General features: G+C 45.9%; 5 pseudogenes; 1 reads left to right on the plus strand and 4 right to left on the minus strand.

Annotated features, from left to right (window-relative positions):
- The first annotated feature begins 8,106 nt into the window (after nt 1-8,106).
- Nucleotides 8,107-9,888, plus strand: LOC123136382 (indole-2-monooxygenase-like; annotated as a pseudogene).
- A 1,923-nt stretch (nt 9,889-11,811) lies between these two features.
- On the minus strand, nt 11,812-14,249 carry LOC123136384 (receptor-like protein 3; annotated as a pseudogene).
- Nucleotides 14,250-15,915: 1,666 nt separating this feature from the next.
- Nucleotides 15,916-17,341, minus strand: LOC123136385 (receptor-like protein 2; annotated as a pseudogene).
- Nucleotides 17,342-18,498: 1,157 nt separating this feature from the next.
- LOC123136383 (receptor-like protein 3) lies at nt 18,499-20,910 on the minus strand (annotated as a pseudogene).
- Nucleotides 20,911-23,403: 2,493 nt separating this feature from the next.
- On the minus strand, nt 23,404-25,599 carry LOC123139039 (receptor-like protein 2; annotated as a pseudogene).
- Between the last annotated feature and the right edge of the window lie 46,490 nt (nt 25,600-72,089).

Consider the following 72,089-nt stretch of genomic DNA (forward strand, 5'->3'; position numbering starts at 1 on the left):
TGGTATAAAACGCATGAAGAAGCTCCATGTTGATGGATCTTTGGACTCACTCGTTTTTGAAAAGTTTGAGACATGCGAACCATGTCTATTGGTGTATATGCATGAAGAAACTCCATGCAAATGGATCATTCGGACTCACTTGATTTTGAATCACTTGAGATATGCAAATCATACCACATGGACAAGATGACTGAAAAGCCTCATTTTCAGTAAAATGGAACAAGATAGCAACTTGTAGGAAGTAACACATTTTGATGTGTGCAGCCAATGAGTGCTGAGGCATGCAGTGAATATCGTTGTGTTCTTACTTCACAGATGATTCGAGTAGATGTTGAGAATATTTACTTGATGAAACACAAGTCTGAATTATTGAATGGTTCAAGTAATTTCAGAGTGAAGTAGAAGATCATTGTGACAAGAGGATAAAATGTCTATGATATGATCATAGAGATGAATATCTGAGTTACGAGTTTTGGCACACAATTAAGACATTGTGGAAATTGTTTCGCAATTAATACCGCCTGGAACACCATAGTGTGATGGTGTGTCCGAACATCATAGTTGCACCCTATTGGATATGGTGCGTACCATGATGTCTCTTATCGAATTACCACTATCGTTCATGGGTTAGGCATTAGAGACAACCACATTCACTTTAAATAGGGCACCACATAATTCCGTTGAGATGACACCGTATGAATTATGGTTTAGAGAAACCTAAGTTGTCGTTTCTTGAAAGTTTGGGGCTGCGACGCTTATGTGGAAAAGTTTCAGGATTGATAAGCTCGAACCCAAAGCGGATAAAATGCATCTTCATAGGACACCCAAAACAGTTGGGTATACCTCCTGTCTCAGATCCGAAAGCAATAAGGGATTGTTTCGTGAATCGGGTCCTTTCTCGAGGAAAAGTTTCTCTCGAAAGAATTGAGTGGGAGGATGGTGGAAACTTGATGAGGTTATTGAACCGTCTCTTCAACTAGTGTGTGGCAGGGCACAGGAAGTTGTTCCTGTGGCACCTACACCAATTGAAGTGGAAGCTTATGATAGTGATCATGAATCTTCGGATCAAGTCACTACCGAACCTCGTAGGACGACAAGGACACGTACTACTTCGGAGTGGTAAGGTGATCCTGTCTTGAAGGTCATGTTGCTAGACAACAATGAACCTACGAGCTATGGAGAAGCGATGGTGGGCCCGAATTCCGACAAATGGTTAGAAGCCATGAAATCCGAGATAGTATCCATATATCAGAACAAAGCATGGACTTTGATGGACTTGCCCGATGATCGGCAATCCATTGAGATAAATGGATCTTTTAAGAAGAAGACGGACGTGGATGGTAATGTCACCATCTATGAAGCTCGACTTGTGGCGAAGTGTTTTTCGACAAGTTCAAGGAGTTGACTACGATGAGATTTTCTCACTCGTAGTAATGCTTAAAGTCCGTCGGAATCATGTTAGCATTAGCTGCATTTATGAAATCTGGCAGATGGATGTCAAGACAAGTTTCCTTACCAGTTTTCGTGAGGAAAGGTTGTATGCAATACAATCAGAAAAGTTTTGTCGATCCTAAGGATGCTAAAAGGTATGCTAGCTCCAGCGATCCTTCTAAGGACTGGAGTAAGCATCTCGGAGTTGGAATGTACACTTTGATGAGATGATCAAAGATTTTGGGTTTGTATAAAGTTTATGAGAAACTTGTATTTCCAAAGAAGTGAGTGGGAGCACTATAGAATTTCTGATGAGTATATGTTCTTGACATATTGTTGATCAGAAATGATGTAGAATTTCTAGAAAGCATATAGGGTTATTTGAAAGGTGTTTTTCAATAGAAAACCTGGATTAAGATACTTGAACATTGAGCATCAAGATCTATAAGGATAGATCAAAATGCTTAATAATACTTTCAAATGAGCACATACCTTGACATGATCTTGAAGGTGTTCAAGATAGACCAGTCAAAGAAGGAGTTCTTGCCTGAGCTGTAAGGTACGAAGTTAAGACTTAAAGCTCGACCACGGCAGAAAAGAGAGAAAGGACGAAGGTCGTCCCCTATGCTTTAGACGTAGGCTCTACAGTATGCTATGTTGTGTACCGCACCGAAAGTGTGCCTTGCCATGAGTCAGTCAAGGGGTACAAGAGTGATCCATGAATGGATCACAGGACAGCGGTCAAAGTTATCCTTAGTAACTAGTGGACTAAGGAATTTTCTCGATTATGGAGGTGGTAAAAGAGTTCGTCGTAAAGGTTACGACGATGCAAGCTTGACACCTATCCGGATAGCTCTGAGTAGAGAGACCGGATACATATAATGGAGCAATAATTTAGAATAGCTCCAAGTAGAACAGTTGTTTGGAATAGCTCCAAATAGAGCGTGGTAGCTGCATCTAGGAGATGACATAGAGATTTGTAAAGCACACACAGAACTGAAAGGTTCAGACCCGTTGACTAAAACCTCTCTCACAAGCAACATGATCAAACATAAAACTCATTGAGTGTTAATCACATAGTGATGTGAACTAGACTACTGACTCTAGTAAACTCTTGGGTATTAGTCACATGGCGATGTGACCTGTGAGTGTTAATCACATGGCGATGTGAACTAGATTATTGACTCTAGTGCAAGTGGGAGACTGTTGGAAATATGCCCTAGAGGCAATAATAAAAGTATTATTATTATATTTCCTTGTTCATGATAATTGTCTTTTATTCATGCTATAACTGTATTATCCGGAAATCGTAATACACGTGTGAATACATAGACCACAATATGTCCCTAGTGAGCCTCTAGTTGACTAGCTTGTTGTGATCAACAGATAGTCATGGTTTCCTGGCTATGGACATTGGATGTCGTTGATAACGGGATCACATCATTAGGAGAATGATGTGATGGACAAGACCCAATCCTAAGCATAGCACAAAGATCGTGTAGTTCGTTTGCTAGAGCTTTGCCAATGTCAAGTATCTCTTCCTTTGACCATGAGATCGTGTAACTCCTGGATACCATAGGAGTGCTTTGGGTGTATCAAATGTCACAACGTAACTGGGTGACTATAAAGGTGCACTACAGGTATCTCCGAAAGTATCTATTGTTTTATGCGGATCGAGACTGGGATTTGTCACTCCGTGTAAACGGAGAGGTATCTCTGGGCCCACTCGGTAGGACATCATCATATGCGCAATGTGACCAAGGAGTTGATCACGGGATGATGTGTTACGGAACGAGTAAAGTGACTTGCCAGTAACGAGATTGAACAAGGTATCGGTATACCGACGATCGAATCTCGGGCAAGTAAAATACCGCTAGACAAAGGGAATTGTATACGGGATCGATTGAGTCCTTGACATCGTGGTTCATCCGATGAGATCATCGTGGAACATATGGGAGCCAACATGGGTATCCAGATCCCGCTGTTGGTTATTGACCGGAGAACGTCTCGGTCATGTCTACATGTCTCCCGAACCCGTAGGGTCTACACACTTAAGGTTCGATGACGCTAGGGTTATAAAGGAAGCTTGTATGTGGTTACCGAATGTTGTTCGGAGTCCCGGATGAGATCCCGGACGTCACGAGGAGTTCCGGAATGGTCCGGAGGTAAAGATTTATATATAGGAAGTCCTGTTTCGGCCATCGGGACAAGTTTCGGGGCCATCGGTATTGTACCGGGACCACCGGAAGGGTCCCGGGGGCCCACCGGGTGGGGCCACCTGCCCCGGGGGCCACATGGGCTGTAGGGGGTGCGCCTTGGCCTACATGGGCCAAGGGCACCAGCCCCTAGAGGCCCATGCGCCTAGGGAACCCTAGAGGGAGGAGTCCTAAAGGGGGAAGGCACCTCCGAGGTGCCTTGGGGAGGATGGACTCCTCCCCCCCTCCTTAGACGCACCCCTTTCTTGGAGTAGGGGGCAAGGCTGCGCCTCCCCCCTCTCCCCTGCCCCTATATATAGTGGAGGGGAGGGAGGGCATCCATACCTGAGCCCTTGGCGCCTCCCTCCCTCCCGTGACACCTCCTCCTCTCCCGTAGGTGCTTGGCGAAGCCCTGCAGGATTGCCATGCTCCTCCATCACCACCACGCCGTTGTGCTGCTGCTGGATGGAGTCTTCCTCAACCTCTCCCTCTCTCCTTGCTGGATCAAGGCGTGGGAGACGTCACCGGGCTGTACGTGTGTTGAACGCGGAGGTGCCGTCCGTTCGGCACTTGATCATCGGTGATCTGAATCACGACGAGTACGACTCCATCAACCCCGTTCACTTGAATGCTTCCGCTTAGCGATCTACAAGGGTATGTAGATGCACTCCCCTTTCTACTCGTTGCTGGTCTCTCCATAGATAGATCTTGGTGTTACGTAGGAAAATTTTTGAATTTCTGCTACGTTCCCCAACATGTTCATAATCATAGGGGTATTAATATGCATAAAGGATCTGAACATATGGTCTTCCACAGAATAAGCCAACTAGCATCAAGTACAAGGAGTAATCAACACTACTAGCAACCCACAGGTACCAATCTGAGGTTTTGAGACAAAGATCGGATACAAGAGATGAACTAGGGTTTGAGAGGAGGTGGTGATGATGAAGATGTTGATGGAGATTGACCCCCTCTCGATGAGAGAATCGATGGTGATGATGATGGCGACGATTTCCCCTTCCCGGAGGGATGTTTCCCCGGCAGAACAGTTCCACCGGAGCCCTAGATTGGTTCCGCCCAGGTGCCTCCTCGATACGGTGGCGCTTCGTCCCAAAAGCTTTCTTATGATTTTTTTCTAGGGCCAAAGACACCATATAGCAGAAGATGGGCATCAGGGGCCTGCCAGGTGGCCCACGAGGCAGGGGCGCGCCCTCCACCCTCGTGGCTGGTGGGTGGCCCCCCTCTGGTGCTTTCTTTGCCCAATATTTTTAATATATTACAAAACTAACTTTCGTGGAGTTTCAGGACTTTTGGAGTTGTGTAGAATAGGTCTCTAATATTTGCTCCTTTTCCAGCCAAGAATTCTAGCTGCCGGCATTCTCCCTCTTCATGTAAATCTTATAAAATAAGAGAGAAAAGGCATCAGTATTGTAACATAATGTGTAGTAACAGCCCATAATGCAATAAATATTGATATAGAAGCATGATGCAAAATGGACATATTAGTTACTTGCCCGAGATTCAATCGTCGGTATCATCATACCTAGTTCAATCTCGTTACCGGCAAGTCTCTTTACTCGTTCTGTAATGCTTCATCCCCCAACTAACTCATTAGTCACATTGCTTGCAAGGCTTATAGTGATGAGCATTATCGAGAGGGCCTAGAGATACCTCTCTGATACACGGAGTGACAAATCCTAATCTCGATCTGTGCCAACCCAACAAACACCTTCGAAGACACCTGTAGAGCATCTTTATAATCACCCAGTTACGTTTTGATGTTTGATAGCACACAAGGTGTTCCTCCGGTATTCGGGAGTTGCATAATCTCATAGTCTAAGGAACATGTATAAGTCATGAAGAAAGCAGTAGCAATAAAACTATAACGATCATAATGCTAAGATAATGGATGGGTCTTGTTCATCACATCATTCTCTAATGATGTGATCCCGTTTATCAAATGACAACACATGTCTATGGTTAGGAAACATAACCATCTTTGATTAACAAGCTAGTCAAGTAGAGGCATACTAAGGACACTATGTTTTGTCTATGTATTCACACATGTACTAAGTTTCCGGTTAATACAATTCTAGCATGAATAATAAACATCTATCATGATATAAGGAAATATAAATAACAACTTTGTTATTGCCTCTAGGGCATATTTCCTTCAATCCATCCATGTCACCCCAAAATATCTTGGGACAAAGCCCAAAATAATGGCTTTCCATAAAGTAATCCAAAAAGCACTTTCATTATTCACGACCACATTTTTCAGCGTCCGTTCAAACTGAAAATATTTACGTGGGCTCAGAACATTTCTAGTACCCACTAAAATAATTTTCAACGCGTTCCGAAACAATTCCAGTTTAGTGATTTTCATCTGCGAAAAGCATCTGAAGTGGTTCCGGCAGCTCCGGAACATTTCCGGTTTTTATCTCGGAAAATTCCCAGAAGTTTCCATAATGATTCTGGCACCCTCCAAGAATTATCAGGCATGTGCCGAAACCAATTTGACTTCATGGTATCCCCTGAAATAACTTTTCAGTTTTATGAAACTATTTCGCTGGTCTCTCTCCGGAACTCTTCCGTTGTCTCTGTAACTTTTTCGGCGAATTTCTCTCAGACTCCCTGTCTAGTATTCAGCAAAAAGATGACCCTTAAGCATGTGACCCTATAGGTTCGGTGAAGCATAGACATGACTGGAACACTTTCCGATCAATGATCAACATCGGAGCCATGGACACCCATATTGACCCCTATACCCACATGAATGAATATTCGAGTGAACCTCCAGTTGCCGTGTGCTATTCCTGTTGCTTCACGTATGTTACAAATACCCGAGGTGAGACATGTTAGCATCCCCGTGGATCAACTACTTGTCCACTATGCCAGTTACCTCATTACCGGTATTGTTCTCTTTTCTCGTTACCGTGTTCCGACATCCCTGTGATCAAATCACCCTGTGTCTAGCCAGACGATGATGGATACCGTAACACCGAGAGGGCCTAGAGATATCTCTCCATCGCTGGAGGAGCAAATCTCAGTCTTGAGCTATCAAGTTAATCGACATACTTTTCCATGAACCTGTAAGCCACCGTAATAGCCACCCATTTATGGATGACGTTTAACAAACCCCAAAGTTCATGAAGCAAGCATGAAGAAACTCGATACTCTCATGGTCTAAGGAATTATGCAAACGTAAACTTTCTCTGTGTTATAAACCATTAATTGTGACGAATGTATCTCATAGCATAACATCAATCGGGTCGATTCAACACAAGTGTTCTCCTAACATTGTGCCCTCAAAGTTGCCGGCATAGTCATGCCCATGATCAAGGAAACAGAACCATCATGCAACAATTGAGCTAGTATTAGAGGTCAGACTAGGAATACTTCTTACCGTTTATTATTTCACACATGCATATGAGTCTTCCTCCGAGCCTCGTGTTATTGCAGACTCGAGAACAATAGCAGTTATAGCATGGAACATAAACATAATTATGAACAAGGAGATAATCAATAACATTTATTATTGCCTCTAGTGCATATCTCCTACAAAAAGAGCAAGGGAACTGTTCCCGAGATCCGAGTGAGGGAAGAGGAAGAAAAGACGGTTAACAAAGCGATGGGGAAGGGATAAGGAAGAAAGTGAGCGTCGCATGATCCAGATCAAATGAAAACTGAGCGTCTGGCCGTTGACAAAACAAATCTAATGTTCGTTAAATAGTTTTTCCAAAAAAAAAATTATATTACCTCTAGTTTGATTATAGACAAACATCTAATGTTCATTTGATCCTCATAGTATATTAGTAAATAACACCTACAGCGGAGTGTTGTGTTATTTTGAAGATATAAGCTATATGCAAGTTGCATGAAAATTTATTTTGGTTAAGTCAACTTCTGGCAATTATGTTAACAGTTTTGCTAAGTCTAGGTTGACTAAGACTTTGCTATGTCCCAGTCGATATTATCTTCCCTTGATTTTGACTGAAGATCGTGCAAAAAAATTCTTTTCTGTTTTTTATTTTCTTCTTACGTACTAGAATACTATATCACTTGGCTTAGACTTGGTTAAGTCTCAGTTGACTGAGATCTAGCTACATCCTTATATTAAAGATCCAACGGCTGCTCTACTTTCTCCTTCCACGAAATTAACTTACCCAAATTGTAAATTTAGTCAACTTACATGTAACTATTGCAGAAGGAAGGAAAAACATATTTCCCATGCATTGGCAGGTGGATAAGATACGTACATATGTGATCATGGTTGCGCCGCGCATGTCCATCGATGGAGAAATTCAAGTCCACCACCACTAAACGATGAACAGAAGTGGAGAAGGACACGCACCAAACTCCAAAGTCCAAACCTCATTGTCACGTAGCAAATCGCGAGCATGGGCTACGCATCCAGTCGTGGTCAGAAGATCACAGTGATCACTCTTGTCGACCAGCTACAAATACGACACCAAGGGAGGGTGCTACAAGCAGGCCATGGCGGCTCAAACAGTGCTACCACTGCTCTTATCTCCCCAAGCACTATTGCTCTATCTCTTGCTCATCCCTCTGGTGATCCTCCTCCGGGCAACAAGCACGAGACCGGCCGGCGAGCGAGCCGCAGCGGACAACCATGGGGGCCGTCCCCTCCCTTCGCCTCCGAACAAGCTCCCTCTCATCGGCCACCTGCACCTGGTCGGCCCCGACCCGCACGTCTCCCTCGCCATCCTCGCCGCCAAGCACGGCGACGGCGGCCTCATGCTCCTCCGCCTCGGCCAGACGCGCGCCCTCGTCGTCTCCTCCCCGCGCGCCGCCGAGGCGGTCCTGCGCACGCAGGACCTACGTCTTCGCCTCGCGGCCTCCGAACGCGCTCGTCGACGCCCTCCTGGACGGCGGCGCCGACGTCGCCTTCGCCCCCTACGGCGAGTTCTGGCGGCAGGCCAGGAGGCTGGTCACCACGCACCTGCTCAGCGCCAGGAAGCTGCACTCGCTCCGCCGCGGCCGCGAGGGGGAGGCGCGCCTGGTGATGGCCAAGATCCAGGGCGCGGCGGCCGCCGGCGCCCCCGTGGACATGACGAGGCTGCTCGGCAGCTTCACCAACGACATAGCGTGCCGCGCCGTGTCCGGGAAGTTCTTCCGGGAGGAAGGCCGGAACGAGCTGTTCAGGGAGGCGATCGACGGGAACGTGGCCGCGTTTGGCGGGTTCAGCCTGCTGGACTACTTCCCGGGCCTGGCCAAGGTGGGCGTGCTCACGCGAGTGGTTTTCGCCAAGAACAGTCAGTTGAAGAGGAAATGGGACGAGCTGCTCGACAAGATCATCGACGACCATGTCAGCAAAGCATCGGCACAGGAGCAACACCACAAGCACGATCAGCAAGAAGATCAAGAGACAGACTTCGTCGATGTGCTCCTCAGTCTTCAGGAGGAGTACAGTCTCACCAGACAGCATATCAAGGCCATACTGATGGTAAATCTCGTCTCATACGTAGCTAGCTTATTATGGTAATTAAATGTGGTCATATTTTAAGTGTGCTGACGCTTCAGTTTGAACCCATACACAGGACATGTTTGTGGCAGGCACAGATACGTCATACATAGTTCTTGAGTGCGCCATGGCTGAGCTCATGCGAAAGCCGAACCTCATGGCCAAACTTCAAGCTGAGGTGAGGGAAAAGACACCCAAGGGCCAACAAATGGTGACCGAGGACGACTTGGCCAGCATGGCCTACCTAAAGGCCACCGTGAAGGAAACGCTCCGGCTACACCCACCGCTGCCGCTCCTCCTCCCGCACCTCTCCATGACCGAATGCGACATCGACGGCTATAAAGTCCCCGCCAGAACCCGTGTCATCGTAAACGCTTGGGCTCTTGGTAGAGACCCTGGATCGTGGGAGGCTGCCGACAAGTTCATGCCGGAGAGGTTTGTGGACGTCGTGTCCCCCGACTTCAAAGGGAGGGATTTTCAGTTTCTGCCGTTTGGAGCTGGCCGAAGGATATGTCCCGGGATAAATTTTGGGATGGCGTCTGTGGAGATCATGCTTGCCAACCTTGTCTATTGTTATGATTGGGAGCTCCCGGACGGCATGCGGCAAGAGGACCTGGATATGACTGATGTGTTTGGCATGACGATGCGTCGGAAGGATAAGTTATTTCTTGTCCCGAGAACACGAGATGTTAATCATGCATAATATCTTTCATGAATTATGTGCACTTGTAAAGCTAGATATTACACTAGTATATATGGTTTTCCCAGTTTTCAAGAGGGTATGTGGGAAACACTCCAGGTACTCACATTCTGCCACACAAAAACTACCAACCTTCATCCCATTTCTAGTCCACGACGATCAAATGGGTTTTATTGATGGTAGAAATATCGTGGAGCACGTTATGTTTGTTGCCTACCTCATCAAGTCTTGCCATGGTAGGAAGGAGCAACCCATGGTCATTAAGCTTGACTTTCAAAAAACATTCGACTCAGTTTCTTGGACCTCACTTATATCCACTCTAAGACTTTGTGGTTTCCAACCATTTTTTGGTAGAAACCATCCTTTCTACCGGCAGAACGATATGAGACAAGGCAAGCCCCTTTCACCTTATCTCTTCATTATTGTTGTTGATATTCTTCAACAACTAATAAATAAAAATTATAGTCACAATTCTCTCTCCTATCCATTTACAACTACCTACCACCAACGACAATAGAATACATGGGACGACGCCCTTATCATAGTTAAGTTCTCACCCTAAGACCTTGAAACCCTAAAACACATCTTAGACGACTTCGCTTGAACCCTGAATTGATCTGACGTGCTTGGCATCAGATCTCACCATCGCAAACAGATGATGAGAAACCCTAACCTCAGCGCCCAAGGAGACGACAGGAATTTACGTTGGCACTCTGTTGGTTCCGTCCAGACGGACACACTCGAGGAGGATCGGAGCTCAGAAGACCTACTCAAAGAAGAGGTGCTGTCATCCGCCTGCACACCGTCCTGCGAGGACTAAAAACCCTAACCTAAACTACTAGTCGGGGTCGACACACCGAAATTCTCCTCCAACCGCCTGCCGCCGGAGCGCAAGAAGAGGGGACGCGGATCCACGGGCTAGCCGGTGTGCAGGGACCTTCTTTGGTTCATAGTATATGAATATCAAGTGAATAGAAAAACCATAAGTGATGACATGTATCTCAAATCGTATGAAACAAGAAATGACATTTGGTTCATGTGGTAAGATTTTTTTCCCATTATGTCTAGGTTATTTTTTTTCTTTGAATGCAAAGAATTGACTCCTATCTTCTATAGGAATAAGGAATAAGATTATATTGCTACAAACCAAAGGCCTCAAAGAACATTTTCCTACGAAATTACTATCCTTTAGAATTCCTAAAAGTTCCTGTAACCTAAAGGGGCCCTAAATCAGTAACAGTTGAAGATCTCTTACTCCTAAATGAGACAATTACTGTAAGAAATGCTAAAAGATGGGGTGAAAATGAGAATTTGCTCTAATTTTTAACTTGAAAATGAAGCTCAACTGGGCTGGTTTCGAAGCCCAGTTATAAGCGACGTCTGAGCCCAGTTATAAGCCGGGCTGGTTCCGGACAGATTTGGGCAATCCAGAAAATCCAAGCCCTCGCTCAAAAAAAAAAAAAAACAAACTCTAAGCCCAACCTTCGCGACTGGCAAATATTCCCCCATTGCACTGCTGCGCCGCCGCTGGTGCCACCTTCTCCCTGGATTCCGGTGCGCGCCCCGCTGAAGCCATCGAACATACTCCCAGCCCCTCCCCTCCCCACTTGCTAGCGGATCTTCGCAGCCTGCCGGGGAACATCTTCGCAGCCCCTCCCAGTCACCCGGCGAGTTGGGCTGCCGAAATCAAACAGCAAGCCGCGGAAGCTGGCGAACCGGCGGCTGGCGGCCGGTGTAGCTCATACGATCCGTCGATCCGCGACTCGGAGGTAACTCGCCCAGTTCTCTATTTTATTAGTGTTCTCGCTTAGGAATCGAGGTGGAGTTAACCGCAATTACTAGTATTTGACTATTTGTTAAGCCAAAAGTTAGAGCTACTGATCCTGCAAACTTTGTCAGCCAAGTAGACCTGTGGCTTATACCGGCAGCCATCTTCGTACAGCTCTTAACAAGTCTGCTAGTTAGAAACACAAACATCTGAATAATATTATTCAGCAAGCTAGCAATATGCAAACTACCTTATCCATTGCATACATAATACAAGATCATATTACAGTTGATGTGGGCTTATCCAAAGTATCTGAATAATACTAACTGATCATATAGCACTCCAACCCCAAAGAACACACCAAATGCAATCGCGAAGATGACCTTATCGCTGCATTATTTTGCAGGGATGATGGAGACGGGAGCCGCTTCAACTGAACTGCAATGGTTAATAAGCACAGAGCCGCACAGCTTTGGGTTCCCGTCAAAGCTGGACGTCTGAAAGGTGCTCAGCTGGCCTTTTGCTGGAATAGATCCTTCTAGGTCGTTGTTAGAAACGTTGAACTGCGAAAGGAAGTGAAGATTCTCCAATGCCACAGGGATTGCACCGGTGAGATGGTTATTAGACAAATCTAGCACCTGGAGGTTCCTGATGTTGCAGATTGATTGTGGGATCTCTCCATAAAATTTGTTGAAACTCAAGTTTAGGTAAAGGAGTGCTTTCAGATGACCAATCTCTTGTGGGATCACACCTGTGAATTTATTTTTACTGAGATTCAGCACTTTAGGCCAAGAACTGCCCATGCGGTACTGAAGTGATGGATTCATATATATTGGTAGATCAGGGAGGTCTGGGTCCAAATAGATGGCAGGCTTGTCTGATTTTAGCATTGCCATCTCCATCAAGGCGATTGGGATTTCCCCAGAAAGACTGTTGTTTGATACGTCCAGATGGAAGAGGTGGTTTATGGAGTTGTTCCAGCTTGGCATTGGTCCAGTGAGTTGATTATTAGATAACACTAGTATCTTCAGACTTGTGAGCTTTGATAACCAAGTAGGTATCCTTCCAGTAAACGAACACTGCTGCATGGACAGAAACTGAAGATTCTGAAAACCGTCAATGGTTTCATCTTGTGGCATGGCCTCATTCATGAAGTTTGTGCCAATAAGCAGAGTGCTGATGTTCCTGCAGCTCTTAAGGGCGTGCAAAGCTTTTTTGATGTTTGTGAAGGAGTTTCTAACAAGTGATAGGAAGGACAGGTGCTTCAGATTGCCTATTCTCGGTGAGATCTCACCATGGAAATGGTTGGCCGACAGTCTCAGTGCAGCCAAATTGCTGCATGAGTAAATGCTTTCTGGAATTATGCCACTGAAATTATTCCTCATGAGATCTAAACTTCTTAGATTCTGCAGGGTGGAGAAGTTTACCTTGCCTAGATCTCCACTGAAGTTGTTGATCTTCAGATCGATGGTTTTGAGATTTGTACAGTTGCCCAGAGTTGATGGCAGCTCCCGGACATGTTATTGCTACCTAAATGCAGCTCCTCCAGCCTCTTGAGCAGAGATATCGACTCCGGAATCTTGCCACTGAAGTGATTCCCTCCAAGGAGTAGCTAGATTGCTGACTTTGACAATATGTGCTCCATCAAGTTCTCCTTGTAAACCATTGTTGGGGAAGGAGAGGTACTCCAGCAAGGTAGCGTGGAAGGTTTCAACAGGGAGAATCCCACTTAGGTTGTTGTTGGCAGCCTTGAGCACTTTGAGCTTGGAACAATTACCCAACGTGTTTGGTATGTCACCACTCAATTGGTTGTAACAGAGGTCAAGCAATGCTAAATATGGTGACCCAAGGCAGAGAGAAGATGGCATGTTCCCAGTGAAGCTGTTATTGCTGGCGTTGAGCGCAATCAGACTGTTTATCACCTTCCATGTGGCTGATGGAAATTGTGAGCTGAACTGGTTGCTTGAGATGTTGAGTACTTGCAGAGGCCGGTCGGTGGTAAGAAAAGGCGGAAGCTCGGGCAGCGGTCCGTTGAGCCGGTTGAAGCTGAGATCGAGGACGATGATGCTTCCGGAGAACATGAGCTCCGCCGGAAGACCATCGGAGAACGAGTTGTGCGAGAGGTTGACGCGCAGCAGGCTGGTGAGGTTGGTGAGGAATGGCGAGATGGGCCCTTCAAGTCCTTTAGACTCCAGGGAGACCCCGGTGACGGCCCCATCTCCATTGCAGGAGATGCCTTCCCACTTGCAGCAGTCCGTGCCATTGTTACGCCACGATGTGGCGAGGCCACCATCACACGACAGCCCGTCAAGGAACCGTAGGAGGTTGCGCTTCTCCTGCTCGGTGCATGCGGTGGCCGGAGAGGCCAAGAAGAGCAGCAGGAACAGCTGCAGCACGACCGGAGGAACAGGGAATGAACACATTGGTTAGTGTTCTTCCCCCTTCTTGTTTTGCTATTGCTTGAATAGTGCATGCAGTGCTGGATAGTTATCATATAGCAGTGGATTTAGTTGCATGTCAGAGCTACTGAACACCATTCATAAGATTCTCTATTTCTTGTCATGGGTGCACCTCAGTGCCTGGGGCCATGACCGGTCGGTGCACCAAAAGACAGTGGCACTAGCATAGGAAAGCAACATCCATACCTACCCATTATAGCTATAGTAAAACCCTGTAAACTACTCCCTCCGTTCCTAAATACTTGTCTTTCTAGAGATTTCAACAAGTGACTACATACGAAGCAAAATGAGTGAATTTATACTCTAAAATATGTCTATATACATCCGTATGTGCAGTCCATTTGAAATCTCTAGAAAGACAAATATTTAGGAACGGAGGGAGTAGTTTATAAAGCTATCACCTAGTTATGGATGGATTAATAGCTACCAATTAGTCCAAAATTTTCAAGTAGCAAGAAATCAATCTATTATCTCACTGCCCCAAGTTTCATGTTTAAGTTTAAATGCCTGAAGAGACTAAGGTTAATTACTAGTTTAGTCATCTTCTTGCCTGACCTATTCATTGCATCGCTGCTCAAGAGTGCATAGATTTGTCCAGGGCCCAGTGGGTGGTGGTCTCCTCTACAGACTTACTACCGCATGTTTACGGCATGAGCTAATGAGGGCCCAGGGGGTATGAACCTAGTTTTTGGCCCAGGGGGTACGAACCTAGATTTGTCCCAGGTGGTACCAACCTAAATTTGGAAACGTGATTCATGTCCATGGGAGATATTCTGCTCAATAATTGTTATGGGAGGTCATTTTCCGCCAGCTGTATGAATTAATACCCATCATTTCAGTTTGAAAACTGCTTTATGGTTGTGCTTTTCCTCATGCTTCCTGTTAGTTCCCCAGAAATCTTATTTACTCATTTCCTTGGGAGAGGTCCTGGAACAAAAGCAGTATCAAAGGCACATATGCATCATCCATTAATGGATATATTTCAGATGCACAAAGAGAGCCCATGGATTGTTCATCTGTTCTTTTGTGGCAAAGAAGCGTTGAGCTTCAACTCCATATGTCTGTTTTTCCTCTTGTCATTTTCCTTTTTGGACAAAAAAAAAACAGCATGTAGATGTCTGCACATGATATAGACATTCCTGCTTTCACTACTCAGCAGCTCGAGTTCACCTGGTAAACAATTGTTCTTGATTAAGTCCTTTTCAGGATATCCTAATGACAATTCCTTTTTTTTTAAATTTGCTTCATGCACTGCCAACCTCTCTTGCTAGCTAATTATTTTCAGGCGGCTAATTTGGCCTCAGATGCAGTCTGCAGCAATATTGTTGTCATATTTCTCCATTGTTATTTGTGAACTTAGACACGTTTTGTTGCCAAAGCTACTCCTCTTCATAGTTATGATCGATTATACATGCGCCTGCCAACACACATTCTTCTGCACAAATGGCACTTTCTCTGTTGTATTCCACATACCGTGAGGGTGGGGGTGGGGGGAATCTTTCCCATGGATATGGACTCTCTTCCAAAGCAGCTGAAGTATTTTTCCTGCTTGCTTGGATCACCATTCTGCTGTTTGGGTTCCTTTTCATGTGCAAACTGTGTAAACAGTTCATCCTCTTCTAAAACTAGTGTCGGTGTAAGGGTCTGTTTGGTTTGTGCCCATATTTACCCTACCAAAAAATTGGCTAGCCAAAATTTCGGTTGAGGTTTTGCTTGCCAACGGATTGGCCAACATTGACTACAAAACGCAATAGATTGGTAAAGGAGTATTGCCGCATTGGCATACCAAAGAGTTGGTTCCTATCCAAGAAAGACCAACATTTTGATCATCTAAAAAAAATGTACTTTGGTCGCAATCCAAACATATCTTAAAACTAGTTAGAACACATAACACCATTTAATTACCTTTCTTGACCAAAACAAGGTGGTTTTACCATGGTTCACATGCATGTGAACTTGGCTGCAAAGCTGCATGGGTGTTTGGTTAGGCTTTAGTTATAGCTAAATGTGCTTATAAGCTTCCACCCAACCAAAACAGTTTACTTATTTTTGCTGATGTTCCTGCAGCTCTTAAGGGCATGCAAAGCTTTCATGATATTTGTAAAGGAGTTACTACCAAGTGATAGGAAGGACAGATGCTTCAGATTGCCTATTCTTGGTGATATCTCACCATGGAAATGGTTGCCCGACAGCCGCAGTGCAGTCAACATGCTGCATGAGTAAATGCTTTCTGGCACTATGCCACCGAGACGATTCCTCATGAGATCTAAACTTCTTAGATTCTGCAGGGTTGAGAAGTTTACCTTGCCTAGATCTCCACTGAAGTTGTTGATCTTCAGATCGATGGTTTTGAGATTTGTGCAGTTGCCCATAGTTGATGGCAGCTCCTCAGGCATGTTGTTGTTACCCAAATGGAGCTTCTCCAGCCTCCTGAGCTGACCTATCGATTCTGGGATGTTGCCACTGATGTGGTTCTCTCCAAGGTCAAGAGTAGCTAGATTACTGAGTTTGACCATTTGTGCTCCATCAAGTTCTCCTTGCAAACCATTGTTGGGGAAGGAGAGGTACTCCAGCGAGGTAGGTGGAAGATTTCAACAGGGAGAATCCCACTTAGGTGGTTGTTGCCAGCCTTGAGCACTTTGAGCTTGGAGCAATTACCCAGTGTGTTCGGAATGTCGCCACTTAATTGGTTGTGACAGAGGTCAAGCAAAGCCAAAGATGGCGAGCCAAGGCAAAGAGAAGACGGTATGTGCCCAGTGAAGCTGTTTTTGCTGGCGTTGAACGCGATTAGGTTCTTCATCATCTTCCATGTGGCTGATGGAAGTTCTAAGCTGAACTGGTTGCTTGAGACGTTGAGTACCTGCAGAGGCCGGTCTGTGGTGATCGAAGACGGCAGCTCTTGCAGCGTTCTATTTAGCCGGTTGAAGTTAACGTCAAGGGCGATGCTGCTGCTGGAGGACATGAGCTCCAGCGGAAGGCCACTGGAGAAGGAGTTGTGCGAAAGGTTGACATGCAGCAAGCCTGTGAGGTTGGCGAGAGATGGTGAGATGCACCCTTCAAGTCCTTTAGATGCCAGGGAGATCTCAGTGACGGCCCCATCTCCATTGCAAATGATTCCTTCCCACTCGCAGCAGTCAGTCTCATGGCGCCACGACGCGGCGAGGGTGCCATCTCCCGACGTCCCAGCGAGGAACTGGAGAAGTGCATGCTTCTCCTGCTCGGTGCATGAGGTGGCGGGAGAGGCCAAGGAGAGTAGCAGGAACAGCTGCGGCACGGCCAGAGGAATGGTGAAGGAACACATTGGTTGCTGTTTTTTCCTCCCCCTTATTTTTTTTCTGTTGCTTGAAGAATGCATGTGGGGCTAGTACTCCCTCCGTCCGGAAATACTTGTCAAAGAAATAGATGTATCTAGATGTATTTTAGTTCTAGATACACCCACTTCTATCCATTTCTGCGACAAGTAATTCCGGACTGAAGGAGTACTATTTATCATCTAGCTGTAGCTTTATTATGCTAGGGTGTGCAGAACACCGTTCTGAAAATTCTGCAAGTCATGGATGCAGTCGTCTGCACAAAAGACAGCAACACTAGCATGGAAATCAATAGCCACGACCCAGTTGACTTTGTCAAATCTTTCATGAGAATAGTCTTTATTCATTAATGGAAGATTACACTACACATAGTAAGTAATTAAGCTGACCCCGTGATCTTCTCTTTTAGCTTCATTGAACTAGTAAAAAGGAGTTGCAAAAAAGATTGGGTTTGTTATCTACATATTTTTCTTGACGCAGATGTATCTACCCCAGCGGGGAGCTGGCTATATATAAGGCTAGACACTGTTCAATTCAATCATCATAATAAGAAACCGCCATGTTCTCTCTCTCTGACGGTCTGACCTGTGATAGAATATCGTCTCTGCTGACTTCCTTGCCTTTGGTCCGGCTGTGTTCAGTACACAATAGTTGTCTCATGGGGCCATGATTGACCGGCTGCAAAAAGATATAGTGACACTAAATTAGAAAATGCCTAACTCCGTTCCTTGTTCCCCCCCCCCCCCCCCCCCCCACAATGTTCAATCTGGTTTCCCCCTCTCCGGCAGCCTTTCTGGTGTGGGAAGGCAGGAACAAGACAAATACACATGGACGTTTGAACTGTAGTCTAAAACATTTTCGGCGTTAGTTTTGTGTGTCCTTGTTATGCTGCTGGAATGCTTGCAGTGCTTGTACATGCTATCTAGCTTCAGAACACCATTGAGATTCTTCGTCTCATGATGAATGCAGCTAAGGAGAGAGGGCATGGGCACTGGGCCATGGTCAAGTTGGCCCCATGGTCTGCCGGCTGCACAAGTTGGCCCCGTGGGCTGGTATAGCAAGCCGCGGAAGCTGGCGAACCGGCGACTGGCGACCGGTGTAGCTCATACAATCCGTCGATCCACGACTCGGAGGTAATTCACCCAGTTTTCTATTTTCTTTGTATTCTAGCTTGGAAATTTGTTAAGTCAAAAGTTAGAGCTATTGATGCTGCAACTTTGTCAGCGAAGAGGACAATTTGTTATACCAGCAGCCATCTTCGTACAGCTCTTAACAGGTTTCCTAGCTAGAAAAGCAAACATCATGTACCTGTATTATTCAGCAAGCTAACAATATGCAAATTACCTTATCCATTGCATACATCATACTAACCATATTACAGTTGAAGTGGGCTTAGCCAAAATATCTGAATAATACTAACTGATCATATAGCACTCCAACCCCAAAGAACACACCAAATGCAATCTCGAAGATGATCTTTTCGCTGCATTGTTTTGCAGAGATGATGGAGACGGGAGCTGCTTCAACTGAACTGCAATGGTTAATAAGCACCGAGCCGCACAGCTTTGGGTTCCCGTCAAAACTAGAAGCCTGAAACGTGCTTAGCTGCCCTTCTGTTGGAATAGATCCTTCTAGGTCGTTGTCAGAAACATTGAATCGCGAAAGGAAGTGAAGATTATCCAACGGCACAGGGATTGCACCAGTGAGGTGGTTATTAGACAAATCTAGCCCCTGGAGGTTCGTGAGCTTGCAGATTGTTTGTGGGATCTCTCCATAAAAGTTGTTGAAACTCAAGTTTAGGTAAGTGAGTGCTTTCAGATGACCAATCTCTTGGGGGATCATACCTCTGAATTTATTCTTACCGAGATTCAGCCCTTTGGGCCAAGCACTGCCCATGCGGCACTGAAGTTTAGCATTGACATCGTCCACATAAATTGGTAGATCAAGGAGGCTTGGGTCCAAATATGTGGCAGGCTTGTCTGATTTTAGCATTGGCATCTCCATCAAGGTCATTGGAATTTTCCCAGTAAGACTGTTGTTTGATACGTCCAGTCCAAAGAGGTGGTTTAGGGAGTTGATCCAGCTTGGTATTGGTCCGGTATTGGTCCGGTGAGTTGATTACTAGATAATAAGAGTACCTTCAGACTTGTGAACTTTGATAACCAAGTAGGTATCCTTCCAGTCAACGAACAATGGTGCATGACGAGAAACTGAAGATTCTGAAAACCGTCAATGGTTTCATCTTGTGGCATGGCCTCATTCATGAAGTTTCTGCCAATAAGCAAGGTGCTGATGTTCCTGCAGCTCTTAAGGACATGCAAAGCTTTCATGATATTTGTAAAGGAGTTACTACCAAGTGATAGGAAGGACAGATGCTTCAGATTGCCTATTCTTGGTGAGATCTCACCATGGAAATGGTTGCCTGATAGCCGCAGTGCAGTCAACATGCTGCATGGGTAAATGCTTTCTGGCACTATGCCACAGAGACGATTCATCATGAGATCTATACTTCTTAGATTCTGCAGGGTTGAGAAGTTTACCTTGCTTAGATCTCCACTGAAGTTGTTGATCTTCAGATCGATGGTTTTGAGATTTGTGCAGTTGCCAAGAGTTGATGGCAGCTCGCCAGACATGTTATTGTTACCCAAATGAAGCTTCTCCAACCTCCTGAGCTGACCTATCGATTCTGGGATGTTGCCACTGATGTGGTTCCCTCCAAGGTCAAGAGTAGCTAGATTAGTGAGTTTGACCATTTGTTCTCCATCAAGTTCTCCTTGCAAACCATTGTTGGGGAAGGACAGGTACTCCAGCGAGGTAGTGTGGAAGATTTCAACAGGGAGAATCCCACTTAGGTGGTTGTTACCGGCCTTGAGCATTTTGAGCTTGGAGCAATTACCTAATGTGTTCGGAATGTCGCCACTCAATTGGTTGTGACAGAGGTCAAGCAAAGCCAAAGATGGCGAGCCAAGGCAAAGAGAAGACGGTATGTGCCCAGTGAAGCTGTTATTGCTGGCGTTGAACGCGTTTAGATTCTTCATCATCTTCCATGTGGCTGATGGAAGTTCTAAGCTGAACTGGTTGCTTGAGACGTTGAGTACCTGCAGAGGCCGGTCTGTGGTGATCGAAGACGGCAGCTCGTGCAGCGTTCCATTTAGCCGGTTGAAGCTGACGTCAAGGGCGATGATGCTGCTGGAGGACATGAGCTCCACTGGAAGGCCACTGGAGAAGGAGTTGTGCGAAAGGTTGACATGCAGCAAGCCTGTGAGGTCGGCGAGAGATGGCGAGATGCGCCCTTCAAGTCCTTTAGATGCCAGGGAGATCTAAGTGACGGCCCCATCTCCATTGCAAATGATGCCTTCCCACTTGCAGCAATCTGTCTCATGGCGCCAGGACGTGGCGAGGGTGCCATCTCCCGACGTCCCAGTGAGGAACTGGAGAAGTGCATGCTTCTCCTGCTCGGTGCATGAGGTGGCGGGAGAGACCAAGGAGAGTAGCAGGAACAGATGCAGCATGGTCGGAGAAATGGTGAAGGAACGCATTGGTTGGTGTTTTTTCCTCCCCCTTCTTGTTTTTCTGTTGCTTGAAGAATGCATGTGGGGCTAGTACTATTTATCATCTAGCTGTAGCTTTATTATGCTAGGGTGTGCAGAACATCGTTCAAAAAATTCTGCTAGTCATGGATGCAGCCGGCTGCACAAAAGACAGTGACACTAGCATGGAAATCAATAGCCACGACCCAGTTGATTTTGTCAAATCTTTCATGAGAATACTCTTCATTCATTAATGGAAGATTACACTACATATACTCCTTCTGTCCCAAAATAAGTGTCTCAACTTTATACTAACTTTAATACAAAGTTGTACTAAGTTTGAGACACTTATTTTGGGACGGAGGGAGTAGTAAGTAATTAAGTTGACCCCGTGATATTCTCTTTTAGCTTCATTGAACTAGTAAAAAGGAGTACAAAAAAGATTTGGTTTGTTATCTACATATTTTTCTTGATGCAGATGTATCTACCCCAGCAGGGAGCTGGCTATATATAAGGCTAGACACTGTCCAATTCAATCATCAGTTAATAAGAAACCACCATGTTCTCTCTCTCTCTGACGGTCTGACCTGTGATAGAATATCGTCTCTGCTGACTTCCTTGCCTTTGGTCCGGCTGTGTTCAGTACACAATAGTTGTCTCATGGGGCCATGATTGACCGGCTGCAAAAAGATAGTGACACTAAATTAGAAAATGCCTAACTCCGTTCCTTGTTTTCCCCCCCACAATGTTCAATCTGGTTTCCCCCTCTCCGGCAGCCTTTCTGGTGCGGGAAGGCAGGAACAAGACAAATACACATGGACGTTTGAACTGTAGTCTAAAACATTTTCGGCGTTAGTTCTGTGTGTCCTTGTTTTGCTGCTGGAATGCTTGCAGTGCTTGTACATGCTATCTAGCTTCAGAACACCATTGAGATTCTTCGTCTCATGATGGATGCAGCTAAGGAGAGAGGGCATGGGCACTGGGCACAAGAGACAGCGGCACTAGCACGGAAAGCAACAACCGTGGCTATCAATTAGCCAGGTGGCTATCCGATCAACTAGTTATGTGAACTACCATTGGGGCCAGATGAACCGAGTGTAATTTTTCAAATCAGAAGATTTGTCTATCATTGTTCAGTAATGAAAGAGGATAGTACCTGGGCAATAGAACTGACCCGCTGACTGGGGCAATAGACTGTCTTCTCTTGTAGCTTTGCCCAACTAGTCTATCAATTAGTTATGGACGGCATTATGATTTAGACTGTCTTTGGCTCTTTGCTATCTGTAAGCTTGTACCCCGCTGGCTATATAAGGCTGGACACTGCGTCCAAATCATTCGAGCAACTAAAAAAACCTACCCGTTAGCACCACAAGGTTCATCTCTCTCCTATGACTGACTTAAATTCGTCTCCTTTACATGCCGACTCTATCCAGCCTTTGTTCTGGTGCTCTTTACACACCCCATTGTGTACCTTGGTATAGAATGATTGGTGTTAGAGGGAGTACATGGTTCATAAGTTTATAACGCTACAAATTCAGCGTGCTGATAAAGGGCTCGTAAGAAACAAGTTCGACCTTGCACGGGAAAAACGATGAGGATTGTATCACATTAAGGTTTTCTCTGAAACAATGACAGATACAGTGGAGGATAAAAGTGCTCTGATACAGCGGCGACAAAAAGCGGTGCACCGGAGGATCAGGGTCGGTGTGGTTACGACTTGCGGTGGCTGCGGAGTCGTCTTCGTGTCACCGCCGGCCTGTACCGCAGTTGCTGTGGAGCACGTCCGCGCGAGATGTTGCAGTTATCGATGGTGTTCGGCTCTCCGTGTCCAGGGAGAAATGGCATGGGAAGAAATCAATTAATTACACCGAGATGAGGTGGCAGTATAAGTCAAACAACAAAAACTTCTCAGCGTCCCACGCGGGTGAAACCATCATCAAACCAGCTTTGAAGTCTCTTACCGGGTGTTTTGTCTGGTATTGCAAAAAGTTGGGGATTAAGTAACTGTTTTCTGAGTTTTTTTTTTTGGGGGGGGGGGGGGGAGGGTGATGTTGAATCATGAGAATTTTGGATATATACACTTCTTTACTTTTTTGTTAAGGCAAAAGAGTTATTAATCTTGCAAACTTTGTCAGTGGTTATTTTCAAGAGGGCCATTTCTTATATCAGCAGCCATCTAGGTGGTAGCTAGGCCCCCCTCTTCGTACTCTGATAGAATCCTGCATTTTTTTCTTGGTTCTAAAAAAATCCTGCATTTTGAGTACATAACTGATTTTGTACAGCACTTAACAAGTCTGCTAGCTAGAGAAACAAACATCATGTACCTATATTATTCAACAAGCAACAATATGCAAATTTAGAAGAGACTCCACGGACATATAAGTAAGCGACCTTCTTGCAGGTGGATACAAAGATGTGAATAACTAAGGCATGTTTACCTTATCCATTACATACTAGACCATATTACAGTTGAAGTGTGCTTAGTCAAAATATCTGAATAATACTAAATGGTCATATAGCACCCCTATCCCAAAGAAAAGACCAAAGGCAACCGAAAAGATGACCTTCATGCTGTATTCTTTTGCAGAGATGATGGAGACGGTAGCGGCTTTAACTGAACTGCAATGATTAGTAAGCGCAGAGCCGCACAGCTTTGGGTTCCCGTCAAAACTAAAAGCCTGAAACGTGCTCAGCTGGCCTGTTGCTGGAATAGGTCCGTCTAGGTCGTTGTTAGAAATGTTGAATCATAAAGGAAGTGAAGATCCCAATGCCACAGGGATTGCACCCGTGAGATGGTTATTAGACAAGTCGAGCCCCTGCAGGTTTGTGAGGTTGCAGATCGATTGTGGGATCTCTCCATGGAAGTTGCTGAAACCTAAGTTCAGGTAAAAGAGTGCTTTCAGATAACCGATCTCTTGTGGGATTACACCTGTGAAATTATTTTTACCAAGATCCAGCACTTTGGGCCAAACACTGCCTATGCGGTATTGACGTCGTGATGGATTCGCTCCATAAATAAGTACACCTGGATCAAGGAGGCTTGGTTCCAATTCCGAATACATGCCAACATTATCTGATTTTAACACTGGCATCTGCATCAAGGTGATTGGGATTTCCCAAGTAAGACTGTTGTTAGATACATTCAAACAAAAGAGGTGGTCTAGGGAGTTGATCCAGCTTGGCATTGGTCGGGTGAGTTGATTGCTAAATAAGCTTAGTATCTTCAGGTTTGTGAGCTTTGACAACCAATTAGGTATCGTTCCAGTCAACGAGCAGTGGTGCATGGACAGATATTGAAGGTACTGGAAGCCCACAATGGCTTCATCTTGTGGCATGGCCTCATTCGTAAAGTTTTTGCCAATAAGCAGGGTGCTGATGTTCCTACAGCTCTTAAGAACATGTGAAGCTTTTGTGATGTTCATGAAGGAGTTTCTAACAAGTGATAGGAAGGGCAGGTGCTTCAGATTTCCTATTCTCGGTGAGATCTCACCATGGAAATGGTTGGCCGACAGCCGCAGTGCAGTCAAATTGCTGCATGAGTAAATGCTTTCTGGAATAATGCCACTGAGATTACTCCTCATGAAATCTAAACTTCTTAGATTCTGCAGGGCGGAGTAGTTTACCTTTCCTAGATCTCCACTGAAGTTATTGATCTTCAGATCGATGGTTTTGAGATTTGTACAGTTGCCCAGAGATGATGGCAGCTCCCCAGACATGTTATTGCTACCCAAATGTAGCTCCTCCAGCCTCTTGAAGTGATCTATTGACTGTGGGATGTTGCCACTGATCTGGTTCCCTCCTAGGTCAAGAGTTGCTAGATTACTGAGTTTGACCATGTGTGCTCCGTCAAGTTCTCCTTGCAAACCATTGTTGGGGAAGGAGAGGTGCTCCAGCGAGGTTGTGTGGAAGATTTCAACAGGGAGAATCCCACTTAGGTGGTTGTTGCCAGCTTGAGCACTTTGAGCTTGGAGCAATTACCCGGTGTATTCGGAATGTGGCCACTCAATTGGTTGTGAGAGAGGTCAAGCAAAGCCAAAGATGGCGAGCCAATGCAAAGAGAAGACGACATGTGCCCAGTGAAGCTGTTATTGCTGGCGTTGAGCGCGATCAGATTCTTCATCACCTTCCATGTGGCTGATGGAAAATCTGAGCTGAACTGGTTGCTTGAGACGTTGAGTACCTGCAGAGGTCGCTCAGTGGTAGACAAATATGGCACCTCGGGCAGCAGTCCGTTGAGACGGTTGAAGCTGACATCGAGGACAATGATGCTTCCGGACGACATGAGCTCCATCGGAAGGCCACTGGAGAAGGAGTTGTGTGAGAGGTTGACACGCCGCATGCTGGTGAGGTCGGCAAGGCACGGCAAGATGCTCCCTTTGAGTCCTCTAGATGCCAGGGAGACCTCGGTGACGACCCCATCCTCGTTGCAAATGATGCCTTCCTACTCGCAGCAGCCTGTCTCATGGGTCATGGCGCCACGACGCGGCGAGGGCGCTGTGAGGAACTGGAGAAGTGCATGCTTCTCCTGCTCGGTGCATGAGGTGGCGGGAGAGACCAATGAGAGCAGCAGGTCCAGCTGCAGCATGGCCAGAAGAACGGTGAAGGCACGCGTCTTCTGCACTTCTTGTTTTGCTGCTGCTTGAAGAATGCATGCAGTGCTAGAACTAGTTATATCATGCAGCTGGGGGGTGTGCAGAGGGCCATTCAGAAAATTCTGCATGTCTATAGCCGCTACCCCCTCCATTCCTAAATACTCCCTCCGTTCCTAAATACTTGTCTTTTTAGAGATTTCAACAAGTGACTACATACGGCGCAAAATGAGTGAATCTACATTTTAAAATATGTCTACATACATCCGTATGTTGAGTCCATTTAAAATGCCTAGAAAGACAAGTATTTGGGAACGGAGGGAGTATAAGTCTTTGTATAGATTTCACTACGAACTACTCCCTCCGTCCGGAAATACTTGTCATCAAAATGAATAAAAGGGGACGTATCTGGATGTATTTTAGTTCTAGATACAACCCTTTTTGTCCATTTTGATGACAAGTATTTCCGGACGGAGGGAGTACATACGGAGCAAAAGTTTAAAATGCATCTATATACATCCGTATGTGGTCCATAGTGGACTGTACAAAGACTTATAGTAGTATTTAGGAACGGAGGAAGTAGCATGGAAATCATGCAGCCGGCTGCACAAAAGACAGCGGCACTAGCATGGAAATCAATAGCCACGACCCAGTAGATTTGGTTAAATCTTTCATAAGAATAGTCTTTATCCATCAATGGAAGATGATGCTACATGTAGTAAGCAAATAGCAAATACAGTAGCTGAGTGCGTCTTCTCTTCTAGCTTCATTCAGTTACAGAAAAGATTGGCTTAGTTATCTACAAAAACAAATCTTGAAACAAATGTATCTAACATTCTACCCTTGAAGGTTCATGGTTTTCAGTGCTTGCCACAGTTTGTAAATTGAACTTACATGACCTTCGAGATGTTTATCTACATGATCCTGGAGATGTTAATCTACATTGAACTTACATGATCTTGGAGAAGCTTGTAAATTGAGCTTACAGTTTGTAAAAAGGATTGGCTTAGATCTACATTTTTTTTCAGTGCTTGCCAGTTTTGAAATTGATTGTACATGGTCTCGAGATGTTCTACTTTGGATTGCGGTCTCACGACCAGTAGCACATCAGTGACATCATTCCTGTACTTTTACTTGGAAACCATTCCCAGCATGTGGTTGATTCAGTTCTCTCGACGGGAAGGACAGACCGTGCATTTACACGTGACATTGTCCACACAACTAATCCATATAAATTGTCGTTGATTTAGTATAAAGTCCCCATAGTTTGTTGCAACGCCATATGCACACTTCGAGGTTACATCCTCCTTTGTATTAGAGATCCTCGCAGTCCTCCGCCGCCACCTTCATGCCCACGCTTGTGGGTCGATCCTGGAGCAAATAATAACAAAATGAAAATCGATCAGAAGATCACCATACATCTGCCCACGTCTGTGGGTCGATCCTGGAGCAAATAATAACGAAGAGAAAATCGATCAGAAGATCACCATACATCTGCTACGTGGTTAAGTTTACCATGACTTTATCATATGGAGGAGGTACAAGAACAATTACTCCTACATGGAAAATAATTTGTTTGGAGGAAACGTACCTGAGGATAGAACCACAAGGGCAAGGACCAAGAAGAACATGCAGCAGGTCCTCATAAATCATCATGGTCCCGTTAGAATTTTTGGCTAGTGATCGCCCGGCTAATGGCTCCTGAGCATGATCAGATGTTGGCGTGCGCTCACAAGGAATTTATGTACTTCCTCCGTCCGAAAATACTTGTCGTATTGCATCCCCGTGAGAGAGCGCTTCCTGGTCGCTCCCGCGGGCGGCCGGGAGCGAACCCTAGCCGCCAGCAGCGCAGCACCCACCTCCCCCGCTTCCCCTCGCTGCCGCCGGACGGCGTCGCCGGGCAAAGCCCGTGCGGCTCGGCGGCGGCGGGGCCCTTTCCTCCTTCCGGTCGGAGCGGCGCGGCGCGGGCCGTCCTCTTCGGCGGGAGCTCGGCCGGCGGCGATGCTAGCTCGAGGCGGCGCGGCGAGGTAGCGCAGGGGCGGGTCGGGCGCGTTTCGGGGCCGGCTGGCGTGGTTCTACGTGCGGCGGCTTGCAGCAGGCGTTGGCGTGGGCGCACGGAGCGGAGGGCGCGGATCTGAGCGGGCCACGGAGAGGGGGCATGGGGCTGCGTGGGCGCCGCGGCGAGGTCGCGCCGCGCGTGCGTGGCGGCTCGGGCGGCCATTTGTGGTCGAGCGCTGCTCTGCTGCTTGGGTGTTCTGCTCCACGGCCTCGGGTGCTTGGGTACTCTGCTCTGTGGCGTGAGGGGCTCGAGAGGAGCTGGGACGAGGTGCTGCTGCACGGGAAGGTGCTGCACAAGGGGTCCGGCGGCGCGGATCTGTCGCCGGAGGTTGCGCGATGGCGCGGTGAGGGGCTGCTGCTCAGGAGGAATGGTGGAGCGGCTTCGCTGTGAGATGCAGGAGCAACAGCTTCGGATCTGCTCGGATTCAGGTGGAGCCGGTGGACGTCGGCCATGGGGATTGTGTGTTGTGCAGTGCTCCGGATCTGCTCAGATTCGGAGGTGTGGAGGAGCTCCGGGCGAAAGTCCAGCACTGACCTTGGGTCGGTGCCGGCAACAGCGGCGCCATGGTCATGGTGTCGTTCCCCTTCTTGAAGGTGTTGCCGTGGAGCTCCATTACACGACTCTCCGGGAGAAATCCCTAGCTTCGGATGGTCGAAGCAGGCGATGACGGCGGCTACGTCGTTTCCTTCTTTGAGGCATTGCCTTGGAGAGTCAGCATGTTGCAGTTTGCACGGATCTCTTCGTCGTCGAGGACAGTGGACGTCGGGGCGGCGGCTCCGGGTGATTTCTGATTGTGCGTCGAGATGGCGATCTCGGGAACAATGTGAGTGGCGGCTCTATGAGGTGGGGCTCTATCTCGACATTGGTTGGGTGGCATCCTTGTCCCGCTTGGGCGGTAGGGGTGTCGGCTCGGTCGATGCGCCCCAGAGGGGGCGGTCTGACTTTATGTCGGGGCGGCGGCCCCGGATATGGTGCGATGTTCGTGGTCTGCGAGCGGTTGCCCTGAGCAGCGTGGGCTGCGGGCAGCTGGGTTGTGCGGCGTTGCTGCTCGTGGGGAGTGGTGGTATGTCGGGGCGGCGGCCCCGGAAGGCGGTGCCTGTTGATTGCGCTGGGCGCGACGGAGCGGTGGATGTCGGGGCGGCGGTCCCGAGAGAATCTCTGGGCGACCAGACTTCTGTGGCAACGATGATGGTGGGAGCGATGTCGGCGACGCGGCAATGGTTGCGATAGTCGACTCTTCTTCGGCGTGTCCACGGTTTTGCCTCGGTTTGCTTGTTGCTGTGGAGTCGAAGCTGCGGCGGCGGGGCCCTGTGGTGTACGATGACTGGCTGCAGGTGGGCCGTTCGGCGATCTTCCGTGGCGCCAGCCGTGCCTGGTTTTGTTCTTCTGAGTTCTCCGTCAGAGTCGGAGCTGCGTTGTCTGGCCGTAGGTCGACTTGTCGTCGATTAGGGTGGGCTTTGCCCTATGTGTTTCAGTCTATGGAGTGGGCTTGGTCCTTGTTGTTCCGGTTTTTGCCCGGTTTTCCGTAATTAACTGGGCAATTCTCTTCTGCTTAATTAATAGATGAGGCAATCTTTGCCTCCGTTTAAAAAAAAGGATAAAATTGAATGTATCTAGAATTAAAATATGTTTAGATACATCCATTTTCCCAACAAGTATTTCCAGACGGAGGGAGTAGGATGGTTGTGCTTATCTTGTCTGCAAATACTGTATTTATTACTACCTTTGTCTTGGTTTTAGTTTAACTGAACTAAAACCATGATAAGTATTTTGGAACCGGAATAGCTTCAACACGACGTTCTCTGGACGACATGTGGCGGATCCCACATTCCTTAGTTATGGAGGAATTTAATCTATCGAATGACTAGCTAGGGTCGTGCATGCATCGGACTAAAAATGGAATGACATGTGACTGCTCTTTTGGAACGGAGGGAGTATGTCATAAATGCAACATTGAAGATAAGTTGCACAAACTAAGAGCAGTAAATGATTTTTACATGGAAGGAGGAACATATCCTGGCAACAGTAATTCCTGTATTTTCTCTGTATTTTTTTATCAGTAACCATGCACGTGCCAACCACGTCTCTATCAATATAAATTATGCACATTTTTTAAACCATGTTCGTCATAGGATAGTTGCAACTAAATTCAACAAAAGCCCTTTCCGGAAGCATTCCAGATTCAGAAATGGCATTTCCAAAATGAACTATAAGGGAACATAAAGATATACATGGTCATATCAGCTTTGCAACGGTCTTAGAAAAAGGAATTTCATAATGTACAGAAATCATCAGCAGTCAATCAAATCATTAATACTTCATCGTATCGCACATTTCGTCTTCTATGACTTCAACATCACCACTTGCACCAAAATGATATGGATAACCAGATGGTCTTTTTTAGTAGTACATTATACTTGACTAAAATAGGTTGCTCAAGTGTGGATTAATCAATAGATAATATCACGCGTGGACATTTTTGCTAAACAGTGTTTACTCAGCTATGTCATCACATGATACACAAAATGATCATGGAATTAAACAAATAAATAGGAGTGTCTGAAAGAATTGATGGTTTTGAAAACATCAAAGATTGTTGCAGTCTAAGATATATTGACCACTGTTTCCCTGTTAAAGCTCTGGAATCAGGAGATGTTATTCTTGTGAAACAGTGAGCTCAGCTATTCGATTCCAGTTTGGACAAGCAGGTTGAACTTCGTATCCTATGTCAACCCAAACAATGACGAACTAGCTTACAGGGGCAAATCACAGCAGAAATGTTTGTAGATGTCCATAATAAAGGTGCACACATCAGGTCCATAATAAAGCCAGATCAGCGACAAAAGGGAAACCTAGCTATGCATCAAGTACTGAGATAACTATACCAGATGTCAAGATTATGACTGAATAGAGGTCACCCCAAAACGTTGTTTGTATCTGAATTCTGACTAGTTCATATATATTTCTCTAACAGCTCTGTTCAAGGCTGTTATAAGCATGCACACACAAACCAACAGCCATCAGATTAATAAGCTCTTCCATTATCAGAAAAGACCGTGAAACACACATTCTGAAAACCAACTAAAATATCAATGCTTATCTGTCACCCAGCACTATCTATCAGCCCAGCCATTACTCCCTCTTAGTACTGACGATGTTCCTTTATACTGCACAGAAATTGAGCACATTTATGCAACATATACCCATGATTCTGTCCCTGCCAATACCATATGTCAAATACGCACCTTACTTAGTTTTCCTGCTCAAGTAGTTAACAAAGAAATCCAAAACCCTGTAGCACTAAATTAAATCGCAATACAACTCTAAAATCTAGTAAGTACATACTAGGTTGGAGCGTTGGGATTCAAATTGCATTAATATGGGCCCCAGTTTATTAGTATCTTCCCATAAAAGTGTTCTTCTCACTTGTAAGAAGAAAAAGGCATGTCCAATTCTCCTCTAGATTCATATGTCCACATCAAGCTAGTAGAAATCATAGTTCTGTTTTAGAGAGATAGCAAGCATAGTTCTGTCCGAACCCTTTTCTTGCACATTATGGATGTGCTAACGCTAAAACTAACATTAAAGCTGAATATATATCCATGTTTCCTAGCAAACAAAAACATTGGAGGATATTGATAATTGATCACCTGTGCAACAGTAAGCACCAGCAAAATTGGCCCTAATTCGTCGCGTGTTTCCCATTTTTACGCCTGACGAACAGAAAAACAGAGCATTTGGAGGAACTCGTCCACCAGCTGCTAATCCACCACATCGTTGAAGTCCATGTCGATGAGGAACTCGTCCACCTGCCACTCAGCCGGCGTCAGGTCAGTGTCAGTCCTCAGGTCGTCGAGCGCCGGACCTGGGATGATGCTGTCCGAGCGGACGTCGCAGGGGGGCGGCTCCGGGAAGTCGTTGAGGAGGTCCACGGACGACTCATCCCCGTCATCAGTAGCGACCGCCGTGGGTTGTTGCTCGAAGTTGGTCTTGGCCGCGGCCGCCGTGGGTTTTTGCTCGAAGTTGGTCCTGGCCGCGGCGCCGTACATCCCGACGGCCGCCGCATCGTACGCTCCGGCGGCCTCCTCGGCGGTGTCGAACCTTCCGACCGCCACCACCTTATGCCTCCCCGAGTCCCATAGGCCCGCGACGTACTTGCCGTTCGGCTGCCGGGACACGCCGACGAACTCGGTCCGGGCGTCAGGCCTGGGCGCCGCCGGCTTCTTCTTCTTCTTTGTCGCCGCCCGGCCGACCGACTCGGGGACGCCGCCTTGCTTGTAGTTCGTCACGGCCCGCGCCCCGTGGAGCCTGACGGCCGCCTCGTCGTACGCCCTGGCGGCCTCCTCGGCGGTGTCGAAGGTGCCGAGCCACCGCGTCTGCAACTTGGAGTGCTTGATCCGCGCCCCGTACTTGCCGCCATATGTCCGGGACACGCCGCGGAACTCGGTCCGGGCCTCCGGCCGCGGCGGCGCCTTCTTCTTCGCCGCCCTCCCCGCGCCGTACGCTCTGGCGGCCCCCTCGGAGGTGCTCCCCTTCCTCCTCCCACCCGCAGCTTCCGCGGCCCCGTCGCGCTCCACCGCCACCACATCCACGCCACCCCGGAGGCCTTGTTCATGGACGCTCTCCGCCGTCGCCACCATCATCACACTGACTGGACTGAGCCGGGGTGGGCACGCCGCCGCAGCAAGAGGCGGAAATGCGCGAGCTTTTGTGGGGTTTTGAGGGACAGGTGGCGTCGAGGTTCTGTTCGTGATTCGTGCAACCTGGAAGATTTCGTGTTGCAGTTGCTCTACACTGTACTGCCGGCCAGTACAGCTGTCAGGTTAGGTTAGGCTGAAAAGGAAAAGAAAAGCTGTTGTTAATTTTTAGTACTCCCTCCGTCCCAAAACAAGTGTCTCAACTTTGTACTCTCTCCGTTTCAAATTACTCGTCGCAGAAGTGGATGTATCTAGAACTAAAATACATCTAGATACATCTATACTTGCGACAAGTAATTCAGAACGAAGGGAGTACTAGCTCTAGAGCAAATTTGTATTCAGCTAAGACACTTATTTTGGGACTGAGGGGAGGGAGTAGTTCTTTTTTCGGAATGGTTACCTTGAGAGGGCTTTCTTGAATTGCAAGAATCCGAGGGAAAATGCATGATTAGATGTCGGTGTGTAATGTGAATTTTCACATAATTTAAAAATAAAAAGGCTAAAAATCGACGTTAATTTTTAAATACAGGAATCTTTTTCATGGCAGGAGGACGACAAATTTAGTTTGCAAGCACGTCGATTTTTCTGGCAAAAAATAAACTGAAGCGGGTTTTCAATACTCGCCAAGTGAACTTGCCATCCTCAGCGAACACAACTTGACATAAAAAATGTTTGATTTGCCATGCCTGGAAATTTAACGTTCGCTGACTATCCGAATCCTTGAATAAACACAGGAATATTATGAGAGGTGGGTGCCTTTTGATGTTACACAGGAAATAAACACATGGATTCGAAGCTCGTGTTGAGATTACTACTCCCTTCGTCCCAAAATATAAGAATGTTTTTTACATTAACATAGTGTCAAATACGTTCTTATATTTTAGGACAGAGGGAGTATAAAATTGAGGGCACATGAATGGATTCTGCAGAAATTTGGTGAACCTATTCCTTTGATCCAAATGTTTTCTTAGAAAATATTCTTATGGATTGGAATTCTGCAAAGAAATTCCTTCAACTCAAAGGGGTCTTGAATTGTGGACAGTGAGTCTGGCCCTGGTTTTGATTCATTGTCACTGTGGCTAGTGTTTCTCTGCTTGATGAACAACACAATTTGCTTCGGTACACCCCCTAATACAAGGATGGCCCAGATTAAACGATACCCCTTCATAATCAGGGGCAGGATCGACATATTAGAAAAATCATCCCCGCCTGGCCCCGACAGATACGTATACGCGCGTACGTGTGGCTGACGCGCGTTTGCCCCGTCTGTGCCTGCATGCACGCGCCTACCCCGCCTGGGCCTTGCATGCACGTGTCTGCCCCGCCTGGGCCCCGCATGCACACGACTTGCTTAGCCTGCGCCGCCTACCCCGCACCTACACAACATAGGTTGCCCCTGAGCGGCCACCCTCGCCCGCCACGCCAGCTGCGCGTAGGCCGCTGATACGTCTCCAACGTATCTATAATTTTTTATTGTCCCATGTTGTTATATTATCATTCTTGGATGTTTTACAATTATTTTATAGCAACTTTATATCATTTTTTGGGACTAACCTATTGATGTAGTGCCCAGTGCCAGTTGCTATTTTTTGCTTATTTTTTACATCGCAAAAAATCAATATCAAACGGAGTCCAAATGCAGCAAAACTTTTTGAAGATTTTTTTGGACCAGAAGACGTCCAGTGGGTCAGAGAAGCACCTGGGGGGTGCCCCGAGGGGGGCAAAACCCACCAGGGCGCGCCTAGGGGCCCATGCGTGCCCAGGTGGGTTGTGCCCACCTCGGTGGCCTCCCGCACCGCCTCTTCGCTCTAAATGCCCAAATATTCCAAAAACCCTAGGAGAGTCGACGAAATTTTGTTCCAGCCGCCGCCAGTTCCAGAACCGCGAGACTCAATCTAGAGCCCTTCCCCGGCACTCCACCGAAGGGGAGAATCATCACCGGTGGCCATCTTCATCATCCCGACGGCCACCATGATGAGGAGGGAGTAGTCAACCCTCGGGGCTGAGAGTTTGTACCAGTAGCTATATGTTTAATCTCTCTCTCTCTCTCTCTCGTGTTCTTGAGATGTCACGATCTTGATGTATCGCATGCTTTGTTAATATAGTCAGATCATATGGTGTTTTCCCCTCTCTATCTTGTTGTAATGAATTGAGTTTCCCTTTGAGATTTTGTTTTATCGGATTGAATACTTTTATGGATTTGAGAGCACTTGATATATGTCTTGCATATGAATACCCGTGGTGACAATGGGGTATTATATTGCTTCACTTGAGATATATTTTGGCACTCAATTCGCGGGTTCCTGAGGTGACATTGGGGTAATCTATGCATAGGGGTTGATGCACGTTCTCGTCTTTTGTTTCTCCGGTAGAAATCTTCGGGCACTCTTTGAGGTTCTTTGTGTTGGATTGAGTATTACGAATCTGAATTTGCTTTGGTGTTATTTTAGTACGAACTCTTGGATAGATCGATCAGAAAGAATAGCTTTGAGGTGGTTTCGTACCCTACAAACAATTTATTCTTATGTTCTCCGCTAGATAAGAACTTTGGAGTGATTCTTCATCGCACTTTGAGGGATGGTTATATGATCCAATTATATTAGCATTGTTGAGAGATTGCACTAGCGAAAGTATGGATCCTAGGCCTCATTATACCGTTTGTGCTCCATTTTATCAATTGCTACCTTGCTGTTTTTTATTGTTCTTACTACAAAAACCAATATCTACTATCCATATTACACTCGTATCACCATCTCTTCGCCGAACTAGTGCACCTATACAAATTACCATTGTATTTGGTGTGTTGGGGACACAAGAGACTTTTTATTATTTGGTTGCAGGGTTTGAGAGAGACCATCTTCATCCTACACCTCCCACGGATTGATAAACCTTAGGTCATCCACTTGAGGGAAAATTGCTACTGTCCTACAAAACTACAAGAATAAAGTTGCATAGTAGACATCAAGCTCTTTTCTGGCGCCGTTGCCGGGGAGGTTAGGTAAGCGGCACTCACACCCTGTCAACGAAGTTCTTTTCTAGCGCTGTTGCCGGGGAGGTGAGTGCTTGAAGGTATATATTTAGATTTTGCAATTGAATCTTTTAGTTTCTTATTTATCACTAGTTTGCACTGGTACCGTAAGGTGCTATACAAACGGCTTTTAATCCCTTTCTGTGACGACATTTGGAACCGTCGCGAAGTGAGTGTGGGCAATGTTGGGGAACTTAGCATGCAATTTCAAAAATTTCCTATGATCACGCAAGATCTATCTAGGAGATGCATAGCAACGAGAGGGGAGAGTGTGTCCACGTACAATACTAGACCGAAAGCGGAAGTGTTATGTTAACGCGGTTGATCTAGTCGAACGTCTTCATGATCCAACCGATATAGCACTGAACGTACGGCACCTCTGAGTTCAGCACACATTCAACTTGATGACGTCCCTCGAACTCTTGATTCAGCAGAGGGTCGAGGGAGAGATTCGTCAGTACGACGGCATGATGATGGTGTTGATGATGTGATCCGCGCAGGGCTTCGCCTAAGCACTACGATGATACTACAAGAGGAGTAAACGGTAGAGGGGGCACCGCACACGGCTAAGACAATGTTGTGTCTTTGGGGTGCCCCCTGCCCCGTATATAAAGGAGGGAGAAGGAGGCCGGCCACCAGGGGCGCGCCAAGGGAGGGGGGAGTCCTACTAGGACTCCACTCCTAGTAGGATTCGCCCCCCTCTTTTTTCCTTCTTACGGAGGTGGAAAGGGGGAAGGAGAGGGAGTAAGAGAAGGAAAGGTGGGTGGCGCCCCCTTTCCCTATTCCAATTCGGCCTCCTCCCTTGTGGGGAGGTGCACCACACCCTTGTGGGCTGGTTAGCCTCCCTCCCATGGCCCATATCTTCCATCGGGGGGTTCTGGTAACCCTTCCGGTACTCCGGTTTGTACCCGATACACTCCGAAACCCTTCCGGTGTCCGAATACCACCTTCCAATATATCAATCTTTACCTCTCGACCATTTAGAGACTCCTCGTCATGTCCGTGATCTCATCTGGGACTCCGAAAAAACTTCGGTCACCCAAACACATAACTCATGATACAAATCATCATCGAACATTAAGCGCGCGGACCCTACGGGTTCGAGAACTATATAGACATGATCGAGACACATCTCCAATCAATAACAAATAGCAAAACTTGGATGCTCATATTGGCTCCTACATATTCTACGAAGATCTTTATCGGTCAAACCGCACAACAACATACATTGTTCCCTTTGTCATCGGTATGTTACTTGCCCGAGAGTCGATCGTCGGTATCTTCATACCTAGTTCAATCTCGTTACCGGCAAGTCTCTTTACTCGTTCCGTAATGCTTCATCCCGTAACTAACTCATTAGTCACATTGCTTGCAAGGCTTATAGTGATGAGCATTACCGAGAGGGCCCAGACATATCTCTCTGATATATGGAGTGACAAATCCTAATCTCGATCTATGCCAACCCAAAAAACACCTTCGGCTACACCTGTAGAGCATCTTCATAATCACCCAGTTACGTTGTGATGTTTGATAGCACACAAGGTGTTCCTCCGGTATTCAGGAGTTGCATAATCTCATAGTCAGAGGAACATGTATAAGTCATGAAGAAAACAATAGCAATAAAACTTACCGATCATTATGTTAAGCTAACGAATGGATCTTGTCCATCACATCATTTTCTAATGATGTGATCCTGTTCATCAAATGACAACACATGTCTATGGTCAGTAAACATAACCATCTTTGATTAACGAGCGAGTCAAGTAGAGGCATACTAGGGACACTTTGTTTTGTTTATGTATTCACACATGTACTAAGTTTCCGGTTAATATAATTATAGCATGAATAATAAACATTTATCATGATATAAGGAAATATAAAGAACAACTTTATTTTTGCCTCTAGGGCATATTTCCTTCAAGCAATAGGGGGGGTCCTTCCCACACGACCCAGAAACCGTGGGGGATGGGCGAGCGGCTACTGATGATTGCCATAGAATAAACGTATGAGAAGCTGCCCCAGTCCCACACGTTACATCTCAATGTTACGTTTTTGATCAGAGAGACATCTCAAACGATTACGCCGCTATAGTCATGTGAAAAAGGTGGACATCAACATATAATCTGCCGATATGTTTGTGATAGGTACGTTATTGCACGGTTCAAGAATGTAAAATGTGTGCGGTGCCTCTACTAACGCCAACGTGTCCATTTTCATAACTGTGTGCGATTGGTATTCCTGTCGCACACGCAGACTGGTTTCAAACCTTTGCCGTATTACCATGAATCTCACACACATGTGAGACGAAACCGTGTGTGCATCCGTCGGGCATCGCAAACATTTCATGTCAAAGAACCGTCTGTTTTCTTTTATTCATCGCACACGCTATTTTTTCTTACTGTGTGCACATTATTTTATTCGATCCTGTTCATTTTGTAGTTTATTATTCGAATTGGAAGTTTTGAAATATGAAACATACAATTCAAATTCTCAGCACAATGGTTCAACAACGAATCCATAAATAAAATTGTCTGTACAATATGTTTAGTAATTATAGGATTAGACATCAGTTAACTATGATGAACCACAATATTTACAGGCGGTAAAGGTGAAGAGACAAGTGTAAATCATTTTGACTGCCGATGGTGTTGAAGAAGCGGAATGCCCATAATGTGCCTTCCTGCATGCCATAGGCACGAACAACTTTTGTCCAACCTCTTGTGACGATCGCCCGCCCATCCTTCACCGCCTTCAGGAAGACTTCTAGAGCATTATCATGGTAGCATGAATTATATACTTTAACCTTAGTTGCCTCCACTCCGGTCACGTAGTTTGCAAGGTAATCATCAGTAAATAGCTTCGGAAACCACTGAAAAGATAAAAATATCAGATCAGGAGGTCTAATAGAGTAACTTGTTGTGGGCAGGGGGATAAGGCAACACATTACTTACCATCCTAAAGTTCACTATTGTCTTGGACAAAGTGTAAATAAAGAGCTTAATTCCCATCACCCATTTGTTTGTCCTAACAATATTTCTTAGTTTCCTCACTTGACGCTTGTTCATGAATATCTCATTGCCCCATATGCAAAAGGGATCGAAGCATGGATCAGTACCGCTCATATATGTACCTACAAGCAACCAGTAAATGTTGGAAGCTAAACTGAGATTGCATAAATGATGTAAAATACAACTACCTACATTCCTAAGTACAAGTATTTTTTTAGAGATTTCAATATGAACTACATACGGATGTATATAGAATTATAGATATAGTTTAGATTAGAATCTAGATTCACTCATTTTGCTCCTTATGTAGTCTATATTGGAATCTCTAAAAATACTTATATTTTGGAATAGATGGTGTATAAGACATGGGATGCAGCTAACCTCGACGGCAAACAACAACATCGCCCATTGTAGCTCTATGTAAGTACATGGAAAGCCAATGTTAACTACAACAGGGTTAACATTCACCAAAAATAGCAAATGGTAATAAAATGGCAGCATCTGTAGTGATATCTTCATTGCGAAAGAGTAGCACAGTAGCAAATGGACGGATTAAAAAATGGATACAACTGTTAATTGCAACAGGCTTAACAACATCCTAATTCATGTTTTGTAAGTTTGTAGCCATTGAAATACAACTATTTAAAAATGGATACAATTGTTAATTGCAACAGGCTTAATGGCCATTGAAACCGGTACTGATAAAATTGCAATTGGCAGAGTTAAACATCACAAGGCAGGTGCTGCCAGAGCAGATAATGGCCCAGCTGTCGATAAAAAGGTAGGGAAAATAGCTAAAACGTGTTAGGCGTGTTTACTACAACATGCTTAAGAAATTGACCGTATAAAACATAGCCATTAATTGCAATTGGTATTAGTAAGGTTGAACTGGTGAGTTCATACTTGGTAAGTCCTGAGAGGTAGTTGCTGGGGCACTTCATCTTGGCCAGAGCCCGCCCAAAGTCCACAGAGGCGGAGGTGAGCTCTTTCTCCGGGGCGAAGCGTGTATCAGTGCCCCCGACATGTGTACCTACAAGAAGCAAGTAAATGTTAGAAGCGAAACTGCAATTGCACAAGTGATGTAAAATACTGTAAGACATGGGATGTAGTTAACCTCGACGGCAAACAACAGCATCACCCGTTATGGCCCTGCGTAAGTACATGGAAAGGCATGTTAAGTACAACATGTTTGTCATCCATCAAAAATAGCAAATGGGCAACATCTCTAGTATATCTTCATTGCGGAGAGTAGCATGGTAGCAAAGGGATAGAATAAAAAATGGATACGACTGTTAATTGCAACAGGCTTAACAATATCCTAAGTCATGTCTTGTAAGTTTGTAGCCATTGAAATACAACTGTTTAAAAATGGGTTCAACTATTAATTGCAATAGGCTTAATAGCCATTGAAACTGGTACTGATAAAAATGCAATTGGCAGAGTTAAACATTATAAGGCAGGTGCTGCCAGAGCAGATAGTGGCCCTGTTGTCTATAAAAAGGTAGGGAAAACGTGTTGGGCATGTTTACTAGAACATGCTTAATACATCAACCGTACAAAACATAGCCATTAATTGCAACTGGTATTGGTAAGATTGAACTGGTGAGTACATACTTGGTAAGTCCTGAGAGGTAGTTGCTGGGGCACTTCATCTTGGCTAGAGCCCGCCCAAAGTCAGCGGCGGCGGAGGCGAGCTATTGCTCCGGGTCAAAGCGTGGATTAGTGCCACTAACATGTGTACCTACAGGCAACTAGTAAATGGCAAAAATTAAACCGCAATTGCACAAATGATGTGAAATACTGTAAGACATGAGATGCAGCTAACCTCGATGGCAAACAACATCATCTACCGTTATGACCCTGCCTAAGTACATGGACAGTCATGTTAAGTACAACAGGGTTAGCATCCACCAAAAATAGCAAATGGGCAACATCTCTAGTGATATACTGAGTCATGTATTGTAAGTTTGTTGCTGGTATTGGTGAAATTGAACTAGATAATTAATACTTGAACATCACATAGTGTGCAGTACTGAAATAAACAAGGGACGAACATGCTTAATACATCAACCATACAAAACATAGCCATTGCAAGTGGTACTGGTAAGATTTAGCTGGTTAGATCATACTTGTTAAGTCCTGGGGGGGGGTAGTCGCTGGGGCACTTCATATGGGCAGAGCCTGCACCATGTTGGCAGAGGTGGAGGCGAGGTGTTCCTTTGGGTCAACACCACAGTGGCCATCGCGCCATGGACCGCCACCAGCTCCTCGACCTCCACGTGATATGTGGTTGGTATTGCACGATGATGCTCTGGAGGTAGGGATGGTGAGGATTTGGAGGCATGAGGATGTTTCGCAGGCGCCATTTAAGCAATTAGGCCGGGGCCGTGATAGAGATCGGTGGGTTACCTAACTGGATCCGAGAAGAACGTAGATGTGGTTGAAGTTGTGGTTGTGGTGGCGGTGGGTTGAGATGCCGGTAGGGGAAGGCGCGTGGGGGGGGGGGGGAGGGGGGGGGGGTGGTGGGAGATACTGAGGAAATTTGATGGGTGGGGATGTGGTTGGAGGAATAAATTCTGAAATCGCATGCCTAATGAAAATTTCACTGCAAAACTTGCAACTTGGGAGGGGGAGACACACAACACAGACGAAGCGCATAAAATACTCGTGTGCGAGAAAACAAAAAATGGGCAGATCCCATCTCCAAAAAATGTACACGTGTAGTTGATTTTTCCTGATCAATGGTACGCCTGGTTTATTAGGACACATCACAGAGGTAACTGACTTATGGATCATTAACGCAAAAAAGCACATGGATATGACATAGAAATCGTGTGTTTTGTGATCTTCTAATGATTAACGCAAAAAATGCACACAGGCACACATGCTAATCAACGCTCAAAGTCCTGAAAGGATGCTCTTACCGACATTGTATGTTAATACTACAAACTTAAAGTACTAATGGTAATTTGCTCTAATACTACAAACTTAAACTACTTCTCACATGCTGCCATCGGGGCATGCTGGCCAGACGTTAGGGTTCTCCTTCTTGGCCTTGTAGGCGGCAGCCCACCGTGCTTCGATCTCCGCCAAGCTCTCCTCACCACAGCATGCGGCCTCTTCTTTCTTGTGGCAATGGGACTCTCTTTTCTTGACTGCTTTCTGCCTTTTCCGATTCTCCTGTGCGGCTTTGGACGCCTCCAGATCCACCACCCATTCGGCCATGGCAGCCGCAAAGTCCGCCACGTAACTGTGTGGCTGCCGGCGGCGATGAACTCATCACAGCGATATGCCATCACTTCCTTACCATGTGTGCGATCGCGGGCGGCGAGGAACGCGGCGTGGCGGGATGCCATCGCTTCCTTAGTAGTTACTGTGCGTCGTGATGCCATGAACAATGCTTGGAGAGAGATCTAGGACGGAGGGGCTAGGCAGCCGTACAGTGTGGTGGTTTTTAAGAGATCAACGACAAACGACAAAGGAAATTTGGCTTCCCTTACAATTTTGCTCGTTCATTATCGCACACGGTTCATCTCTGCCGCTTCCGGAAACAGTGTGCGCTGAGGCTATTGTGTGTTGCATTATGATTGGCCGGAACCCCAGCCATGCGGATCGCGCTTGTGCACTGTAGGATGCACCACGATCGAACGGCAATCCACGTCCCTCACATCACATTTGTGCAGTTGTAGCTGGATTGGATTTATATGCGCTAAATGCCAAGAAAATGCACATAATCCCCAAAATATGGTAAATGAGCCCGGAAAAATGCTAAATTTGAACATGTGATTTGCAGGGTGTATGTTCGTCGTAGAAAAAAAACTCCAGGGCAAAGAACGAAGAAAATTTGGATTCCCCTTCAATCTTGGTGATTTCCCTCTCGAAAGCATGGAACTTCCCTGGTGATGGTTCGATTTATGAAGGGCGTGTATGATGACATAAGCCAAACCTTCTCAAAATTTTACCAGGGCATGGTGAGGTCATATCATGGCACCATGCCAGGCGTCATGTTTTTCAAGCATTTATTTCATTTTTTCTATAGTTGAAAACCCAATAAACAAACGTTTGTGGTTTACTGTTGCCACACATTTCATCGAAATATATGTCTATTCCTTGTAAAAGGCATGAGAATTTACTAAATGGCAGGAGCATCGTTTTCCAGGCCGTTCTTGTGCACCCTTTCATGCACCAATTGTTTGAACTTGAATTGTGTGCATTAATGCCTAGAAAATGCACATAATCCCCTAAATATGGTAAATGAACCCGGAAAAGTGCCAAATTTGAACGCGGTGATTTGCAGGGTGTATGTTCATCATAAAAAAAACTCATGGAGAAAGGACAAAGAAAATATGGACCCCCCTTCAATCTTGGTGATTTTCCCCTCGAAACCATAAAACTTCCTCGGTGATGGTTCGATTTATGAAAGGTGTGCATGACGACATAAGGAAAACATTCTCAAATTTTTACCAGGGAACGGTGAGGCCATACCATGGCACCACGCCAGGCATCATATTTTCTAAGCATGTATTTCATTTTTGTATAGTTGTTAACCCAATAAACGATGCGTTTATGGTTGACTATTGCCACACATTTCCTTGAAATATCTGCCCATTCTTTGTTAAAGGCATGAGAATGTACTAAATAGCACGAGCATGGTTTTCCAGACCGTTCTTGTGCACCTTTTCATGCACCCATTGTTCGAATTTGAATTATGTCCATTAATGCCTAGAAAATGCAAATAATCCCCTAAATATGGTAAATGATCCCAAAAAATGTCAAATTTGAACACGTTGCATCTGAGGCAGTATGTTGATCATTGGAAAAAACTAAACCAAACTAGGACAGAAATTTGGATTCCCCTTCAATCTTGGTGATTTCCCTCTCGAAAGCATGGAACTTCCTCGGTGATGGTTCGATTTATGAAGGGTGTGCATGACGACATTAAACAAACCTTCTCAGCTTTTAATCAGGGCACGGTGAGGCCATACCATGATGGCACCATGCCAGGCGTCATGTTTTTCAAGCACGTATTTCATTTTTCTATAGTTGATAACCCAGTAAATGACGCGTTTGTGGTGACTATTGCCACACATTCCCTTGAAATCTCTGCCCATTCCTTGTAAAAGGCTTGAGAATTTACTAAATACCACGAGTATGGTTTTTCCAAACTGTTCTTGTGCACCTTTTCATGCACTGATTTTTGAATTTGAATTATGTGGATTAATGCCTAGAAAATGCACATACACTTCTGCAGGTTGCTGCTAACGCGACACTACGATCAGAGACCCTTCGACGAAACTGTGTGTGATGCAATAATCGCAAACGGCGGTGAACCGTCAAAAAAAGGTGCAAAACATTTGCGATGACGGATGCATCAAACACAGTTCAAATTTTAGTTGCGTGTGCGAAGCAGGGCATACGGTTGATCCAGACGAACTGTTTGCGATTAGACAGAACAACAGAAACGGGCAGCCATATCAATGTGTGTGCAATGTATGGCATATAGTTCACTCCGATGAACTCTTTGCTATTAGGGAAAGCAACAGAAATGGTCAGCCAGATCAAGGTGTGTGTGATATATGGCATATGGTTCAGTTTAATGAAATGTTTTCAATTAGGGAAGAGAACATAAACGGTTCAACTTAACAAGATGTGTGTGATATGCGGCAAAAAGGTTCGGAGGTTAATTCGAGAACAAGTACACATAGGTTAATTTGACATACATGACTTATAAGTTTCACAGAAATCCTATCACTTTTTTTGGAAAACATTTAATTGTGTTGAATGTATAAAGTGCTCCATCCTATTAGTTGAATTAACCTCGAGGTCCATGTTTTGGAAACATGTCGTACAGTAACGGGATAGACCTTCATTCAAGACAATCAACATGTGTTCAATTTTTTTATCAAAAAATAATGAGATAGACCTTCTTCAAGCCAATCAACATGTGTACAAAAAAAATGTTAAAAATTACAAAACAAGGACCTCAAGGTTAATTCAACTAATATGATGGAGCACCATATACATTCAATGCAATTAAATGTTTACAATGACCCATCACATCAGTTTATTTAACATCGAGGCCACTTCCCATCCGGTCACCCATCTGATGACTACTCAAGCCTCAACACAATTAACTTGGGAGTTTTGTTAGATGAGCTATCAATAGGGAAGCTGGTCCTTGCTGCTGTACGATCCCTCTTTGCATCCTTTATTGGGCACCCGGATGACCGACTATTGCCGCCCAATGGTCAATGCAACGTCACCTACGAATGTGCCCGACACGACCGATGGTGTACTCGAGGTCGAAGCCGACCACTTGGTACTTGTTCTCGGCAAGGAACTGCTCCATAGTTTGGATGGAGCTCTCCACCAAGACCGGATCGTTCGTGTACACCACCGAGAGGGCCTTCCCCCTCACGTGGGTGTCCACTACATGATGCATGGTGAACTGCCCGCCATTGTCATCGTTGGCCGCTGGGAGCGCCATTGGAGCCACGGGGATCACCATTGGAATCACTGGATGTCCTCTCTGTATGTGTCATAGTGGGTTTGCTTATTGTGTCGTGCGCCGGCCCCAAAACACTGGCAGCACAACTTATAAATTGATGGATGGAGTACTAGTTACAGTGGTGCATATAATTAAGTAAAGGGATCGCACTTTCGCCCACACGATCGTGATCGAATGACCGAGAGGATGGAGGGGGTTTGGATGGGTTATTGGGCTGTTTTGGAGGGGTGTTGGGCTGCACACAAAAGTGGCTTTTTTTTGCGGTTCCCGTTTAACCGTTGGAGTATCAAACGGACTCGAAATGGTACGAAACTTGACAGGTGGTCTACCGGTGGCGTACCAAGGCCGCTTGGCAAATCACGGTCCATTCCGAGAACGTTCAACACCCGCACACGAAAAGAGGCAAAAGAGGGCGTCGGGGGACATACTAGTGCCGGATTGCAAAACGGACAACGGGGAAAATGCTAGGATGCATGAGACGAACACGTATGCAAAATGAGATGCACATGATGACATGGAAAAATGCAACACGCAAGCAAATGACATGGCAACGACGGGGAATAACTGGAAGACACCAGGCGCATCAGATCCGGGGCGTTACAACTCTCCTCTACTAACAAGAGATCTCGTCCCGAGATCTTAGGACCGAGACGGGAAGGAAAAGGGATGAGGTGAAATAAGAACAAAAGAGAGAGGATGAACAAAGTCGAGAACACTTAGGTAGAAAAGAGGAATGACAATTACGACAGGAATCAAAAGCTCAACGAACAAGATAGACTCTGAAACCACTCCGGTTAGAACAAGATAGACAAGGAATAAGAACGAAAGAATCTTGATAGGATCCCAGTTGAACATAGAATGGAATAGAACTTGAACTTACCAAGATGGCAAGACACTTAACGAGAGGAACAACACAATGCCTCCAGAAGAATTGAAAGAATTGAATGAAAAGAACTTAGAAGGAAGGATTGAATGGAGTTGTTGAGAAAATCAACAACGAAAGAATAAGCTTGTTGTGGACTTATCAAAAATAACTCAAAACTTGAGGTGAAATTATACCACAACCAATGTCTGAATAGCTGAGAAGAATGAAGAAATGCAAAACTCCAATTCAAGAGTATACGGAGAATTAATTGCATTTCGAGATGCAAGAAGAAAAAAAATACTAGAACTCCTTGAACAAGAATCTTGATGAACACTTGAAGAATGAATTAAATACTGACGAACCACCGTGAAGAACTCCGATAACAAAAGGATGACGAGATAAAATTGAAAGATGAAAGGGATAAGATTAAGACTTGCAACGATTTAGATGGAAGTTCCGACGAAATGGCCGAGGAAATTTGAACTCCAGAAAATAAAAGATGAAAACACTTAGAACTATAATTTATTCATCGAGAACAAACTCCGAAGGAAAGGATTACTTGAGGATGATGAATTAAGAATAAGAATTATGTTATGCTTATCCTCATCAAATTTAATTGATGACAACCAGATTTTGCATGCAACTTATTCTTGTTGAAAAGGATTAAGGGAGGGTATAGCACAAAACTTGAGAAAGTCTTCATGAACCATCGGTAGGATTCGAAAGAACGAATGGATTGATATGCTAATCAAGGAAAAAGAATCTTGAACGAACCACCATAAGAATTCAAAAATGACTGATGAAAGAGAATGAATCACCGGGAAGAATTAGGAGAACCAATATGATAGAGGGGATTTAGATACAAGGGAACGGGAAGAATTCGAACTGAATGAAGAGCACTTGAACGAAGCACCGGGAGAATTGGATAATGGTAGCTGAAATGTGAGGATGAAGAATTCTTCTGGAACGATGGCCTCTGGTGAAAAGAAACAGAAATCAACTCCTGAAATACGCCAGATGGTTGAGAAAAAGGAAATTCTGACAAACGGAACAATTCGAGAGGGTAACAAGAAGCTAGAACCATGAAACTTCGAGAGAACAAACAGATTTAGAGGAAAAACTCTTCTTCAGTGTTCTACTGAGGACGGAAAACACCACCAAAATTACCGAGATACTCTGGGAGAATGAAAAGCGAAAAGGTTGAGCCAACAATGAAAAGAGTTGAAATCGATCTTGAAAAGGCATGTTACTGATGGAATCCATTCTTACGTCACACTTTGAAAAGAATTAGAGAATAGCTCCGGGGGAATTAGAAGAGTCAGGTAAGATCCTGGGAAAAGACCTGTGGGTTAGGGCCCACTGGAGAAATAACATCGTTGAGAAGGATTGTTGAAAAGATAGATGATGCACCGGAACAATTGAAATATTTGAATGAGGTGACAACCTCAAATTAATTCGAACATAGACGAATCTTTTGAGATGTCTTGCACACTCCGGAAGGATAAACTGGCGAGAGGCGAACGAGCAAGGAGAACACTTGATCCAAGGAAAAGAATACGATCAACCCGAAAAACTTGAGTTGAGTCCACCAGAAAAGAAAAAGAGAAGAAGAATATCGAACAAAAGAGAATTCACCGGTTGAAACAATTGACGAAAGACTGAAGAGGCTCCACACGAATGAACTTGATGGTCGAAAGAGACTCAAGCTTCGGGAAGAAAAAGGGGTGGGAGGGCGGGAAAACAAAGACAACTAGGAAGGGGAAACCAACGTATCTCTTGAAACGAAAACACCGGTTGAAAGAAAGCAAAGGCTTCGCACGAGTAGGATGAATACTCGATTACACACTCTGGCTCCGAGATGAAAAAAAGGGTGGGCGGGTGGGAAAAGAAAACAACTAAGGATTGATCTTGCGAGAACAAGGAGGTCGAATCGACTTGACGAGAAAATGCACAGGATGAAAAGAGCTGAGAACCAACGATCGGAAAACCAACTGCGTGATCCTAAAGAAAGATTTGAAGGGGAAGAGAAGTAATTCAAAACACCTATGTCAAGATTCCTAACCAGAGCGACGAAGGGGCTGAGGAGTAAAAAGAATTCCTACTCTCCGATATAACTAGACTCCGAAAAATGGTTTTCTTTTAGACTCGACAATGGCCAAACTACACGATCAAACAAGGGGGATCCTATGGTCGGTCGAGGCTCTGATACCAACTTGTCAAGCCCAATATGCGATACTATCCTAAAGAGACTCGAAGGTCCCACCAAGGATAGAACCGCATATTGATACGCTTTTGCAAGGTGGATATCATTACATCAACATTACATAATAGATGGGGATACATACAAAAATCATAAAATGCCACACGAATACAACATCATCTTACATAAGAGCACCATCCGACTATGGATGAAACACAAACAGAAACTCAAACGACATCCACCCTGCTAGCCCAGGCTACCGACCTGGAACCTATCCCCTGATCGAAGAAGAAGCAGAAGAAGAACTCCAAAACAAGCAAACATCGCTCTCGCAGCATGATCATTGCATAACCTGTACCTGCAACTGTTGTTGTAGTAATATGTGAGCCACGAGGACTCAGTAATGCCATTACCATGGGTATCAAGACTAGCAAAGCTTAATGGGTATGGAAAGGATAAGTGGTGAGGTTGCATCAGTGACTAAGCATATGTGGTGGCTAACATACGCCAATGAGAGCGAGAAGAGAAGCAAACGGAACGGTCGTGAAGCTAGCGATGATCAAGGGGTGATCCTGAACTCCTACTTACGTCAAACATAACCCAAAACCGTGTTCACTTCCCGGACTCCGCCAAAAAGAGACCATCACGGCTACACACACGGTTGATGCATTTTAATTTGAATCTGGTGTCAAGTTATCTACAACCGGACATTAACAAATTCCCATCTGCCACATAACCGCGGGCATTGCTTTCGAAAGATAATACCCTGCAGGGGTGTCTCAACTTAGCCCATCACAAGCTCTCACGGTCAACGAAGGATATTCCTTCTCCCAGGAAGACCTGATCAGTCTCGGAATCTCGGTTTACAAGACATTTCGACAATGGTAAAACAAGACCAGCAAGACCGCCCGATGCGCCGACATCCCAATAGGAGCTGCACATTACACTTGTCACGCCCAATATGCGATACTATCATAAAGAGACTGGAAGGTCCCACCAAGGATAGAACCGCATATTGATACGCTTTTGCAAGGTGGATATCATTACATCAACATTACATAATAGATGGGGATACATAGAAAAGGCATACAATGCCACACGAATACAACAGCATCTTACATAAGAGCACCATCCGACTACGGATGAAACACAAAGAAAAATTCAAATGACATCCACCCTGCTAGCCCAGGATGCTGACCTGGAACCTATCCCCTGATCGAAGAAGAAGCAGAAGAAGAACTCCAAAACAAGCAAACATCGCTCTCGCGTCATGATCATCGCATAACCTGTACCTGCAACTGTTGTTGTAGTACTCTGTGAGCCACGAGGGCTCAGCAATCCCATTACCATGGGTATCAAGACTAGAAAAGCTTAATGGGAAAGGAAGGGGTAAAGTGGTGAGGTTGCAGCAACGACTAAGCAAGTATGGTGGCTAACATACGCAAATAAGAGCGAGAAGAGAAGCAAACGGAACGGTCGCGAAACTAGCAATGATCAAGAAGTGATCCTGAACTCCTACTTACGTCAAACATAACCCAAAAACCGTGTTCACTTCCCGGACTCCGCCGAAAAGAGACCATCACGGCTACACACGCAGTTGATGCGTTTTAATTTGAATCTGGTGTCACGTTATCTACAACCGGACATTAACAAATTCCCATTTGCCACATGACCGCGGGCACGGCTTTCGAAAGATAATACCCTACAGGGGTGTCCCAACTTAGCCCATTATAAGCTCTCACGGTCAACGAAGGATATTCCTTCTCCCAGGAAGATCCGATCAGTCTCAGAATCCCAGTTTACAAGACATTTCGACAATGGTAAAACAAGACCAGCAAAGCCGCCCGATGCGCCGACAATCCCGATAGGAGCTGCACATATCTCGTTCTCAGGGCAACACCGGATGAGACAGGCTACGAGTAAAACCAGACCTCGAGTTTCCCCGAGGGGGCCCCGCAGGCGGCTCGGTTTGGACCAGCACTTAGAGAAGCACTGGCCCGGGGGGCTAAAATAAAGATGACCCTTGGGTTGGCCGACCTAAGCGAAGGGTATAGGTGGTGGTGAGGCAAATGGTAAAACCAAGGTTGGGCCTTGTTGGAGGAGTTTTATTCAAAGCGAACTGTCAAGGGGGTCCCATATATCACCTAACCGCGTAAGGAACGCAAAATCAAGGAACATAACATCGGTATGACGAAAACTAGGGCGACAAGAGTGGAACAAAACACCAGGCATAAGGCCGAGCCTTCCACCCTTTACCAAGTATATAGATATATTAATAAAATAAGAGATATTGTGATATCCCAACCATAATCTTGTCCAACATGGAGCAATCTTCAACTTCACCTGCAACTAACAACGCTATAAGAGGGGCTGAGCAAAAGCGGTAACATAGCCAAACAACGGTTTGCTAGGAAGGGTGAAAAGGGTTAGAGGCTGACATGGCAAATTGGGAGGCTTGAAGAACAAGTGATAGATAGCACAGCATAGCGATAGAATGAAGCAACTAGCATAGCAATGATAGTAGTGAGATCCAAGGTGACGGTCATCTTGCAAACCTGGCTCTGATATCAACTTGTCACACCCAATATGCGACCCTATCCTAAAGGAACTCGAAGGTCCCACCAAGGATAGAAGCGCATATTGGAGATGCTTTTGCAAGGTGGATATCATTACATCATACCATTACATAATAGTTGGGGATACATACAAAAGGCATAGAATGCCACACGAATATAATATCATCTTACATAAGAGCACCATCCGACTACGGATGAAACACAAACAGAAACTCAAACAACATCCACCCTGCTAGCCCAGGCTACCGACCTGGAACCTATCCCCTGATCGAAGAAGAAGCAGAAGAAGAACTCCAAAACAAGCAAACATCGCTCTTGTGTCATGATCATCGCAAAATCTTTACCTGTAACTGTTGTTGTAGTAATCTGTGAGCCACGAGGACTCAGCAATCCCATTACCATGGGTATCAAGACTAGCAAAGCTTAATGGGAAAGGAAGGGGTAAAGTGGTGAGGTTGCAGCAGCGACTAAGCATATATGGTGGCTAACATATGCAAATAAGAGCGAGAAGACAAACAAACGGAATGGTCGTGAAGCTAGCAATGATCAAGAGGTGATCCTGAACTCCTACTTACGTCAACCCAAAACTGTGTTCACTTCCCGGACTCCACCGAAAAGAGACCATCACAGCTACACACGCGGTTGATGCGTTTTAATTCGAATCTGGTGTCAAGTTATCTACAACCAGACGTTAACAAATTCCCATCTGCCACATAACCGCGGGCACGACTCTCGAAAGTTTATACCCTGTAGGGGTGTCCCAACTTAGCCCATAATAAGCTCTCACGGTCAACGAAGGATATTCCTTCTCCCAGGAAGACCTGGTCAGTCTCGGAATCCTGGTTGTATTGACTGGAACAGAATGCAATAGCACAATAAGAATTAAGGCCACGATGATGCGATCATAGTGGTGGTTATAGGAGGCAAGAAGACAGATGCATCCATCAACGTACGACCTCTTCTTCCTCAACTCAGTGTGCTGGGCCAACAACCGACGACTAAGGAGCGACGACTTTTGTGGCGAGGTCAAGGTGCTTCTCAGCAAAGGCATCCAAGGCTTCTAGCAGGTTGAAGAAGGCCAACATCATAGCGTCCTCACTGGCCTTGTAGATACCTATGTACAGGATTTTCTCGTACATGTGGATGTGTAGGTCGATGAATTCTTGCAGGGCGAGGCGCCTCGCAGCGGGCGCGACCTCCAGGTGGACATTCTTTATGGCGTTGGCGGGCAGTCGCAGGGCCACCAGTGCTTGAAAGAGGTTTCGACCATGGAGGCCGATTAGGGGTGGCAGACAATGAGGAGCCCGGGCGCACGGGCTGGAGGAGTATGGCTATGTCTTTCGCGAGCTTCTTGATGATGATGAACTTGTTGGTGGTGGCAATGATCATCTAATCCAACTGATAGTCGTAGTTGGCGTCGACGGCGGCCATCCACCAGCCGGTCGCCAACACCGTCTAGAGACGATCCTCGGTGCCATGCCACGGGCTGGCATCGTGGACCATCTGGCATAGTCGCCGGCTGCTTGCACGTATCGCCGCCATGGGTTTGGAGTGAGCAGTTTTGCGCTTAGTGTAGGTGCTTAGGCAAATGCTTAGGTTCGTATGATGTGGTAGATGCATTGGAATGGAGGGGCGCCTTTATATGAGTGCAAACTGCGTTGCATTCAGCTCGTGCTGCCCCTTTTCCCGGTCCTCCTCCCATTACTCCCCTCATGCATTCATGATGCTAATTGAAGAAGGATGCATCATTGGCCGTTCAACATTTCGGGAACCACTACCCTCTCCCTCGTCTGCATTAAAGCCGTATCGGGAACTGCGCCGCCCACTGTCAAATCGAATAGTACTGCATCGCCTGCTGCACGCCCAGCTGAACATGCCTCCTCACCTCCATCTATGCTTAATTACTAGATTTTAGTTGCTAAAATTAGATACTGCTAGTGATTTGTAGCTTCATATTTTGACAAATCGCAGTGTTACAAGGTTGACAAATGGCAATGTTACTAGATCAACAAATGTCAATCTTTCCAGTTTGACAAATGGCAACATACCCAATATGACAGATGCAAATCTTATCAAATTGTTTGTAAGTGGTTGCACACGGGTCATCCAAAAGAACCGTTTGTGTTGAAGAGATGCACAAATCCTGCTCTCACTTTGCATACGGGCGTTCTATCTAAAACGTTTGCGATCAAGAGCCATCAAAACCTATAGCCATTAAAAACCAAGACATGTGGCATCACGTGAATGGTTAAGATTTGAATTATGCACATAAATGCATTGAAAACTCAATTAATGCAAAAAAAGTCCAAATGAACCCCGAAAAATCCCAAAAATTGACACAACACTCTTGTTGTTCTATGTTAACATGATAAATTTTTTGAAAGCAATAATAGGCAATGGATATTGTTTCGTCCCAAAAGGTGGGATGTTCCCTACCGAAACCATCATGCTTGTTGTGAGAAGCATATACCCAAACTTGCCCCAAATGGGACAAAAAAAAATCTACCACAGCATGTTGATGCTGCTCCATGATAGCATGCCAAGTTTCATGAAGTTCAGACGAGTTTTGGATTTACTAGAATTTAAAAATCTGGTATCTCAATGTTTGCGGCCAAGTGACGGTGGCATGGTGTTTGACATTCATTCCCATTTCTTGCATGGGACCTAAGCATGCAACCAAGGACACATATTTGAATTTTCAACCAATTTATATGCATTAGAGCATGTGCATGTAGTTCAAATTTGAATTATGCACATAAATGCATTTAAAAACTCAATTAATGCATAAAAATGTCCAAATGAACCCCGAAAAATCCCAAAAATTGACACAACACTCCTGTTATTCTATGTTGACATGAGAAATTTTTTGAAAGCAATAAGAGGCAATGGATATCGTTTCGTCCCTAAAGGTGGGACGTTCCCTACCGAAACCATCAGGCTTGTTGTGAGAAGCTCTGGTTTGTGAGAAGCATATCCCCAAACCTGCCCCAAATGGGACAAAAAATTTACCACGACATGTTGATGCCGCTCCATGATAGCATGCCAAGTTTCATGAATTTCAAATGAGTTTTGGATTTACTAGAATTTAAAAACCAGGTATCTCAATGTTTGCGGCCGAGTGACGGTGGCAGGGTGTTTGACATTCATTCCAATTTCTTGCATGGGACCTAAGCATGCAACCAAGGACACATATTTGAATTTTCAACCAATTTATATGCATTAGAGCATGGGTATGCAGTTCAAATTTGAATTATGTACATAAATGCATCGAAAAACTCAATTAATGCATAAAAATGTCCAAACGAACCCCGAAAAATCCCAAAAATTGACACAACACTCTTGTTGTTCTATGTTGACACGAGAATTTTTTTGAAAGCAATAAGAGGCAATGGATATTGTTTCGTCCCCAAAGGTGGGATGTTCCCTAGCGAAACCATCAGGCTTGTTGTGAGAAGCTCTGGTTTGTGAGAAGCACATCCCCAAACCTATCCCAAATGGGACGAAAAATTTACCACGGCATGTTGATGCCGCTCCATGATAGCATGCTAACTTTCATGAATTTCAGACGAGTTTTGCATTTACTAGAATTTAAGAACCAGGTATCTCAATGTTTGCGGCCGAGTGACGGTGGCAGGGTGTTTGACATTCATTCCAATTTCTTGCATGGGACCTAAGCTTGCAACCAAGGACACATATTTGAATTTTCAACCAATTTATATGCATTAGAGCATGGGCATGCAGTTCAAATTTGAATTATGTACATAAATGCATTGAAAAACTCAACTAATGCATAAAAATGTCCAAATGAACCCCGAAAAATCCCAAAAATTGACACAACACTCTTATTGTTCTATGTTGACACGAGAATTTTTTTGAAAGCAATAGAGGCAATGGATATCGTTTCGTCCCCAAAGGTGGGACGTTCCCTACCGAAACCATCAGGCTTGTTGTGAGAAGCTCTGGTTTGTGAGAAGCATATCCCCAAACCTGTCCCAAATGGGATAAAAAATTTACCACGACATGTTGATGCCGCTCCATGATAGCATGCTAACTTTCATGAATTTCAGACGAGTTTTGCATTTACTAGAATTTAAGAACCAGGTATCTCAATGTTTGCGGCCGAGTGACGGTGGTAGGGTGTTTGACATTCATTCCCATTTCTTGCATGGTACCTAAGCATGCAACCAAGGACACATATTTGAATTTTAAACCAATTTATATGCATTAGAGCATGTGTCTGTAGTTCACATTTGAATTATGCACATGATTGTATAGAAAACTGAGTTAATGTATAAAAATGTCTAAGCGAACCCCCAAAAATCCCAAAAATTGACACAACACTCATGTTGTTCTATGTTGACACCAGGAATTTTTTTTTGAAATCGAGACAAGGCAATGGATATTGTTTCTTCCAGAAAGGTGAAATGTTCCCTACCAAAACCATTTGGCTTCTTGTGAGAAGCTCTGGTTTGTGAGAAGCATATCCCCAAAGCTGCCCCAAATGGGACAAAAAATTTACCACGACATGCTGATGCTGCTCCATGACAGGATGCCAAGTTTCATGAATTTCAGATGAGCTTTGGATTTACTAGAATTTAAAAACTAGGTATCTCAATGTTTGCTACCAAGTGACGGTGCCAGGGTATTTGACATTCATTCTCATTTCTTGCATGGGACCTAAGCATGCAACCAAGGACACAGATTTGAATTTTCAACTAATTTATATGCATTAGAGCATGTGCATGTAGTTCAAATTTGAATTATGCACATGAATGCATAGAAAACTCAGTTAATGTATAAAAATGTCCAAGAGAACCCCGAAAAATCCCAAAAATTGACACAACACTCTTGTTGTTCTATGTTGACACTAGGAAAAAAATTGAAATTGAGAAGAGGCAACGAATATCGTTTCGTCCAGAAAGGTGAAACATTCCCTACCGAAACCATCACACTTGTTGTGAGAAGCTCTGGTTTATGAGAAGCTTATACCCAAACCTGCCCCAAATGGGACAAAATTTTTACCACGGCATGTTGATGCCGCTCCATGATAGCATGCCAAGTTTCATGAATTTCGGACGACTTTTGGATTTACTAGAATTACAAAAGCAAGTACGTCGATGTTTGCTAAAGAGCCACGATGTCGTGGTGTTCAAAATTCATCCCCATTTATTACATGGGACATAAGCATAAACCCATGGACACATATATGATTTTACAACCCATGTTGGTGCACCGGAGCATGTGCATGTAGTTTATTTTTGAATTGTGCACCTGAATAATTCCAATTCTTTTACGACACACATATAATGGCATGTTCACTATAGACGAAAGTTCTAGCAATTCAAACACCGTCCATTACTGCTGTGACCCCATCATGTAATTCAAATCAAGAAGAAAAATCAAGTAGATCCCACATAGTTTATTATAACCAACCGTGTGAGGTGCAACACAAAATATCTTGGAGCACCGTCGGAGTATAGTATGCATACGCCTTATGCAGGAAGGTGCGTCGGCTACAGTCCACAGCCCGCTCTGAATAAGGGACCATGTCTGATGACACTTTGTGCACCAGTTTTTTCACTGAAGCGATTCCAAATTTTCGGCTTCCACGGAAATATCTACCTCCCCGCTCCCCCCCCTTACCAAAAGCCACATTTCCCCTGTTTTCGCCTTCCTTTCCAAGTTGAAACCTTCACTCCTTGCTTGCAGCGCCGCCTCCTCACCGATGACCCTCCTTCACGCTACTCAGCCTCGCCTATCCAGGCAGGTAATCCACACCCGACCCCCATCCTCCTCCTCCTTCCACATCCCACATGCCCCGACCATCGGCGCGAGCGCGACACCTTCCACCCAAATCACCGATCCCTACACCAAATAAGCACCGCCCTAAGCCATGGTGCGCGCAGTATAGCCAGGATCTCAAGGAGCATTTGGCAGCGGAGAAGCAAATCGAGGCCGCGCGTGTGGATGAGGTCGCGATGGCTGCCATTCATGCCGACCCCCAGATCTTGGAGGAGCACCTCGCCGTCAAGGCCACCATCGACACCTCGCATGCTGATGCCGTGACGTGGTTGGCTACTTTAAACAATAGTTCGTGGCGTTTTCTCGAGGCCACCGTTGGTGCCTTCGACGAAGACTAAGAGGTTTTTTCTCAGTGTGCACGTGCTTACCTCATCTCAAGAGCCAACAGGTTGGTGTCCGGAGTGGCTCAAGCAACTCACCACTACGACGAGGGCACACACGATGCGGAGGCCTCGCCCTCTTCCATGTCCAAGGAGCCAATCATCATTGATAGCTCCGACAATGAGTAGGTTGTCTTATTTGCTCAATATAAGGACCCATGTTCAGTTTGCTAGCTACTGCCTTTCCTTAACAAATTCTAGTGAATTATGCTATCTTTTGCTCTAGTGTATATGTTCTATATATCGTGCAATGTGGTGTTCAGTTAACTATTTGGTTCAATTCTGCAAATGTGATGTTCAATTCTTTAGGGTGCAATTTTCCAAGTTGTCAAGCATGCTTGGTTTGATTAACTGCCTGATCTTCTATTAGGAGTATGTTATATTGTGCAATGTGGTGCTCAGTTAACGTTTGGTTCATTGGTTGTGGTGTTTAGTTAACTGTTTGGTTCAGTTCTACAATGCAATGTTCAATTGTTGTGTGTGCATTCTGTTATTGTATACCATGTGAGAAATAAACAAATTTGGCTGTACTAAATACATGAGAAACAAATACAATTGCTATATTTCCAAGTTGTTAAGCATGCTTGATTTGGTTAACTGTCTTATCTTCTATTAGGAGTATGTTATATTGTGCAATGTGGTGCTCAATTAACGTTTGGTTCATTTGTTGTGGTGTTTAGTTAACTGCTTGGTTCAATTCTGTAATGCGATGTTCAATTGTTGTGGTTGCATTCTGTTATTGTATACGATGTGAGTAATAAATTGAATTTGGCTGCACTTGATCATGCTTGGTTTGAATAAATGGGTTTTCCATGTGGCTTGAATTAATCTGATGAATCTGCAATGTGCTTATTTTTCATTAACATATTTTCTATAGCACTATATAGTGTGCCAATAGCTTCAAATATTAGTCGTTGGATATGCCCATCCAACGGTCAAGAGATGGCAAACCGAGCATTATCATCCATTGGATATAGTTTTTAACTCATAGGATACTGCCACGTGGCCTTCTAATTGAAAACCCAACTCTACCATCTCATGTGTTCTAGAAGTATCTATCCACATGCTTATCCAATACTCTAATAAAAAGAGGCTAGAACAATCTGTATTCTAGAGAGGTAAGGACCAAGTTGGATCTTGTCCAATACGATTCTAGAAAAGGAAATACATATTCAAATGTATTTTCCATGCTTTTCATATGTATTTAAATGACGTGCAAAGCACATACAATTTACTTGTACTGATAGCATGCGAACCCTTACTTAACTCGATGACTAACTACCTTATATGTGTTGCAAGGAAACAATGGGAAGCACTGAGGTTTACAAGATGGTACTAACTATTATACCTTGCCTTTTTTATTCCTTTGCCCCATTTCCAATATAGAGAAGATATTTATGCACATCCTTGTTTACAGGCCTTTCCAAAGCAGTTCACTGATGATTAGCTCTCAAACCACCTCTATGGTCAGGAGGCGAGGAAAGTTTTCATACAACACCCACAGTTCAATATTGAAGTGTTCCTGAAGAGGACGGAGGATGGATGGTCAATCATCCACATGCACTGGCGTAAAGTTGCAAAGACCTTCAACATGAATGAAGGCTCAATATTCGCCTTCTGCTTCAGCAGTTTTCCAGATGAGATGCATCTGTCTATGTACCGTCTATGATGCTAATTTCGAAAGTTTCTAGATGTTGCATGTGAAACTTGGTGCTGGTGCAGTTGCATAATGGGCTAGCTGAGTGCTGAAGCTATATCATGTTGTACTCGGATGTATTTCAATTATGAAATCATGCTTATTTAATATGGGAATGAAATATATTATGTGTTTAATATGAATGTCAATTAGATTAATAAATGGATTATTAATAATAGGGCAATTAGCCTGGTAATTGGGTTTTCCTATTGCAAACGATTATTGAGAAAACACCGTGGGTGATGACCTCAGGCATCGCACACAGTTTCTAGGAATAAACCATGTTGGATCAATGAACAATGACACACGACGTTCTCTTGAAAATTGTTTGCGTTACGTCACCTTGCGCAAACCTTTTCCTTGGAGTGACTGTGTGGGATGTATATACGAACAGAAACGTTTAGCGGGGACTGACTGTGTGGGACGTACTTACGACTGGAAATGATTTTGCCTGTATAATTGTATTTTTTAGCACTACTATACGTATAACCATATTTGGTCGCTCACCGGTCGCACTCAACCTCATCTTGCCAAGCGTGTGTGCCAGGAGGGCATATCCCCGATGGTTTCTGGGTCGTGTGGGAAGGACCCCCCCTGTGGCATTCACTCACTAGGTGACTGGTCCGAACGCCGTTGCGGAAAGGGGTTAAAACCCGTTTGTATAGCACCTCGTTGTACCAGTGATAATCCCCAAATATGGTAAATGAGCTCGAAAAAATGCCAAATTTGAGCATGTTGCATTCGAGGGGTTATGTTGATTGTAGAAAAAACTGAATGACAAGCTAGGAAGGAAATTTGGATTCCCGACCCCTTCAATCTTGCTGATTCCCCTTGAAACCATGAAATTTCCTCGGTGATGGTTCGACTTATGAATGGCGTGCATGATGACATAAGACAAACATTCTCAAATTCTTACCAGGGCATGGTGAGGCCATACCATGGCACCATGCCAGGGGTCATGTTTTCCAAGCATGTATTTCATTTTTGTATGCACTGGTACGCATTGGTGCTAGACAAACAGTTTTTAACCCCTTTCCGTGACGACATTTGGAACCGTTGCCAAGAGAGTGTGGGCGATAGGGGGGTCCTTCCCGCACGACCCAGAAACCGTCAGGGATAGGCCCTCCCGGCACACAAGCTGGGGCAAAATGAGCTCGTGTGCGATCGGGTGAGGCATCGAAACCCAATTGTTTCCGTTCGTATGTACATCCCACATGGTGAATCCCAGAAAAACATTTCTGTTCGTATGTATATCACACACAGTCAATCCAAGGAGAATCTTTCCATTCTCATGTACATCCTACACAGTGAATCCAGGGAAAACGTTTCCGTTCGTATGTACTTCCCACACAGTCAATCCAAGGAAAATGTTTCCGTTCGTATGTACATCCCACACAGTCAATCCAGGGAAAACTTTTTTGTTCGTATGTACATCCCACACAGGTTTATGTATAGGCTCATGTGTGATACGTGTAACTATCACACACGCCCTGCCTTGGTTAACCGTTTGCTTCTATCAACTACATCATGATACGTCTCCAACATATCTATGATTTTTGATTGTTCCATGCTATTATATTATCTGTTTTGGATGTTTAACGCGCTTTAATATGCTATTTTATATTATTTTTGGGACTAACCTATTAACCGAGGGCCCAGTGCTTGTTTCTGTTTTTTTTGCCTATTTTAGAGTTTTGAAGAAAAGGAATACCAAACGTAGTCCAAACGGAATGAAACCTTCACGATGATCTTTCTTGGACCGAAAGCAAACCAGAAGACTTGGAGATGAAGTCGGAGATACAACAAGGCGGTCACGAGGAAGGAGGGCGCGCCTAAGGGGGGGGGGGGTAGGCGCGCCCCCACCCTCGTGGCCCCCTTGTAGCTCCCCTGACCTAGTCCCTTCACCTATATATACTCTTATACCCTAAAAACATCAGGGGAGCCACGAAACCATTTTTCCACCGCCGCAACCTTCTGTACCCGTGAGATCCCATCTTGGGGCCTTTTACGGCGATCTGCCGGAGGGTGATTAGATCACGGAGGCTTTTACATCAACACCATCACCTCTCCGATGAAGCGTGAGTAGTTTACCACAGACCTTCGGGTCCATAGTTATTATATGGATGGCTTCTTCTCTCTCTTTGATTCTCAATACAAAGTGCTCCTCGATGTTCTTGGAGATCTATTCGATGTAATATTCTTTTGCGGTGTGTTTGCCGAGATCCGATGAATTGTGGATTTATGAACAAGATTATCTATGAATATTATTTGGTTCTTCTCTGAATTCTTATATGCATGATTTGATATCTTTGCAAGTCTCTTCGAATTATCGGTTTAGTTTGGCCAACTAGATTGATTTTTCTTGCAATGGGATAAGTGCTTAGCTTTGGGTTCAATCTTGCGGTGTCCTTTCCTAGTGACAGTAGGAGTAGCAAGGCACGTATTGTATTGTTACCATCGAGGATAACAAGATGGGGTTTTCATCATATTGCTTGAGTTAATTCCTCTACATCATGTCATCTTTCTTAATGCGTTACTCCGTTCTTTATGAACTTAATACTCTAGATGTATGCTGGATAGCGGTCGATGTGTGGAGTAAAAGTAGTAGATGCAGGCAGGAGTCGGTCTACTTGACATGGACGTGATGCCTATGTTCATGATCATTGCCTTAGATGTCATCATAATTATGCGCTTTTCTATCAATTGCTCGACAGTAATTTGTTCACCCACCGTAATATATGCTATCTCAAGAGAAGCCACTAGTGAAACGTATGGACCCCGGGTCTGTTTTCCATTATATTGAATCTTGTTTACATCTTGCTAAGTTTCCGATCTACTATTTTGCAATCTTTACTTTCCAATCTATAAACCAAAAATATTTAGTTTATCGTTTATCTATCTCTATTAGATCTCACTTTTACGAGTGACCGTGAAGGGATTGCCAACCCCTTTATCGCGTTGGTTGCAAGTTGTTGATTGTTTCTGCAGGTATTCGGTGACTTGTGCGTCGTTCCTACTGGATTGATACCTTGGTTCTCAAAACTGAGGGAAATACTTACGCTACTTTGCTACATCACCCTTTCCTCTTCAAGGGAAAACCAACTCAAGCTCAAGAGGTAGCAAGAAGGATTTCTGGTGTCATTGCCAGTGAGATCTACGCCAAGTCAAGCCATACCAAGTACCCATCATAAACTCTTCTCCCTTGCATTACATTATTCGCCATTCCCCTCTCGTTTTCCTCTCGCCCACTTCTAAAACGATTTTTGAAAACCTTTGCCTTTTCTTTGCCCCTCTTCCGTTCGTCTCTTTTCGCTTGCTTCTTGTGTGTTCGTGTGTTAGATCGCTTGATTCGCCTTCATGGCTAGTCCTCCTATTGTTGTTAGTACTCCCGATAATGAAGTTCTCAATTTTAAACAAAGGGAGGGAGAAAATCTAGATGCTTGGTATAGAATTTGCAATGCTCAAAACAGATCTACTAGAAAGCAATCTAGCTCCGTTCTTCTCCACAATTTTTATGTAGGCATTACTCCTTGGGATAGATATGTTCTCGACACCATTACTGGAGGAAATTTCTTGGTAAGCCATACTTCTGATTCTTACAATGCCATGATAGATTTATTAGGCCCACCACCTCTTTTGGTCAATGGAACTATTTTAACCTTGGAACATGTGATGCAAAGACTTTATATTATTGAGAATAAAATTGCTACTATAGAGTTAATCGATAATTTGGATAAAAAGATTCATAATCAAATTACCCAATATAGATCTAAGCTGGGTGAGGGAGTCCTGGATTAGGGGGTGTCCAGATGGCTGGACTCCTGGACTATGAAGATACAAGATTGAAGACTCCGTCCCGTGTCCGGATGGGACTTTCCTTGGCATGGAAGGCAAGCTTGGCGATACGATATGAAGATCTCCTCCCATTGTAACCGACTCTGTGTAACCCTAGCCCTCTCCAGTGTCCATATAAACCGGAGAGTTTTAGTCCATAGGACGAACACCAATCATACCATAGGCTAGCTTCTAGGGTTTAGCCACTCCGATCTCGTGGTAGATCTACTCTTGTACTACCTATATCATCAATATTAATCAAGCAGAAGTAGGGTTTTACCTCCATCGAGAGGGCCCGAACCTGGGTAAAAACATCGTGTCCCTTGTCTCCTGTTACCATCCGCCTAGACGCACAATTCGGGACCCCCTACCCGAGATCCGCCGGTTTTGACACTGACATTGGTGCTTTCATTGAGAGTTCCTCTGTGTCGTCACCTTTAGGCCCGATGGCTTCTTCGCTCATCAATCGCGATGTGGTCCGGGATGAGACTTTCCTCCCCAGACAGATCTTTGTATTAGGCAGCTTCGCACTGCGGTCCAACTCGTTTGGCCATCTGGAGCAGATCGAAAGCTACGCCCCTGGCCATCAGGTCAGGTTTGGAAGCTTAAACTACACGGCTGACATCCGCGAGGACTTGATCTTCGACGGGTTCGAGCCGCAACCGGGCGCGCCGCACTGTCACGATGGGCATGATTTGGCTCTGCCGCCGGACAACGCCCAGAGCATCGCTCAGGTGTCCGCTCCGACCATTAACTCGGAGCCCACTGCACTAGTCCGGGATGGACGGTTGGACGCCGCCCCGGAAGCTGCAACCTCTACGGCGATAGAGCCGGATACCAGCCTAGTCCTTCGCAAGGCCCGTGACTCCAAGGTGTCGGACTCCGCTCCGAACTCCGTAAATCCCGCACCTCCTCCGATTAAGCCCGATTAGGCTCTGGTCATGGAGTTCACCGCCGCGGACGTCTTTCAGCACTCGCCTTTTGGCGATATCCTGAATTCATTAAAGTCTCTCTCTTTGTCAGGAGAGCCCTGGCCGAACTATGGCCAACACGGTTGGGATGCAGACGACGAAGAAATTTGAAGCCCACCCACCACCCACTTCGTAGCCACTGTCGACGATTTAACCGACATGCTCGACTTTGACTCTGAAGACATTGACGACATAGACGCCGATGAAGGAGATGATCAAGAACCAGCACCTATAGGGAACTGGAAAGCCACCTCGTCATATGACATATACATGGTGGACACCCCTAAAGCGGGGGATGGCGAGAAAAAACGGAGGATGATCCCTCCAAGAAGCAAGGCAAGCGCCAACGTCAGCAGCGCCGCTCTAAGTCCCGCCAAAGCAAAAACGGCGATTCCGGCACTGGAGATAACAACACGCCGGACAGTGCCGAAGACAACCCCCTCCAGCAGGATACAGTGCAGGAGGACGAAGGAGCCAGCCCTCATGAGAGAGCGGCCGACAGAGAGGTTGAGGACGACAATTATACGCCTCCCTCCGAAGACGAGGCAAGCCTCGACGACGACGAATTCGTCGTGCCAGAGGATCCCGTTGAACAAGAGCGTTTCAAATGCAGGCTTGTGGCCACGGCAAGCAGCCTCAAGAAGAAACAGCAGCAGCTTAGAGCTGACCAAGACTTGCTAGCTAACAGATGGACCGAAGTCCTGGCGGCCGAAGAGTATAAACTAGAACGCCCCTCCAAGAGCTACCCAAAGCGCAGGCTGCAACCCCAACTTGAGGAGGAAGCAACTAAACCTACATCACCAGCGTACGATGCGCCCGACCGGCCACCCTGTGGCCCCGATAGAGAGGCCTTCGGGCCCTCGACCCAAGCCGCACCCCGGCACCGATCAAAACATACTAGAGTACGGGGAGACGCAACAGACCTGCGAGACATCTTGGAGAATAAGGCAAGGCAAACAAGATCGATCTATGGATCGCATGGGCGCCCCGCTTCACGTGACGCTAACCATCACGCCGGACATAATAAGTACGGCCCGGCCGAATACAATAGACCAAGCTCATCCGAGCTACGTCGTGATATAGCCCAGTACAGGGGCGCCGCACACCCACTATGCTTCACAGACGAAGTAATGGATCATCAAATCCCTGAGGGCTTCAAAACCAACATCGAATCATATGATGGCACAACAGATCCTGCGGTATGGATCGAGGATTATCTCCTTCATATCCACATGGCCCGTGGTGATGATCTACACGCCATCAAATACCTCCCGCTCAAGCTTAAAGGACCAGCTCGACATTGGCTTAACAGCCTGCCAGCAGAGTCAATTAGTTGTTGGGAGGACCTGGAATCCGCATTCCTTGACAACTTCCAGGGCACTTATGTGCGACCACCAGACGCCGATGACCTAAGCCACATAATCCAGCAGCTAGAGGAATCAGCCAGACAATTCTGGACACGGTTCCTAACCAAGAAAAATCAAATAGTCGACTGTCCGGACGCCGAGGCCCTTGCAGCCTTCAGGCACAACATCCGAGACGAATGGCTTGCCCGGCACCTAGGAAATGAAAAGCCCAAATCTATGGCAGCCCTCACGACACTCATGACCTGCTTTTGTGCGGGAGAAGACAGCTGGCTAGCTCGTAGCAATAATATAACCAAGAGCCCCGACAACTCGGATACCAAGGACAACAACGACAGGTCACGTCGCAACAAGCATAAGCGACGCATTAACGGCGACAATACTGAAGATACAGCGTCAATGCCAGATTCAGAGGTTTTAAACCCGGTCAGCGAAAGAAGCCATTCAAAAGAAACCCTCCGGGCCCATCCAGCTTAGACCGGATACTCGATCGCTCGTGCCAGATACACGGCACCCCCGAACAGCCAGCCAATCACACCAACATGGATTGTTGGGTGTTCAAGCAGGCAGGCAAGTTAAGCGCTGAAACCAGAGACAAGGGGCTACATAGCGATGACGAGGAGGAGCCCCGGCCGCCGAACAACAAAGGACAGAAGGGATTTCCCCCGCAAGTTCGGACGGTGAACATGATATACGCAACCCACATCCCCAAAAGGGAGCGGAAGCATGCTCTCAAGGACATCTATGCGTTGGAGCCAGTTGCCCCAAAGTTCAACCCATGGTCCTCCTGCCCGATCACCTTCGATCGAAGGGACCATCCCACCAGCATCCGTCACGGCGGATTCGCCGTATTGGTCCTAGATCCAATTATCGATGGATTTCACCTTACCAGAGTCCTAACAGACGGCGACAGCAGCCTGAACCTGCTTTACCAGGACACAGTGCGAAAAATGGGCATCGATCCTTCAAGGATTAAACCCACAAAGACAACCTTCAAAGGCGTCATACCAGGTGTAGAGGCCAGCTGTACAGGCTTGGTTACACTCGAAGTGGTCTTCGGATCCTCGGATAACTTCCGGAGCGAAGAGTTAATCTTCGACATAGTCCCATTCCGCAGCGGCTATCACGCCCTGCTTGGACGAACCGCATTTGCAAAATTCAATGCGGTGCCGCACTACACATATCTCAAGCTCAAGATGCCAGGACCTCACGGAGTCATCACGGTAAACGGAAACACCGAACGCTCTCTCCGAACGGAGGAGCACACGGCGGCCCTGGCAGCGGAAATACAGAGTAGCCTCTCAAGGCAGTTCTCCAATCCAGGCGTCAAACGTCTGGACAACGTCAAGCGAGCCCGAAGTAACCTACAACAAATCCGGCTGGCATGTTCCGAGCAAGCATAGCAGTGCGGCCCCAACCCCAGACCCCACCAAATGGCGATACTGGTACCACGTGCACATAATTACGCCTTAGAGATACCATGGGCATAAGGGGAGGGGCACAACTACGGCACGCCCAGAATGCGGCTGAACCGCACTAAGGGGCTCCCTATTTCGCCGTTTTCCTTCTTTCAGGACCCAATTATTCAGAAGGCCTGTCCGACAATACACTCGCCGAACACACGATGCAACAGCCAGGGAAAGAGCAAGCCACATCAAACGTCCAGGTGGTCTCTATAACGAGTTTAATACCTGTTTTACTTACAATCCCGCAGCTTTCCCCTGGAGGGGAGCATGTCAAATACTCCCATCTCTTGCTTATCGCACTTCTTGTATCATTCTGCTTTCGCAGCAGCCCTTTTTTAATAAACAATATATAGCTCTTCTCTATTAGTGTACATATCTATTTTTTATATACAAATATGTTCAGTCATGACATTCTGCAACCGTACACTTTGGTACGGACAATACACCAGGGGCTTAAAACACCCCATAACATGGTGTGAGAAGACCGAACACTCTCATGAGTGCGGCACCCCGAACTTATAGCACTATATGCATCGGCTCCGAATCATGTCTTTGGTCAATAGTTGGGTTTGCCCGGCTCCCATGTTTTGGTACCTTATGTTCCGCAATGTTGGCTAAGGTAGCGCTGGGAGAACTACTGCGATTGTGCCCCAGTTGAGCTGGGTTAACACCTCAGTAGAGAAAGCTAAAACTGACTGTCATGATAGTGCGAGAGACCGGTCGCTGTTCGCGAGGTTTTACGAGTCCTTAAAGACTTATGCCGCTTAGAGCGAGGAACCGGACTTATCCGGCCTAGGCATGGATAGCGCCCCGAACTCGGTCTTCCGAATACTAGGGGCTTCACCGAAATTTAAAATTATAGAATTCTATGGCTAAGTGAGAGTGATAAAGCATTATAAGTCCGATGGCCTGGTTCGTTGTGCTGAGCGCCTCCCTAGATGGACCCAAGAATGGGAACAAGAGCACTCAGGTTTATCCTGAACACCCCAGCACTCGTGGCATGGGGGTCGAAGCCGACGACTTGCATCTCTCAGATTTGATAAACGGCCGCAGAGAAGGTAATATTTTAAATTAACAAGCGTTGCTTAATGCATATGAACAAAGTTTCAGCGTACAGGATAACAAATGCGAGTCTACTCAAAAATTACATCTTTGGAGCATTCGTCCGCTATACGGCGAGCACCCTTCAGGACACCCTTATAATACATCTCGGGCGTGCGATACTCCTTGCCCGGCGGTGGCGCATCCGTCAAAAGCTTCTCAGCGTCCAGCTTGCCCCAGTGCACCTTAGCACGGGCAAGGGCCCGACGGGCACCTTCGATACAAACGGAGCGCTTGACGACCTCAATCCACGGACACACGTCCACCAGCCGCAGCACCAGACCGAAGTAGCTCCCAGGCATGGCTTCTCCAGGCCACAGCCGAGCTATGAGGCCCTTCATGGCCTGTTCGGCCACCTTGTGGAGCTCGACCAGCTGCTTCAGCTGGTCGCTCAGGGGCATCGGATGTTCGGCCTCAGCATACTGAGACTAGAACACTTTTTTCGTCGAGCTCCCCTCTTCGGCTCGGTAGTATGCGGCGGCATCAGACACACTACGGGGCAGATCGGTGAATGCTCCTGGAGAGCTCCGGATTCGGGTAAGTAGCAGTTAATTAACTTTTATATTCTTGCTTTTCATAAAGAATGCCTTACCCGCTGCTATCCTCCTCATCGCCTCGATCTCCTGGAGGGCCTTCTGGGCTTCGGCCATAGCGTTTTTGTCCCTCTCAAGAGCCAGGGCGAGCTCGGACTCTCGAGTCTTCGAGTCACGCTCCAAGCTCTCATGTTTTTCCACGAGTGCCTGGAGCTCTTGCCGCACCTCCACCACCCGCGCCTCCTGCTTCTCTCACTCGGCGCGCTCCAGGGCCGCACTGTTTTCGGCCTCGGAGACCGCCTCCTTTAGGGTCGCCACCTCGGCTGTGGCCCCTGCAACATTTAAGTTGGTCCTGTCATTATTTGCAACCAAGTATTTTTATATACATTTATATGTGGTATTACATACCCTCCTTGTCCTCGAGCCGCTTCTTGGCACGGACGAGCTCGTTCTCGGACCGCTCGAGATTCTCCTTCAAGGCATTGACCTCCGCAGTCAGTGCGGCAGAGGTCAGCAGCGCAACCTGCATTCCCATATTGACATATTTTTATTAAACTCCTGCATATATCTTTTTAGATCCTCAGCTCGGCTTTTCTTTCCGAACACCGAACTGAGCATCAGGGTCTACTGTCTATGCGGTAACATTTTTTATATGTTTTTTAACACATACCTCAAAGGCTGTTAACAGGCTTGTACATGCTTCTGTCAGCCTGCTCTTGGCGGACTGAACCTTCTGGATCACCACACTCATAACAGTGCGGTGTTCCTCGTCGATGGAGGCGCCGTTAAGCACCTCCAACAAATTGGCCGGCGCCTCCGGATGGACGGGGGTCGCCGGCGTCGTAGGCTTGCCCTTCTTGTGAAGGCGCCGCCTGTCGGACTCTGGAACCGTTGATGGTTCCGGAGCAGTGTCCGGCCCGGGGCCGGACTAGGTCCCTCCGGGGCTTTACCCCCTTTGGGCCTGGAGTCCGGGAGATCGCCTTGCGGCGCCTCCAGGACCACCTCCTCCTGGTTTAGTCCCTTTTGGGACCCCACCTCGGCTCGTCCGCAGGGAGCAGGGAGGAGGCCGTCGGAAGTGAAGTGCTATTCACATCTGACGAATTCAGGGAGCCACTCGGCGAATCGCCGAGCTGAGCTCTGGGCAGACTGCATAATTAAATTCGGCGTCAGAAGCTATCGAATAATAGAGGAGTGCAATAAGTCACTCGGGTAGCCAGACACTTACGATTTTGCCAGGGGCTTGACCCTGGATGGCCATTCCTCCCCGTCATCTTCGGCATCGGAGGCGCAGTCCGGCAGAAGGGTCTTCCCCTTCTTGGACCCTCCGGCTTCCCCAGTTGGGGCGACCTTTCTTTTCTTTCCTCCCCCCGTTGGAGGGGGAGAGGCATCTTCTTCTTCTTCCTCCTCCTCATCTTCGGAGGCAGAGGGTGCGTCGGGGTTGTCGGGCGAATCCGACACCGCCAGGCGCCAGGAACTCTTTCGGGTCCCCGTGGCCTTATTCTTGGCCTTCTTTTCTGGCACCACGTGGGGTGCCGGAACCAGCAGCCCTGTCAATTGGGCGTCCGCTGGGTCTTCTGGTAGGGGAGCCGGACACATAACCTTCCCGGACTTCTTCGGCCAGTCCTGTCAAAGGTAGGGGACTTTAGATCCCGCATAGAGTCAAATTATGAAAGACAAGAAGTCCCGTAAAGGGTAGAATAGCTTACCTCGTTGGCCTAGCGCCGCGAGCTGAATCCGCGATCCTCGGTAGCGGACGCGGGGGCCTCGGCACCCTTGAACAGCACCTTCTAGGCATCTTCGTACGTGGTGTCGAAGAGCCCGCTCAGGGTTGGGTGCTGTGCCGGATCGAACTCCCACAATTTGAAGGCCCGTTGTTGGCATGGGAGGAGCCGGCGGATAAGCATGACCTGGACTATGTTGACGAGCTTGAGGTTCTTGCTCACCAGCTTTTTGACGCAGGTTTGGAGTCCGGTCAGCTCTTCCGAATCTCCCCACGTTAGGCCCGTCTCTTTCCAGGAGGTGAGCCGTGTGGGAAAACCAGATCGGAATTCGGGGGCTGCTTCCCATTTGGGGTCGCGTGGCTCGGTGATGTAGAACCACCCCGATTGCCATCCTTTTATTGTCTCCACGAAGGAGCCCTCGAGCCATTGGACGTTGGCCATCCGGCCCACCATGGCACCTCCGCACTCCGCTTGGCGGCCGCTCACCACTTTTGGCTTGACATTAAAAGTCTTCAGCCATAAGCCAAAGTGGGGCTGGATGCAGAGGAAGGCCTTGCACACTACGATGAACGCCGAGATGTTGAGGATAAAGTTCGGGGTCAGATCGTGGAAGTCCAGGCCGTAGTAGAACATGAGACCCCGGACGAACGGGTGAAGAGGAAAACCCAGTCCGCGGAGGAAATGGGGAAGAAAAACAACCCTCTCATGGGGCCTGGGGGTGGGGATGAGTTGCCCCACATCTGGAAGCCAGTGCGCGATGTCGTCAGACAAGTATCCGGCCTTCCTCAGCTTTTTGATTTGCCCCTCCGTGACGGAGGAGGCCATCCATCTACCTCCTGCTCTGGACATGGTTGGAGAAGGTTGAGGTGGGAAGTGCGGGCTTGGGCGCTGGAGCTCGAGCGTGCAGGGACGGATAAGCAGAAGAGGAAGAAGGCGTGAATGGAAAGGGCGGATTCTTATCCCCTTATATGGGCGGCCAAAACTACGAGCCCCGACCGGCCTAATAAAACTCGCATATTTCCCAAGCATCGCGGTTAATGGCGCGGTTGGGTTACCCACGCCCGTATTGATGAGAATCCCGGAATAAGGGGACACGATCTCTGCTTTGACAAGACGTGCCAAGGAAACCGCCTCGCTAAACGCGCTGAGGTGGAACAGTGAAATGAATAAAAGCCTGGCCGTGGCCTGATGTCACGCTGTGGAATACGTCAACAGATTAGATTGGTGCAAATGTTATTCTCTCTATGGTGGCATGTGGAACTTATTTTGCAGAGCCGGACACTATCCTGGTGTTCAACATCTTTTATGAAGTATTCGGAGGAAGAACCCGCCTTGCAATGCCGAAGACAACTTGCGCGCCGGACTCATCGTCATTGAAGCCTGGTTCAGGGGCTACTGAGGGAGTCCTGGATTAGGGGGTGTCCGGATGGCCGGACTAAGACCTTTGGCCGGACTCCCGGACTATGAAGATACAAGATTGAAGACTCCGCCCCGTGTCCGGATGGGACTTTCCTTGGCGTGGAAGGCAAGCTTGGCGATACGATACGAAGATCTCCTCCCATTGTAACCGACTCTGTGTAACCCTAGCCCTCTCCGGTGTCTATATAAACCGGAGAGTTTTAGTCCATAGGACGAACACCAATCATACCATAGGCTAGCTTCTAGGGTTTAGCCACTCCTATCTCGTGGTAGATCTACTCTTGTACTACCCATATCATCAATATTAATCAAGCAGGAGTAGGGTTTTACCTCCATGGAGAGGGCTCGAACCTGGGTAAAACATCGTGTCCCTTGTCTCCTGTTACCATCCGCCTAGACGCACAGTTCGGGACCCCCTACCCGAGATCCACCGGTTTTGACACCGACAGTGGGAGTTACTCTAAAGAATCTTTGAGAAAAGGAACCCATAGTTAATGAAAAAATAGATCAACACTCTACTAGGATTGATGAACTCGAAGATATTATTACCAACTTGGGTTCCGCTTTTTCTATTGTTAAGAATACATCAAATCCTCCTCCTACCAAAGTTGCAAAATTTATTTACGTTCCTAAGAATAAGGGTGAATCTTCTAGTAAGGAGAATGAAGATCTCAAATCAATAAGTGTTCACCCCAATCTTTTCAATATTGTTAAGGAACCTTTTACTACAAATGAATTTCTCCATTTCTTTCCTAGGAGTATTATCATTGATAAAACCAAAGAATCTCCTAAAGATTATACGTATTCAATTGAAGAATTGCATACCAAAGATGGCAATACCTAGATCTATTCTTGTTTTTATGCCTAGCTAGGGGCGTTAAACGATAGCGCTTGTTGGGAGGCAACCCAATTTTATTTTTGTCATTTACTTTTTGCTCCTGTTTAATAATAAATAATTCATCTATCCTCTGGTTATATGTGATTTTATGTTTTAATTAGTGTTTGTGCCAAGTAGAACCTTTTGGAAGACTTGGGTGAAAGTTAATGCGATCTTGCTGTAAAAAACAGAAACTTTGCGCTCACGATATTATCTGTCATTTTTTTTATAGATGAGTGCTTTTAAGTTGATTCTTTTTTCAGAATATTAATAGACAAATTACTTACGTCCACCAATTTATTTCAGAATTTTGGGAGTTACATAAGTATTCGAAAGCTACATATTGCTACAGTTGTTCTGTTTTTGACAGATCCTGTTTTTCTCTTGTTGTTTGCATATTTTGATGAATCTATGAGTATTTTCGGGGGGGGGGGGGTATGAACTATACAGAAGTTGGAATACAGTAGGTTTTACACCAATATAAATAAAGAATGGGTTCACAACAGTACCATAAAG

The sequence above is a fragment of the Triticum aestivum genome, chromosome 6B (genome assembly GCF_018294505.1).
Source record: "Triticum aestivum cultivar Chinese Spring chromosome 6B, IWGSC CS RefSeq v2.1, whole genome shotgun sequence".
NCBI lineage: Eukaryota > Viridiplantae > Streptophyta > Magnoliopsida > Poales > Poaceae > Triticum > Triticum aestivum.